Here is a 72089-nt window from a genome sequence, read left to right as displayed (position 1 = left end):
AATATATATATATATATATATATATATATATATATATATATATATATATATATATAATAGGGAGATCTTAGTTATTTTTTATAATAGGGATATTATAGTCATTTTTTATAAAAAAAATTAATTTAGATCAATTCAAAATTTAATTTATTAGTTTTTCGGCTAAATTAATCTGTTTGGTCTAATTTTAATAAAAAAAGCACAGTTTAATTAGTTATATGTGTTGAATTTTAATTATTAAAAAATATCTAAAAAAAGCTTTTTAACATCTTTATCTGAGTGACTTTTTCTTAACAATGGAAATTTGACATATACTTTTACTAAAAACTGGTTAATGGCACCTCGACTACTGGTAAATTCGTTGGTAATACATAACCAATATTCTTGTAATAAGCAAGGTTCTGAAAGCCGGACCGGACCGGCCGGTTGAATCGGTCCGACTGCGAACCGGCAATACAAACGATTCGGTTCTGCACTTAAAACCGCTCATCATGGAACCGGAAGCAAACCGCTGAACCAGCCGGTTTTCGGCCGGTTGGACCAAACCGGTAACCGGCCGGTTATCCAGAAACGACGCCGTTTCAGTTAAAAAAACGCGTTGCTCTGTGCTGTGCCCCTCACCATTTCGTTCCTAACTTTCCTTCCTTCATTCTTCCCAATTCAAAGGAAGAAAATCCTAGCTAGTCTCCACAGTCGCCGAACGGAGTGAGTGAGCCATTGCTGCCGTCCGTGGTTCTCCGAGGCTTCTCTCTTTGTCTTGTCCTGAACCCCTTGGTCGCACTTCGGTCTTTTCTTCCTCGCTCAGCATCCATCCTCCGTCGTCTTCATCCTGCGCGCCGTCGTCTCGTAGCCATTTCGTTTATAACAAAAAAAGAAAAAAACAAAGCTTCGGTAGCGCTGAGAGCCCCTTGCCCTCCTTCTCTCCTTCTTCACTCTCCAGAACTCAACTCAACCTCAAGTCCTCTCAACCAAAGAAAAAGTTCAAAACCCTAGCCTCAGCTTCTGTTCGTTTGTCCGTCGAGCCACTGACGCCGTCTGTTCGTCGAGCCCCGGAGCCCAAAGCCCTAAACTTCAAAGGTCAGTTCACTGCTCACTTCTTCTGCATTTTTTTATGTCCTGTTCAATGATTATTTGATTACTGATGAGCTCTGGTTCTGCTATGTTCCTGTTTTGTGTGTTGTGATTTTGCTGATTATTGAAGGTCTTGTGATAATTGATTATTTGATTACTGCATTATCGTCTTTTGCACCTTTGTTGTCAATTCATATGTTGATGTTAATGGTTTGACATTCAACAGGATTTAAGATAGTTTTTGTTATTATTTTTGTTTATTTTTAAATTTTTTTTATGGTGAATTGATATTAAATTGGCCCTTCTGTGTCTTTCACTCTTTCTCTTTATAGATGCTTACCTGGGTATCCCTTCAAGTGTCCCAAGCTACAGATTACTCCTGATAATGGCTTATCCGAGAGTGACACTGATAAACCATTGTCACTCCTCCATGATTAGGTATGATCCAAGTTTATACCTCAGTATATGTCTCTATTCGTACACTTTAATGTTGTTGTTGAATTGTTGACCTTTGGTGCATTTATTGTGCTGTAGGTAGTGTTGTAGTAATATTTATGGCTAGGATGAAATATTGGTTAGAAATAGAATGCTTTGATGTTTTTGGTTCCTTGGTGTCAATGCTGAGAGCAATTAAGAGCAAGCATGTGTTATGATGTCCAAGTTGGTAGAAAGGGAGCCACAAGGTGGAAGAAGTATCAAGTATGTATTATTGAATTAGAAGATTTTTAAAAGCATCATTTGTACATTATCTAAAGAAAATTGAGGTAGTTGAGACCTGAATGGCAAGAACAAGTTACTAAACCAAGCATATTTATATGTGATCTTATTTTGAATTCTTCATGTGAATGTGCTAAGATTGGTGATGGGGTTTTGATTGGTGCAGAGACTTGTATTTTGGGGAACATTAAGGTTGGTGAATGTGCTAAGATTGGTACTGGTTCTGTGGTGATTAAGGATGTTCCTCCTAGGACTACTGTTGTTAGTGATTTTGTTATGCTGCTGTTTTGAATTTAGGGGTGATTATTTGTTATGCTACTGTTTTGAATTAATTTAGAAGTGATTAATGATTATTTCTAGTTGTATTGTTGCTGTTTGCACCATTGCTCTTTTCACTATTTAACTTTGTATTTTGATAAGATCATATGGATTTGGTTGACATTTCATATGTTTTAAATTTGGAAGATATTTAAGATTTATATTAGACTATAATTATATTTTATGATGTTTATATATAATTTATTTATTATTTTATTCTAAAACGGTTTTTCCGGTTGAACCACCGGTTGAACCGGTTAGACCAATAAACCAGTGAACCAGTAGCTAGAGCGATTTGATAACCGGTCCGGTTTTCCGAACCTTGGTAATAAGAATGCTTCTCAACTTTTTTTTCTTTATTTGATGTGTTCTATGTTTTTAAATTTAATTATAATTTTCTAGGTACAAGTCATCTATCAGATATCGAATGAAAGTTCGTTATTTCATATATGGTTTGGAGATATTTTTTTGCTTTTGAATTAAATTACTTTTCAAAGAAAGCAATTATTTTTTGTTTTCCAATAATATACATTCCTAATTTGATCTTTAAAATTCAACAATTTTGGACAATAAAAATAGATTCATTCTCTATTAAAATGAACTTGCAAGCCTTTATGTTACAAGGAACTTTCTAACTGAACAATATTTTAAGGGTTAAGTACGATCTTATTTTCTATATATGATTTAGCCTAAAAATTAAACACTTTCCCATTTTTTTTTGTATTTAAATTCGTCTCTAAAGTTCAATTTAGTTTTAATATCATCCTTCAATCAAAAATACCATTGTGTTACTCCTAGTAATGTTTCTCCCACAAAAACATATCACCATCATGATCATTTTCTTTGAACTTAAGGAGAAGAACTTGGGCACAACCACCAATGGTTGTCCCACAATCTGTCACTGCACTGCTATTAGTGGGGCCACAATTTACTTCTATTGTTGCACTTGAATACAAGGCATAGAAGAGTGAGATCTATGGGGAAAGGAGGGAATTGGAAATCCTAGGGTCATTGCTGAAGAAGAAGGAGAGATACCCTAAGAGATGATACCAGTCTTTGAGGGAGTGGCGATCGTGTTCCTCGTCGTCGTTGGAAAGGTGGTTGTGTTGGTGGTCGATGACCGAAAAGGTGGAGCGTGGCCGAAGGAGGCTGAGCATCTCAGCTCTGCAATTACCCGGACCTGATTTGATTATTGAAAATTTCAATTGATGAATTGTGAGGAGTTAGGTAAGGAGGAAGTGGGGAATGCATGGAGCAAAAAGTAATATAGTAATTACGTTAATGAAGCACATCACCATGGTTGCATTCTCACTACTAGAATTTAGCCATTTACTAATACTTTTCATCTAACATTTTTCTAAAATGTTAGCTATACCAATTAAATTATATTTTTAATAACATTTGCGAAATAAATGTTAAAAAATATATTTTTTTCTTACAAAAAGAAGAAAAGCTAAATTCAAATGTCACTAATTATGTAAACCTGTGAAAATTATACTGATATATTATTTTTTATTTCCTTTTCACGTTCCTGAGCATGAATTTGAGATTAAATCACACTGGTTCATCACGATGAAAAACCACTTCCATCGCATCTCCTTTTTCTACACTTCATCTTTTTCACGATCGAGATTGAATTTCTTCCCCGTTCTCTTATCATTCAAGTTTATCCCAATTATTAGCCTTAATCATGCCACGAATCATATTTTTCTTCCCGATCAAGGCTTTGTGATCTCAATTGCAATCTGAATCATTCTCCAGATTCCAATTCTCCTCCTAAATTTGGTAAGTATTTTCTCTCTTCTTTAACTTTTTTCTATTCACTATGTTCTTCAATTTCACATCTAGATGATTGCTTACATTGAATCTTTCCCAAGTGGTTACTGCTTGCTACCCGAAGTATATTGTTGTTGTATAGCATAGACATGAATATGTAACTTTTGGTTTTACATAAGTCCTAAACTCAGAGTGATAATTATTCTTTCAGTTCAAAGATATATGATCTTGTGGTTCAATGTAAGTTTGGCAGTTTAATATTAGTACGACAGCTCCATTCCTTGACTTACGATTTATGATATATGTATATATAATATATGCGTGATTATAACACCCGAGTTTTTGAAAAATAAAATAATGAGTTCTTCATGATTTATTATTTTATTTTAAAAAAAATATTTTTTTAAAAAGAATTAAATTAAATTTTATGATACTTCGACTTTAAAATCTATTAAAATTTTTAAATAATTTTTAATATAATAAAATATTTTAAAAAAATAAAAATAAATAAAAAAATTATTATTATTATTATTATTATTATTATTATTATTATTATTATTAAGGTTGATAAGGGAATAAAAGAAAGAATCATTTACTTGGCCGAAGCCAATATGAAAGCAAAAGAAAGAAAAGCCACAACGTGGCTTATATATATATGAAATTGAAACATGGTTATATGTATATGTATAAATAAATATATATTATTTATATTTTAAATTAGTCTATTATTTTTTAATTTATTCTTTTAATTATTTATGTTATAATAATTTAAAATTTAAGACAAAGTGTATTTAAAAGAATTATATCTATAAAAATTTAAAAATAAATTATATCCAATCTTTTAAAAAAATAATACAAATAATAAATAAGAATAAAAAAATCACGTAAAAAAATCATATACTTTTTTCATATAAGATTAAGATATATTAAAAATTAAAAAAAGAAAATATAAATGGATACATCAAAGGCTTTTCGTCACCTAATCCTTCATCTTTATCACTGCTATGAAAACTTTCGCACCCAGCCCTCTCTCTGATCCCTTCATCTTCATCACTATTGAGAACCTTTATTACTGCTGAGAACCCTTGCACCCCGCCCTCTCTCCGATCCCTATCTTGCAGCCCTCCGTCGCACCCTCTCTTTCGCACCCTCTCTGTTGCAACCAAGGTTCTGAAAATCGGACCGGACCGGCCGGTTGAACCGGTCTGACCGCGAACCGGCAATACAAACGATTCAGTTTTGCACTTAAAACCGCTCATCATGGAACCGGAAGCAAACCGCTGAACCGGCCAGTTTTTGGCCGGTTGGACCGAACCGGTAACCGGCCGGTTATCCAGAAACGACGCCGTTTCAGTTAAAAAAATGCGTTGCTCTGTGCTGTGCCCCTCACCATTTCGTTCCTAACTTTCCTTCCTTCATTCTCCCCAATTCAAAGGAAGAAAACCTTAGCTAGTCTCCACAGTCGCCGAACGGAGTGAGTGAGCCATTGCTGCCGTCCGTGGTTCTCCGAGGCTTCTCTCTTCGTCTTGTCCTCAACCCCCTGGTCGCACTTCGGTCTTTTATTCCTCGCTCGGCATCCATCCTCTGTCGTCTTCGTCCTGTGCGCCGTCGTCTTGTAGCCGTTTCGTTTATAACAAAAAAAGAAAAAAACAAAGCTTCGGTAGCGCTGAGAGCCCCTTGCCCTCCTTCTCTCCTTCTTCACTCTCCAGAACTCAACTCAACCTCAAGTCCTCTCAACCAAAGAAAAAGTTCAAAACCCTAGCCTCAGCTTCTGTTCGTTGCCCATTGCTCACTGCTTCTTGCCGATGGTTTGAAGTTTTGTTCTGAATGTTTGAAGGTTGGTTCTGGATCTGTTGCTGTTGCTGATGGTCCTTGAAGTTTGGTTCTGAATATTTTGTTACTCTATTTTCTAATTGCTGTGAATGTTTGAAGTTTTGTTACTCTGAAAGTTTGGTTCTGGATCTGTTACTCTGATGGTTTGAAGTTTGCTGTGAATGTTTGAAGTTTTGTTACTCTGATGGTCCTTTTAATTTTGCTCTGGTTACTGATGGCTCTGTTTAGTTTCTAAATGCTCGGTTCTTCTTCTTACTTTTAAATTTTTAATTTCTAAATTTTTTGTTCAAATAATGTTGCTAATGTTCCTCTTCTTCCTTGCTAATGCTCTGTTTAATTTAGTGTTATCACTGTTGAGTCTATTTCAGTATTTTGAATCTGATTTGTGATTTCTGAATCTGAAATTAATTAAATCATTGATTTTGTGTTGTTGAAATTGTTGATTAAAATGGATTTGTTATGCTGCTGTTGCTGTTTTTTAATTTTTAAGTATGATGTTTCTGAATTTTTGTTGAAATAGTTATTGATTTCAGGGTTTAGAGTGATTATTTGTTGCTGGTATTTAACTTTTGTTGCTGCTTCTTTTTTCTTTCTGGCTCTGTTAAGTTCTGTTAAGTTTCTACATTCAAACTTGTGCATTGGCCTGTTCATCTTCACTTGCAATAACAAAAATCTTCTCATTTGATGATCCATTAACTACCTCATTTTTTGGTACCATTCATTTTTTGGTACAAAAATCTAAAATTTTTACACAGTTGCTCAATTACAACTATTCTCATTCATGCAATCAATGTAAAAAAGTAGTTTACTTTTGCTAGGTGACTTTACCTAATTGAATGCATGTCTAAAATTGCTTAACTTGAAAGTGCATTAAAGTTAAACTTTATAAATATGTCCTTGTGTGAGAGATTTTATTTCTGGTACTAAAATTTTATGAGAGCAATATTTATACAATAAGTTCTTTCTGGATCGCATCCGCAATGCCACAAAATAAATTAAGAGGATACAAATAAAGTGAAATGATTGGCTCACTTGTAACAGAATCGATATTGTGGATTGTAATGTTATTATTATCTATCTTGTTTTAGATTTTGCTGATTGGACTTGGGAGGAGTTCAATTTGATTTCTTTTAAATTAAGAGGATACAAAACTCTTACCACTAATGCTTTCTTTTATTGTCACAATTTAATTGGAAGATGGCAACAATGATAGCAAAGGGTTGCAGTGAAGGCAAAGCATCTCAAGTTTTATGTGTCTGGTGAAGAGGTTAGCTTTTATTGGGTTTCTTTCTTGTATCCTGGTCTTGTAGTTTGGGATAATATTTAATTTTCCTGATGTGGGCACTGAATTTTAGCATTTGATTTGTGACTGTGCTTTGGGTTTAGAGTCCATTAACCTTCTCTAATTTGGTTGTATTTATTTTGTTTCGTGTCATGTGACAGAGCCTTGAGCAAATTGGTAACAGAGCAGAATGCCTTAGGATTAAATCAGGTATATATTTATATTCAAGTACTGATATTGAGGTGAAAATCTGGATTTCTTCTGATTAGTTTTGCTGCTAGCATTCTTCTTGCTATATTATTTTTTGTTTTATACATGGATTTTTATTGAAATTATTGTCTGGGTCCTATTAAGCGATTATTTCATGTAATAGCCTTAACTTGCGAGAACTGTATGGTGAAGTCTAGATACTTGTATGCTTTTTTATCTTAATTTAGTTTTTAGGACATATTGAAGAAAGCTCAGCTTCTTTCCCCTCGTGCTATGGTTGTTGATTCAATACAAACTCTTGATCCTATTAACACTGTTAGTAGTTTTTCTTCAACTCTATTAACACTTTTCTTTTTCTATCATTTGCCAATGTCTTTGAATTTAACATTTTGTTTTGATTTATGTATTCTCCAGTGGTCAGAGCAAAAGGTTAAGTTGAATGATGCTGAGCACAAGTTAAAAGATCAAGGACGTCAACTAAAGGTTCAACAGAAAAGAATTGGTTCTACTAAAAAGACAATTCATGCTTTGTATAAAAAGTTGAATCTCCCACTTCCTTCAACCTTGTCTGATCCTACAAAAGACGAGCTTGGGATAGGCTCTAGTGATGATGAGGATGATAACATAAGTGATTGATGTCAGGAGTATATGTTATTTCTGATTTAGATTAAGGAATTTTTAGGTGAATTAGTTAGTACATTTTATTTTATTCATGATATTTGACCTTTTTAAAGGCTTTCTTTGTTTTAGTTTAAGTATTTTTTTCTTATTTTAGTTTGATTACATTTATAGACAAAAGTATTTTAATAATAAATATTTTTTTAACTTTTTTATGACTTTATTATGTGTTTATAATTTCGATGATGTAATATGAAAAAAATTATTATGATGGTCTTAATATAGAAAGCAGATCGAATACAATTTATTTTCTAAAATATTAATATTTTAAATAGCAAATTATTTTCGTTTGAAAATTGTTTGAAATATTATATTAAATTTGTAAAAAATTTGTGCGAAAATAATTTTTTGTTTTGTATGAAATTTGTTTCAAATACGTAAATTCTTTTAAATTAAATTTGTCTAAAATTTAATTGAAAAGAAATATTTGATTTGTCTAAAATTTGTTCGAAAAAAATTTGTCTAAAATACATTGTATTTATGTTGGGTAATCTGTCTAAAATTCATCTAAAATACATCATAATAGTTAGAAATCTAGCAGATAAATGCCTATTCGAAATCTGTCACAAAATCGTTTGAAAAAAATTTCGGACGAAATTTCAAACAAAAATAAATTAGCAACAAGGTTTTTTAGGATAAAAAAAATTTGTCCCAATTTTGTTTAAAAAATTTTTTTGTCTCTGATTTGTTCGAAATTTATTTCAATTTCGTCTCAAAATTCGTCCGAAAAAACCCTATTTCTAGTAGTGATAATCAAAGGAAAAGAAATTGAAACGTGGCATGTATATATATAACTTACTTAGGCCTCATCCATTCATTTAACCGAATTAAATTTGAGAAAGAAAGAGAGAGAGAGACCGTGGGTGAGGAAGAGAGAAACCATGAAACCTTCGAACTTCTAGCTTTGATTTCTTGAGATCCGTAACTCCAATAAAAAATCTAATCCGATAAAAGTGTTCGCATCTTCCTCTTCTATACGTTGGCATCACTTTTTTCGGTGGAAGTTGACGGTGACGTAGCTCCCCTTCCCCTTGAGTTCGACTAATTAGAGTTCTAGGAGGTACAGACGATTTTTGACGTTTTTCTCTTCAGTAGCTCGGTCAGAAAGCTTCTCTGGAGCTTTCGTTGTTTTGATATCGTACGAAGGTAGGTTTGGTAATTTTATAATAGTTAAATATGAAATGGATAAGTGAATGTTGGTTTGATTGACTATTATTTGAGTTTGAATAAGTTTATGTTGAATTATTGTTGTTTGCTTGAGATTTTGGTTCGGTTACGTATGAATAGCCACCTGGGGTTTTTGATTATTTTGAGAGTCAAAATGGATTTTCAAAAGCTTTAAAAATTATATTTGCTAATTTTGAATTATTAAAGAAATGATTATGTTTTGAGTTTTATCGAGAAAAGTATTATGTTTGAATTTGATTTATCAAGAAAAGGAGTTTAATGAAGGAAAAATGGATTTGAATTGTTTTCAGAAAGAGATTTTGATATTTGGAAAAAACATGGGCAGTATGCAAGGGTTGTGGCTTAGTCGGACTTGCTCTGGATCAAGATTTTAAAAGATTGTGGTTCTGAATGTGAGTTTTGACTTGGCAAGGATCATGGTGGTGTACCGCTTGTCCAGTGTCGCGATGGACATAGTGATCGTGGTTGTTTACCGCCCACGGGTTGTGAATGTGTTTGTGGAGATCGTGGTTATTTACTGCCCACACGTGTGCTGTTTTTCCCATTGAAGATCTTGTGAGGTTCGTGGTTGTGTACCGCTCGTAATGGTAGGGTTCATGGTGGTGTACCGCTTACCAGGTGGGGTTCGTGGTGGTGTACCACCCACTGGTTTTCAAGAGGACGATATCCGGGTTAGTTACTGGATGTGTCGGGTTCTGGAAAAGTAACCGATACGTGAGCTCACGGCCAGTAGGACAGACATGCATCATACTGCATTTGTTTGCTTTGTCTGGGTATGCTTAAGTATTTTGGTTTACCTATCTGCTGATTTCTGTCTAATTGTTATTTGTTGTACTTGCTGTAATTGCTCTCTGATTGTGTTTGTGCTTGTGATTGATTCTGTTTTGTGATTGAGTTTTGATGTTAATTTATTTTGGGCAAGAGGCCGAGTTGATTTGAGATGGGCCAGAGGCTGTGATTGGTAGGATCAGGATGAAATGTATGGAGCACTGTTTTGTGCAAAATTTTATATAAAAAAATATGAGTTTTAAATTTGGATAATAAACCTAACTATTCACCCCGATCCTACTAAGAACTCCCCAGTTCTTACCCCCTATTTCCACCCTTGTTAGCTACAGGTGCGAAGGTTTAGTGTGGAGCTACAGGAGCATAGAAGATTAAGTTTACGAGTTGAGTTGTTAGAATTTATTTTCTCCTCATCGTTTATTCTTTTGATATATATATATATACTTTTGTGATTAAGTAATTTAAAATAAAGACTCCTTTTGTTTTCTTAATAAGAGTTTTGGTTTGTATTTGCGAAGGCTTAATATTAAATAAACATAGTATATAATTAAAGGAATAGAGGTAAGTAGCGCTCGGACTTTTAGTACGATCATGAGGTGCTAAAAATAAGGGTGTTATAGTGATTCTGTTTAAAATTTGCCCCATAATATTTTTTCTGCTTACCAAATGTAATTGGGAGATTACCTTTTAAAACAACTCTGTGGGGACATATTGTGGTTGACAAAGTTACAAAAATGGCGAGTATGTATAAGCTGATTAATTGAACTAATATCATAGGTATTCTATATATGGTATAGTTTGAGATGGCACACATGATGTTGGAATAAAAATGAAGTTCAAAATGTTCATCTCAATTAGAATAACATTAATGGCTAGTGATATATATAATTTAGCTTATATAAATTCAGGTCTTGTAAACCATGCTTTTTTTAGACTAATGATTATGAATGTTCATTTAATTTCTAGTTCTGATGAAGACAGTATAATGGTGAGTAATGAGTTGTTAGAAAAAGAGAAAACCACTTTTTAGGTAACAACCCTGATTTTCGAGTACGCGAGATCTTTTCTAAAGGCACGAATTTCTCCGGAAGATCAGTAAAGAGAACACCTCTTCTATATCAACAAGTATCTCGATACTCATTGTCATTATGTCATCCTTAAGCTAGAATCTTTTCTGAGGCAAGCTCGATAACGCGGTCACGAAGAACCTAGTTTTTGAACCGTATCGGTTAGGAGTTTTGATTCGGTTTTTCGTAAGTAGTCTCAGTTTGACGAACCGGACTTGATTCATGAGAGAAGAGATATAATAGTATAATATTATCATTATATTAGTATTGGAATATGCTTGAATGATATTATAAGGTTACCTGGTCTGTTTTAGTTAAAAACAGGAAATCGGTTTAACCGGGTTCACAATTTACTGGTGTAGCTTAGCAGCAGCACTCTCTGATGACTTTAGCAATGCTAAGGTCTCATTATTCATGTTTTATTCTTATAATAAATATGTTACTAGTGTCATTTATGCTAGTAGCTCAGAAAATAATTTTTAGAGATGTTTTTGCAAGTGTTCCGATACATCTAGTTTTAGTAGTTATACACTTGAGATATTTTAATATTATTTTAATCCACCTCCAAGCGAACCAATCACAACTCACCTTATACCCCCAATACCCCCAAGGCTGCCTCATTTGCTCATTGTGGCCGAAATTGAAAGGAGAGAAAAGAGAGAAAACTTCATGAACACTTAATCTTCAAAGCTTGATTTCTTCTGAACTAAAACTCAAATCAAAATTCTGATTTCACCAAAATGATCCTCTCTTCTTCCTTTACATAACCATATAACATATCAATGCTGGAAATAAGGTGAGATGGCTGTCTCCCTCCCTCTTCAATTCGGTTTTCAAGGAAAACCATGCAAAACATGTGTTTTCTTGATATTTTTCCTTAGGAATCATGCTTAACTTGATTTGAGGGCCAAGAAACGTGAATTTACAGCAAGTCTAAGGTTAGAAATCACTTCCTAACATACTGAGTGAGATTTGGTTAGTTGAGGGTTTTCGGATTTAAAGTTGCTCTTGATGTGATTTAGGAGGAAAAAGTGCTTAAGGACCACCTGAAAGTCTAACCGAATTAGGAGCAGCAAAACCAGGTAGGGTGTCACGAAATTAATCTTGATTATTTGTGTTTGAGTTGTGTGAATGTTGTATAAATTGGCTGTGCTAAAAATTGGTTGCATATATGATTGATTCTTGGTGAAAATTTGGTGAAATTTTGATGAAATTTGATGAAATTCAAGCTTTAAAGTTCATGTTCTTGGGCAGCTGGAAAAATGAAACTCTAAGCTTAAATTGAGGTTCAATTTGTGTTGAAATCATGTAGAAATGATGGGGTTTTAGTGGCTGCTAATTTATTATGAATTATAGTAAAAATTGGTTGCTGAAAAGACTGAAAAACAGGTAAAAACAGAGAAAGAATCTGAAGAATTTATGAAGAACATGAAGAACACTTTGAGTGTGATGAAGAACAATGAAGAACACCTTTTTGATTCATAAAAGGGCAAGGAAGTAATTAATTTGGTGTTTGGGGGGTTATTTGGTAATTTCTGAAAGTTAGGGTGGTAAAAGTAGAAATATTAAAAGTTACAGGTGGTAAAAAGTGAATTTTAAAGGTTAAAAGTTAAAAAGGGGTAATTTTTGAAAATTTAATGATAAAATAATAAATAATAATAAAATAATGCAGAAAAGGCAGTTTTCTGTAAAAGCTTTAGAAAGACAACTTTAAGCACATAATCTCATAATTACTTTCATAAAACACTTAGGGAGTGGTAAAAACATATTAGTGAGGCAAAGATAAATAAAAGATAAAAAGTTGAAGAAAAGATAAAAATCGAAAAAAAGTCTGTAAAGTTTTAATGACAGAAAAACAGACAGAGATTAGTGAACGTGTAAGATCCGGTTAATTAACGGCTAATTAACCCATAAATGAGAATTTATTCTAGAAAACCAAAAATGTTATTTTTATGGCTTAATATGATAGAGGAAATTGAGACGAGAATTTCGGTACCAATTTTATAGAAATCGGACCAAGATTGGACCGAACGGGCCAAACCGGGCCAACCGGACCCAAAGTGGGCCCTTGGCCCAACTAAACTAAACCAAAACTCTAGTTTTCAGCACTCTCTCTCCTCACAACACACTCAAACACGCTGAAAACTAATATGGAGGGGGGGAAGAACACTCTCTCAAGTTCTCTCCCTTGGTTGATCTTCAAACCACCATAACTTTTGATCTAGAGCTCCGATTGCCACTCCGTTTGCGGCCACGCGTTCACCGCGGAGAGCTCTAAAAAACCCATACAATTAATCTTGAGGTAAGCCACGTTTTACTGTTCGAAATTTCAGCCCTTGATTTCGAGTTTCATGAGTAAAAATGTTGAGATTTTGGGTTCTTTGATGTTATAGGACCCAACTCTCTTGAAGGAGAAGGTTAATCTTGTCTCTTTGGACCTTGGGTGTGGTAAGATTCTCAACCCTAGTGTAATTTGTTGTTCTATGAGGTTTGGGCATTGAGATGTTGTGTATGGGTATTATGATTGTGGCTTAGGTTGTGTATATGTGAATATTGGAGCTTGATTGGTGATTTTGGAAAGCTTGGAAGAGGGTTTTGTGTGATAAAATTTATTCTTGGAGGTGTTGAGACCTTGAGAGCTTGAGGAAAAGTGGTTTGGAAGTGCTCCGGTTGAGCTTGGGAAATCGGCTAAGGTATGGTTTCGGTTTCCCGTATCTAATATATAATGTGGTAGGAAATACCTAGGCTAGAGGCCCTAAGATAGGCATTGAATTGATGATGTTGTTGAATGATTGAGATATATGATGTGATCATATATGTGATTATGAATATTGATGCCTTGATTGTGTGATATATGGGAAAATGCATGTTGTGATATATGCTTGATGAATGATTGAGGTTGAATTGATGGGTGATACCATGTTAATGGTGAGTATGATGATGATTATGTATAATGATGGTTGATTGGAAATGGAATTATTGAAAATTGGGATGAGGAAGGATGTATGACATGATATTGTGTGTGTCCTTTAGCCATTTGATTGAGAAGTATTAAAATAGTTGGATGTGGTTTTGGAAATTTTAGTAAAATGTCAATGTGTGAGTTGAGGATGCCTTGTTGTTGATTTTGGTACATTTTGAATGATTTTAAAGAAAAGGGTTGAAATTGGCATGTTTTTATTGATTTTGAAAAGAGTTGAAAGTGGCTTATTTTGAAAATGGCACTTTGTGGTTTTGAATGAAAATATGGTTTTTGGGCATACTTTGACGGGACATAACTTGGACTACGGATCTTTGATTTGCGCCAAATCTGTTTAGAAATGAAATTGGATCCGGGATGTCCATGCCGTTCGAAGAACGGGTGAAAAATGATTTAAAATGAGAGAGTTATGACCGTCGGAAGATTGGGGGTTGAATCTGTGAATTCTACAGCTTTTAACTTAGAAAATTTTTAGCAGAGTGGCCCCTCGCGCGTAGGCGCACTTGGCGCGTACGCGCCGTTCTTCGAGAAAGCAACATCCACGCGTGCGCGTGGTGTGCCCGGGCACGTCGATGCGCTGCATCGAATGCCCAGCCATTTTCCAGAGAGTTGTGCCAGAGTTGTGCCAGTTTTGTGCCTGGGGCACAATGTATTCGCGCGTATGCGTGGCTGACGCGTGCGCGTCGTTTGGCTAATTTTCAAACCACGCGTTCGCGCGTATGACGCTTGCGCGTCGATGAGTTTTTAAGGCCATCCACGCGTGCGCGTGAAGTGCGCGTACGTGTGGCCCTGTTTTCATCCCAAAGTTGATTTTTGAGTTTTAAAAGCCAAATTTCATACTTCTAAGCCTCTGATCTCACCACTTATGTCTTGAATCATTATGATATGCCTAGCTATGAGATAAGGAGCTAGTGAATGTGGTAACTTGCGAGTGAAGCAAGGGAAAAATGAATGATCATTGAGGATCATAGATGATTATGTGAGATGCGGAGAATGGCGGTGGAAGTGCTTGTTATGCCATGGGCCGAGGGGCCGTAATTGTTAATAAATTGGCTGGTTATGGATTTAACCGTGAGCCGGATGGCTAGATTATTGCCGTGTTACGGCGGAGCCATGTTTATGGCCAAGTATAAATGCATATATGCTGTTGATTGAATTGTGAATGTTTGCACTTCCACCATTGGAGATGAGGGTTTCCCTGGGTAGTAGCAATGGCTAGCCACCATGTGCTCCAGGTTGAGACTCGAAGCTCTGTTAACCCAATGTCGTAAGTGTGGCCGGGCACTGTGAAAGGCCCGGATGAGCTCGCCCCCATAAATATTCACCAGTGATGGTGATGGATAAATATTCACCAGTAAGGGTGATGGATATGGATCATGATTATGATCAAGTTTATGATGAGTATAACTCGAGTTGGGGATGCACGACAGAGGGACAGTCCAATGGTTAGCTACCAGGACTTGTCGGGTTGGCTCTATAACCGACAGATGATATCATCAGCCACTAGGGACAGGCATGCATCATAAGCATACTACATGAATTGTTTGAGATTGCCTATTTGACTGCATATTACTTGCTAATTGCCTAAATGCCTTATCTGTTCCTATTTGTAAATCTCTTATCTGATATAACTGTGTTTGCTATATTATACTCCTGCTGGTGGTTGGGAGGTCTGAAGGAATTGGAAAGGGAAGTATTAGTTAGACTGAAGAATCTTTAGTCAGTTGCCACTTACGGTTTAGCTTGTTTATAAGCTTTGATATTATCTGAAGGAAGTTTCAGGATTGCCTTCGGCTTTCCTCTATTATTATGTATTATATATGTGGAAGCTGTTACCGTGCTGGGGACCTCTGGTTCTCACCCATGCAGATTTTGTGGTTTTCAGATGCAGGACGCGAGGCTTCTCGTTGAGGCATGCTGGAGACTTCCGAATTAGCGAAGATCTTTGTTCTCGGGGCTCTGTTTTGGTTTATATATCTTGTTTAGATACTTTTATCTCCATTAAATAATACAAACTGTGATGACTCCTTCTAGAGGGGATTTTTGGAGAATAGGTTTTCTGTATTTGTGTCCCTTTGGGTTTCCTTTGGGGTTTCCTTATTTTATTATATGTATATATTACTATGCTCGGACCGGTTATCTTTGCAACCGGATTTTGAGTCTTGATATTCCTATTTTTGACACTCCTTTGTATATACATGATCTCGCGTTAGCTTATCCCTGTTCGTTACGTTATCGATCGGAGTGTTGCGCTTTCGAGTTACGGTTTTTGTTTACCCATTTTTCTATAAAGGCTCCTAGTTATAATCAATTATTCATACTACTAAACGTACTAAATTTTGGTTTTAGAGGTCGTAATACCTTGCCATCTCTGAATTATGACTTAAGCATAAGACTCTGTATGGTAGGGTGTTACAAAACGAACTAGGGCAACATAGTTAGTTCTTGAGTTCCGAATAGGGTTAGGTATAATATGAAAAGTTAAACTATTTCAGTATAGACTTAATGAACCTATACTTGGAACAGACTAACTATTCATACCAAAATTTACATAAGCTTTAAATACATACGTTAAACAGAGAAATCAAAGCAGAGTAAAGAAACACAGAGAACAGAATAACTAGAGCAGAATAAAGGGATACAGAGAAAAGAGTAATTAGAGCAAAGTAAAAAGACAAAGAGAAAAGAGTAATGTGATAAAGAGAAATGGTTTGAGTTAAGATGTTGTAAAAGTAAAAGCTGTAGAGTTTGTATAGCATGATTGAACAGAGGAAGAAAGAAGTACTGCATAAGAATGTGAAAGTGATGATGAATAATGAGAATGTTAATGAATGATGATAATGAGAATGATTATGTAAGAATCTGCTGCAGAGAGATAGTCAGATAGATGGTGGTACGACCACTGAGAACGCTTTCCTGGGATACCTTGCTATAATGCTTTGCTGTAAGACAGAGGTTGCTTACAGAGGTATCGAGATGAGTGTACTCCTGTAAGACAGAGGTTGCTTATAGTGAGTGTGTTGTTGCTCCTGTAAGACAGAGGTTGCTTATAGTGAGTCTGTTGGGTGTATATCGGCTAATAAGTGCCGCCCTGCAAGACAAAGGTTGCTTGCAGTGGATACCCTGCAAGACAAAGGTTGCTTGCAGTGGATATTGCCAACAGGAAAGCCTTATCCAGACAGAGGTTGCTGGGTAACGTCGGGAGCGGGTATGTAACCGACAGATGAGCTCATTACTTGTACTAGGGCTAGACATGCATCATATTTGGTTGCGCATTTCCTCTTTTATGATTGTTGTTTGAATGTATGCCTTCTTTGTTTTCATTCTATTCTCTGTGTCTGTGTTTTGTTTTCTTGTATTCTTTTGTTTGTGTTTTGCTTTTTGTTTTCTCTATTTTCTCTATTTATCTATTTCTTCTGTCTACTGCTTCTCGGTATTCTGCTATTTATCTGCTAAACAACACGGAATTAATGAACGTAACTAATAACCCCGGCCCTACTAAGAACTCCCCAGTTCTTACCCCTTCTCTCTCCCTTCCCCCTTCAGATGGAAGCATGAGTACCCTTCCGTAGTTTGCTTATGACTGTTCTGCAAAGAGGATTCCGCTCTAGGTAGTCTTCTGAGTCTAAAGTGAACTCCGTTACCTGTTTATATGTATATACTGTGGGGCCAGCCAACGTCTGCACCCTGCTTATCTACAAACTTTAACCTAAGTCCTCCGTACGATGTTGCTGTTATGTGGCCACTCGATGAAGTACTTGAGAGACGTTCTTTGATGACATATGATCGTGTAGAGGATTAGTAGACGACCTTCCACCTTTTGATGACGATCCACCTGACTTGAGTTCTGAAGACCTAGAACGTACTTTTCCTCGCTTTAGTAGTTTAGAGGGACTAGGTGAGTATAGAGTCTAGGCTAGCCTGGGCGCCAGCTTAGGGACTTCTTGAACAGGTCAGGACCTGGGATGTTGTATGTATATATGTATATCGTTATTATCTAGCTATGTCTAGGGGTGTTCTAACTAAAAGTCTATACTCTAATAAAGGCTGGATCACCGAATATTGTCAACTACTTGTGATGTAGTTTTGTGTGGTTGTTATTAACTGTATTATCCGTTATCATTTGTGACTTGATTATTAATGATTCTATTTATTAATCCAAACGTTTTAAAAAAAAGTACCTCGCAAACTAATTACGCTTTTAACAATAACTCAGGCTCATATAATAAATAATAGATAATAATTAGGAAGACAAGTTGGTAGCGCTCAGTTTCTAGTATGATCATGACGTACCAGAAATTGGGTCGTTACAATTTGGTATCAGAGCAGTTCATTCCCAGTAGAGCCTGGGGAGTGGACTGACTATGCTTCATTGCATACTCTGCTTGTGTGTCTCATGCCGTTAGGGTATCTTTAAGATACATTTGGCATGAAAGTCTATGAGTGCTCATTTTGGGAATGTTCGTACTTAACTTAAGATATTAAGACTGATCACCTTAATGTTGATTGTTTGGTGCGGATAAGACCTCAATGACTGTGAATAGGCATGGTTTAATCGAGATCCGAACGATGAATTGATGTAAGACCAGCTATCTTAATAGCTGTTATGATATACATGGCAATGACTATGTTAGATTTGGATGCTGTAAGGAACGGACCTACCTCTTCGTCAGGATGGCTTGAAGAAAGTAGATCACTTGAAGATGGATTCTGCACGTGGCTGAAATTTTGAGGGCAAAATTTTCTTTTAGGAGGGTAGAATGTAACAACCCTGATTTTCGAGTACGCGAGATCTTTTCTAAAGGCACGGATTTCTTCGGAAGATCAGTAAAGAGAAAACCTCTTCTATATCAACAAGTATCTCGATACTCATTGTCATTATGTCATCCTTAAGCTAGAATCTTTTCTGAGGCAAGCTCAATAACGCGGTCACGAAGAACCTAGTTTTTGAACCGTATCGGTTAGGAGTTTTGATTCGGTTTTTTGTAAGTAGTCTCAGTTTGACGAACCGGACTCGATTCATGAGAGAAGAGATATAATAGTATAATATTATCATTATATTAGTATTGGAATATGCTTGAATGATATTATAAGGTTACCTGGTCTGTTTTAGTTAAAAACAGGAAATCAGTTTAACCGGGTTCACAATTTACTGGTGCAGCTTAGCACCAGCACTCTCTGATGACTTTAGCAATGCTAAGGCCTCATTATTCATGTTTTATTCTCATAATAAATATGTTACTAGTGTCATTTATGCTAGTAGCTCAGAAAATAATTTTTAGAGATGTTTTTGCAAGTGTTTCGATACATCTAGTTTTAGTAGTTATACAACTGAGATATTTTAATATTATTTTAATCCACCTCCAAGCCAACCAATCACAACTCACCTTATACCCCCAATACCCCCAAGGCTGCCTCATTTGCACATTGTGGCCAAAATTGAAAGGAGAGAAAAGAGAGAAAACTTCATGAATACTTAATCTTCAAAGCTTGATTTCTTCTGAACTAAAACTCAAATCAAAATTCCGATTTCACCAAAATGATCCTCTCTTCTTCCTCTACATAACCATATAATATATCAAGGCTGGAAATAAGGTGAGATGGCTATCTCCCTCCCTCTTCAATTCGGTTTTCAAGGAAAACCATGCAAAACATGTGTTTTCTTGATGTTTTTCCTTAGGAATCATGCTTAACTTGACTTGAGGGCCAAGAAACGTGAATTTACAACAAGTATAAGGTTAGAAATCACTTCCTAACATGCTGAGTGAGATTTGGTTAGTTGAGGATTTTTGGATTTAAAGTTGTTCTTGATGTGATTTAGGAGGAAAAAATGCTTAAGGACCACCTGAAAGTATAACCGAATTAGGAGCAGAAAAATCAGGTAGGGTGTCACGAAATTAATCTTGATTATTTGTGTTTGAGTTGTGTGAATGTTGTATAAATTGTCTGTGCTAAAAATTGGTTGCATATATGATTGATTCTTGGTGAAAATTTGGTAAAATTTTGATGAAATTTGATGAAATTCAAGCTTTAAAGTTCATGTTCTTGGGCAGCTGGAAAAACGAAACCCTAAGCTTAAATTGAGGTTCAATTTGTGTTGAAATCATGTAGAAAATATGGGGTTTTAGTGGCTACTAATTTTTTATGAATTATAGTAAAAATCGGTTGCTGAAAAGACTGAAAAACAGGTAAAAACAGAGAAAGAATCTGAAGAATTTATGAAGAACATGAAGAACACTTTGAGTGTGATGAAGAACAATGAAGAACACCTTTTTGATTCATAAAAGGGCAAGGAATTAATTAATTTGGTGTTTGGGGAGTTATTTGGTAATTTCTGAAAGTTAGGGTGGTAAAAGTAGAAATATTAAAAGTTACGGGTGGTAAAAAGTGAATTTTAAAGGTTAAAAGTTAGAAAGGGGTAATTTTCGAAAATTTAATGATAAAATAATAAATAATACAGAAAAGGCAGTTTTCTGTAAAAGCTTTAGAAAGACAACTTTAAGCACAGAATCTCATAATTACTTTCATAAAACACTTAGGGAGTGGTAAAAACATATTAGTGAGGCAAAGATAAATAAAAGATAAAAAGTTGAAGAAAAGATAAAAATCGAAGAAAAAGTCTGTAAAGTTTTAATGACAGAAAAACAGACAGAGATTAGTGAACGAACTAGGACAACATAGTTAGTTTTTGAGTTCCGAATAGGGTTAGGTATAATATAAAAAGTTAAACTATTTCAGCATAGACTTAATAAACCTATACTTGGAACAGACTAACTATTCATACCGAAATTTACATAAGCTTTAAATACATACGTTAAACAGAGAAATCAGAGCAGAGTAAAGAAACACAGAGAACAGAGTAACCAGAGCAGAATAAAGGGATACAGAGAATAGAGTAATAAGAGCAAAGTAAAAAGACAAAGAGAAAAGAGTAACGTGATAAAGAGAAATGGTTTGAGTTAAGATGTTGTAAAAGTAAAAGCTGTAGAGTTTGTATAGCATGATTGAACAGAGGAAGAAAGAAGTACTGCATAAGAATGTGAAAGTGATGATGAATAATGAGAATGTTAATGAATGATGATAATGAGAATGATTATGTAAGAATCTGCTGTAGAGAGGCAGTCAGATAGATGGTGGTACGACCACTGAGAACGCTTTCCTGGGATACATTACTATAATGCTTTGCTGTAAGACAGAGGTTGCGTACAAAGGTATCGAGATGAGTGTGCTCCTGTAAGACAGAGGTTGCTTATAGTGAGTGTGTTGTTGCTCCTGTAAGACAGAGGTTGCTTACAGTGAGTATGTTGTTGCTCCTGTAAGATAGAGGCTTCTTACAGTGAGTCTGTTGGGCGTATATCGGCTAATAAGTGCCGCACTGCAAGACAAAGGTTGCTTGCAGTGGATACCCTGCAAGACAAAGGTTGCTTGCAGTGGATATTGCCAACAGGAAAGCCTTATCCAGACAGAGGTTGCTGGGTAACATCGGGAGCGGGTATGTAACCGACATATGAGCTCATTACCTGCACTAGGGCTAGACATGCATCATATTTGGTTGCGCATTTCCTTTGTTATGATTGTTGTTTGAAAATTCGCCTTCTTTGTTTTCATTCTATTCTCTGTGTCTGTGTTTTGTTTTCTTGTATTCTTTTGTTTGTGTTTTGCTTTTTGTTTTATCTATTTTCTCTATTTATTTGTTTCTTCTGTCTACTGCTTCTCGGTATTCTGCTATTTATCTGCTAAACAACACGAATTAATGAACGTAACTAATAACCCCGGCCCTCCTAAGAACTCCCCAGTTCTTACCCCTTCTCTCTCCCTTCCCCCTTTAGATGGAATGTAACACCCTACCATACAGAGTCTTATGCTTAAGTCATAATTCAGAGATGGCAAGGTATTACGACCTCTAAAACAAAAATTTAGTACGTATAGTAGTATGAATAATTGATTATAACTAGGAGCCTTGTAGAAAAAGGGGTAAACAAAAACCGTAACTCGAAAGCGCAACACTCCAATCGATAACGTAACGAATAAAGGATAAGCGAACGCGAGATCATATATATAAAGGAGTGTCAAAAATAGGAATATCAAGACTCAAAATCCGGCTGCGAAGATAACCGGTCCGAGCATAGCAATATATACATATGATAGAATAAGGAAAACCCCAAAGGAAACCCAAAGGGACACAAATACAGAAATCTAATCTCCAAAAATCCCCTCTAGAAGGAGTCATCACAATTTGTATTATTTAATGGAGATAAAAGTATCTAAACAAGATATATAAACTAAAACAGAGTCCCGAGAACAAAGGATCTTCGCTAATCCAGAAGTCTCCAGCATGCCTCAACGAGAAGCCTCGCGTCCTGCATCTGAAAACCACAAAATCCGCATGGGTGAGAACCAGAGGTCCCCAGCACGGTAACAGCTTCCGCATATATAATACATAATAATAGAGGAAAGCCGAAGGCAATCCTAGAACTTCCTCCAGGTAATATCAAAGCTTATAAACAAGCTAAACCGTAAGTGGCAACTGACTAAAGATCCTTCAGTCTAACTAATACTTCCCTTTCCAATTCCTTCAGACCTCCCAACCACCAGCAGGAGTATAATATAGCAAACACAGTTATACCAGACAAGAGATTTACAAATAGGAACAGATAAGGCATTTAGACAATTAGCAAGTAAAATGCAGTCAAATAGGCAATCTCAAACAATTCATGTAGTATGCTTATGATGCATGCCTGTCCCTAGTGGCTGATGATATCATCTGTCGGTTATAGAACCAACCCGACAAGTCCTGGTAGCTAACCATTGGACTGTCCCTCTGTCGTGCATCCCCAACTCGAGTTATACTCATCATAAACTTGATCATAATCATGATCCATATCCATCACCCTCACTGGTGAATATTTATCCATCACCATCACTGGTGAATATTTATCCATCACCATCACTGGTGAATATTTATGGGGGCGAGCTCATCCGGGCTTTCACAGTGCCCGGCCACACTTACGACATAGGGTCAAAAGAGCTTCGAGTCTCAACCTGGAGCACGTGGTGGCTAGCCACTACTTCCTCCCAGGGAAACTCTCATCTCCAACAGTGGAAGTGCAACATTCACAGTTTATTCAACAGCATATATGCATTTATACATAGCCATAATCATGGCTCCGCCGTAACACGGCAATAATCTAGCCATCCGGCTCATGGTTAAATCAATAACCAGCCAATTCATTAACAATTACGGCCCTTCGGCCCATGGCATAACAAGCACTTCCACCGCTATCCTCCGTATCTCGCGTAATCATCTTTGATCCTCAATGATCATTCATTTTTCCCCTTGCTTCACTCGCAAGTTACCACATTCACTAGCCCTTTTTCTCATGCTAGTTATATCATAATGATTTAAGACATAAGTGGTGAGATCGGAGGCTTAGAAGTATGAGATTTGGCTTTTAAAACTCAAAAATCAACTTTGGAATGAAAACAGGGCCACGCGTACGCGCACTCCACGCGCACGCGTGGATGGCCTTAAAACTCATCGACGCGCAAGCGTCATACGCGCGAACGCATGGGTTGAAAATTAGCCAAACGACGCACACGCGTCAGCCACGCATACGCACGAATACATTGTGTTCCAGGCACAAAACTGGCACAACTCTGGCACAACTCTCTGGAAAATGGTTGGGCATTCGATGCAGCGCATCGACGCGCCCGCGCACACCACGCGCACGTGTGGATGATGCTTTCTCGAAGAACGGCGCGTACGCGCCAAGTACGCCTACGCGCGAGGGGTCATTCTGCTAAAAAATTTTCTAAGTTAAAAGCTGCAGAATTCACAGACTCAACCCCCAATCTTCCGACGGTCATAGCTCTCTCATTTTAAATCATTTTTCACCCGTTCTTCGAACGGCATGGACATCCCGAATCCAATTTCATTTCTAAACAGATTTGGCACAAATCAGAGATCCGTAGTCCAAGTTATGTCCCGTCAAAGTATGCCCAAAAACCATGTTTTCATTCGAAACCACAAAGTGCCATTTTCAAAACAAGCCACTTTCAACTCTTTTCAAAATCAATCAAAACATGCCAATTTCAACCCTTCTCTTTGAAATCATTCAAAATATATCAAAATCAACAATAAGCCATCCTTAACTCACACATTGACATTTTACCAAAATTCCCAAAACCACATCCAACCATTTTAACACTTCTCTATCAAATGGCTAAAGGACAAACACAATATCATGTCATACATCCTTTCTCATCCCAATTTCCAACAATACCATTTCCAATCAACAATCACTATACATAATCAACATCATACTCACCATCAACATGGTACCACCCACCAATTCAACATTAATCATCCATCAAGCATATATCATAACATGCATTTCTTATATATCACACAATCAAGGCATCAATATTCATAATCACATATATGAACACATCATATATCTCAACCATTCAATAACACCAACAATTCAATGCCTATCTTAGGGCCTCTAGCCTAAGTATTTCCTACCACATTACATATTAGATACGGGAAACCGAAACCATACCTTAGCCGATTTCCCAAGCTCAACCGGAGCACTTCCAAACCACTTGTCCACAAGCTCTCAAGGTCTCAACACCTCCAAGAACAGATTTTATCACACAAAACCCTCTTCCAAGCTTTCCAAAATCACCAATCAAGCTCCAATATTCACATATACACAACCTAAGCCATAATCACCATACCCATACACAACATCTCAATACCCAAACATCATAGAACAACAAATCACACCAGGGTTGAGAATCTTACCACACCCAAGGTCCAAGGAGACAAGATTAACCTTCTCCTTCAAGAGAGTTGGGTCCTATAACATCAAAGAACCCAAAATCTCAACATTTTTGCTCATGAAACTCGAAATCAAGGGCTGGAATTTCGAACAATAAAACGTGGCTTACCTCAAGATTAATTGTATGGGTTTTGTAGAGCTCTTCGCGGTGAACGCGTGGCCACAAACAGAGCGGCAATCGGAGCTCTAGATCAAAAGTTATGGTGGTTTGAAGATCAACCAAGGGAGAGAACTTGAGAGAGTGTTCTTCCCCCCTCCATACCAATTTCAGCGTGTTTGAGTGTATTGTGAGGAGAGAGAGTGCTGAAAACTAGGGTTTTGGTTTAGTTTAGTTGGGCCAAGGGCCCACTTTGGGTCCGGTTGGACCGGTTTGGCCCGTTCGGTCCAATCTTGGTCCGATTTCTATAAAATTGGTACCGAAATTCTCGTCTCAATCTCCTCTATCACATTTAGCCATAAAAATAACATTTTTGGTTTTCTAGAATAAATTCTCATTTATGGGTTAATTAGCCGTTAATTAACCGGGTCTTACATTCTACCCACCTAATTGGGAATTTTGCCCACAAAATTCAAATGCAATTACCTGAGAATAAGTGCGGATAATCCGTTCGCATCTCCGACTCAAGTTCCCAAGTGTGTTCCTCAACACCGCCTCGACTCCATGCCACTTTGACTAATGAAACCTCTTTTCCACGCAACTGTTTGATACTAGTATCATCAATTCTGACTGGAGCCACTGGAAGCGTCAAATCTTCCCTTAACTGAACCGATTCGGGTTCTAACACATGGCTAGCATCAGGGGTGTACTTCCGAAGCTGCGACACGTGAAACACATCGTGCAGGTTCAAAAGATGAGGCGGTAGAGCCACTCGATACGCCACCGGCCCAATCCTCTCTAGGATCTGAAATGGACCAATGTATCGAGGATTCAACTTCTTTGCTTTAATCGCTCTACCTACTCCTGTGGTCGGAGTAACCTTAAGGAAAACATGATCTCCTGCTTCAAATTCCAAGGGCTTCCGCCTCTGATCGGCGTAACTCTTCTGGCGACTCTGCGCCGTAAGCATCCTATTTCGGATTTTCTTAACTTGTTCAGTGGTCTCAGCTATCATTTCCGGCCCCAACAAGCCTTTCTCTCCAGCTTCATACCAATATAGCGGAGATTGACATTTCCTCCCATACAACGCCTCATAGGGAGCCATTCCGATGCTCGCATGGTAACTATTATTGTATGCAAACTCCACTAACGGCATATACCGTTCCCAACTCGCCGATTGGTCCAAAACACAAGCTCTCAACATATCCTCTAGTGTTTGGATCGTCCTCTCGGATTGACCATCTGTTTGAGGATGGTAAGCTGTACTCAAGCTTAATCGGGTTCCAAAAGCTTTCTGAAATGCACCCCAGAATCTCGAAGTGAAACGAGGATCTCTATCAGAGATTATAGTAGCAGGTACACCATGGAGTCTCACAATCTCCTTTATGTATAACCGAGCTAGCTCCTCAAGGGTGTAAGTCATCCGAACGGGTAAAAGTGAGCTGACTTCGTCAGTCGGTCCACGATCACCCAGATAGCATCAAAACCAGTCCTAGTCCTTGGCAATCCCGACACAAAGTCCATTGCAATACTTTCCCATTTCCATTGCGGAACCTCTAAAGGTTGTAACATCCCGGAAGGTCTTTGATGTTCAATCTTTACATTTTGACAAGTTAAGCACTTTGAAACATATTCCGCCACATCATTCTTCATACCCGGCCACCAAAACATCGCCTTTAAATCATGGTACATCTTAGTACTTCCCGGGTGAATGGAGAATCCGCTTTTGTGTGCCTCCTTTAAGATATCTTGCCTCAAAGTGCCAATATCCGGCACAATGATCCTACCCTTGAATCTCCATAACCCATCTTTTTCTTCCGACACTCTCCACTGTTTTCCTTGCTCGATAGCCGGTAACACCTTCCATAACGCTTCATCATTTTCATGAGCCTTTAGGAGTTCGGACTTAAAGTCACTCGAGATTTCTAATCGGCTCAAACACAAGGTTCCAGATACTTCTCGAGCACCAATTTTTAGACTCTCGAGTCCCTTGAGCAACTTCTCCTCTTGAAGCATCATCCAAGCCGCATATAATGACTTCCGACTTAACGCATCCGCCACTATATTCGCCTTTCCAGGATGGTAATTTAACTCAAAGTCGTAGTCCTTCAACAATTCCATCCACCTCATTTGCCTCATATTAAGCTCTTTCTGATCAAAGAGATATTTCAAGCTCTTGTGATCAGAGAAGACTTGGAACTTAACCCCATAGAGATAATGCCTCCACACCTTCAAGGCAAACACGACCGCAGCGAGTTCCAGATCGTGCGTAGGGTAACTAACTTCATGAGGTCTTAACTGTCGTGAGGCATACGCCACCACATTATGATGCTGCATCAGCACGCACCCTAGACCCTTTAACGATGCATCACAGTACACCTCAAAAGGCTCGTTCGGCTCAGGTAACACTAACACAGGTGCAGTAGTAAACTTTTTCTTCAATGTCTGAAAGCTCTCCTCGCACTCAGGAGTCCAAACAAACGGAGTGTCTTTGCGGGTTAACTTTGTCAACGGCAAGGCTAATTGCGAAAAGCCTTTGATAAACCTTCGGTAATAGCCAGCTAAACCCAGAAAACTCCTTATCTCAGTTACTGTGGTTGGTTGCCTCCAATCCATCACAGCTTCCACCTTAGTTGGATCTACGGCTATTCCCTGCTTACTCACCACGTGACCCAAAAACTTCACCTCACTCTTCCAAAACTCACACTTAGACAGTTTCGCATAGAGTTTCTTCTCCTTTAAAATCTGCAACACGGTCCGCAAGTGTTCCGCATGCTCTTCTTCAGTCTTGGAGTAAATTAGTATGTCGTCAATGAAGACAACAACGAATTTATCCAGAAACGGACGGAATACTCTATTCATGTAATCCATAAACACTGCAGGAGCGTTCGTCAACCCAAAAGACATCACAGTATACTCGTAATGACCATAACGAGTCCTGAAAGCGGTCTTAGGGATATCCTCACCCCTCACCCTTATCTGGTGATAACCGGATCGCAAATCGATCTTAGAGAAAACCCCAGCTCCTTGTAACTGATCCATGAGATCATCAATCCTCGGTAATGGGTACTTATTCTTTATGGTGACCTTGTTCAGCTGCCTGTAATCCACACAGAGCCGCATACTTCCATCTTTCTTCTTTACCAGTAACACTGGAGCACCCTACGGGGAAACACTTGGTCGGATAAAGTTCTTACCCAACAATTCCTCTAACTGAGACTTTAGCTCGGCCATCTCTAACGGTGACATCCTATAAGGAGCACTTGAGATTGGTCCCGCCCCAGGCACCAACTCAATAGCAAACTCGACCTCTCGGTTAGGTGGAAGTTCCTCAATATCATCGGGAAACACTTCCGGAAACTCACACCCTACCAGAATCTGATCCAACTTTTGATCATCACCCGAAACACCAGCGGTTAACAACAGGATACCCTGACATTCGATTCTAGAACAGTTCACCATCATCGAATTCAAGTAATAATTATTCACCACGACCGGCCCTTCTGTATCCTCCGGCATAAAGTATACCAACTTTGTAGAACAATCAAGCAGGACATGGTTCTCAGATAACCAGTCCAATCCCAAGATAAGGTCAAGACCGATCATCGGTAAGCAGATTAAGTTATGGACAAAATCACACTGCTTGAACCTAAACGAAACTTTCGGGCATCCTAGCCTAGTTACCATGGCTTCATGGGTAGCATTATACACCTTTAAGTCATAACCTAAGGTTACGATCTTCAATCCTAACTCATGGGCTTTCTCAAATGCAATAAATGAATGTGATGCTCCCGAATCAAATAAAGCATTTAAAGTTTGACCAACCATTTCACAGTTACCTCGAATGAGTGTCTTGGATCCCTCTGCACCCACAGCTGAGGTGGTGAACACCCGACCAGTCTGTTGGGCTTTCCCAGCACCTTGCTTTTGCTTCTCCGGACAACTTGTGGCTTTATGCCCCGCTTTTCCGCAATTGTAGCACAAACCCCATCCGGCCTTGCATGGTACTCCCGGATGGTGACTTCCACACCTAGTACAAGCTTGATCATTCTGAGGCTGCTTCCCAAACCTTTTCCCTTGGGAGTAGTTGTTGTTGGGCCTCCTAAAAGAACCTCCCCTCTTGAAGGGCGGACCTCTAGGTGCAAAGCTCTTCCCTCGGTTTTGTGGAAATGATCCCTTGTGATTTCCTTTCTCAGTGGCTGCCCTCTTCACACACTCTTCAGCAACCCTACACTTGTTCACCAATTCGGAGAAGGTCCTAATCTCCATTGGTCCCACTGAACTGAAAATATCGCTCCGGAGTCCTCCTTCGTACTTAACACACTTTCATTCCTCATATATCACCGGAGTCCCTTGACACATACGAGAGAATCTGAACAGCTCCTCAAACTTGTCAGTATACTCAGATACGAACATAGTACCCTGCTTCAGTTGCAACAATTCAAGCTCCTTGGCTGTCCTGGCAGAAGTCGGAAAGTACTTCTTATAGAACTCCTCTTGGAAGACATCCCAGGTGATATAGTCATCACCCTGCTGCAGGAGGCGTCGGATACCCTGCCACCAATGCGACGCTTCACCAGTGAGCAAATAGGTAGCAAACTCAACACGCTGTCCTTCAGGCACCACCTGCGCTTGCAGTGCTCATTCTATAGCCTGAAACCATGTACCGGCCTCAGTCGGGCTAGTAGTTCCCTTGAACTTCGGGGGATTAACCTTCAAAAAGTTCGCCAGTGTCATCGGACCCTGAACTCCACATCCGTCATTACCATGGTTGTTCATCTGTTGACCAAGAGCCTCAGCAATGGCTTGCATAGCAGCAGCTATGTTCTCCAACGCAGTCATAAAGTTCACCGGGTCATTAGGGTTATTCTCCGGCGCACGAGCATTACTATGTCCTCTCCCACGGCCTCTACCGCATCCACGAGGCACCATCTGGTTCCTATATACACCAAACAATCGATATTAAGTTGATCAGTCTCAATATCGGAAGTTTAGTGCTTCAAAGTCCCAAATGCATGCTCATGAACGTTTATGCTAACTATATCAAGTAGATATACTAACAGCACATAACACACATACAGAGAATGCACAGAAGCATAGTCAGTCCATTCCTCAGGCTCTACAGGAACAAACTGCTCTGATACCATAATGTAACACCCTACCGTACAGAGTCTTATGCTTAAGTCATAATTCAGAGATGGCAAGGTATTACGACCTCTAAAACAAAAATTTAGTACGTATAGTAGTATGAATAATTGATTATAACTAGGAGCCTTGTAGAAAAAGGGGTAAACAAAAACCGTAACTCAAAAGCGCAACACTCCGATCGATAACGTAACAAATAAAGGATAAGCGAACGAGAGATCATATATATAAAGGAGTGTCAAAAACAGGAATATCAAGACTCAAAATTCGGCTGCGAAGATAACCGGTCCGAGCATAGCAATATATACATATGATAGAATAAGGAAAACAGAGTCCCTAGAAGGAGTCATCACAGTTTGTATTATTTAATGGAGATAAAAGTATCTAAACAAGATATATAAACCAAAACAGAGTCCCGAGAACAAAGGATCTTCGCTAATCCAGAAGTCTCCAGCATGCCTCAACGAGAAGCCTCGCGTCCTGCATCTGAAAACCACAAAATCCGCATGGGTGAGAACCAGAGGTCCCAGCACGGTAACAGCTTCCACATATATAATACATAATAATAGAGGAAAGCCGAAGGCAATCCTAGAACTTCCTCCAGGTAATATCAAAGCTCATAAACAAGCTAAACCGTAAGTGGCAACTGACTAAAGATCCTTCAATCTAACTAATACTTCCCTTTCCAATTCCTTCAGACCTCCCAACCACTAGCAGGAGTATAATATAGCAAACACAGTTATATCAGACAAGAGATTTACAAATAGGAACAGATAAGGCATTTAGATAATTAGCAAGTAATATGCAGTCAAATAGGCAATCTCAAACAATTCATGTAGTATGCTTATGATGCATGCCTGTCCCTAGTGGCTGATGATATCATCTGTCGGTTATAGAGCCAACCCGACAAGTCCTGGTAGCTAACCATTGGACTGTCCCTCTGTCGTGCATCCCCAACTCGAGTTATACTCATCATAAACTTGATCATAATCATGATCCATATCCATCACCCTCACTGGTGAATATTTATCCATCACCATCACTGGTGAATATTTATCCATCACCATCACTGGTGAATATTTATCCATCACCATCACTGGTGAATATTTATGGGGGCGAGCTCATCCGGGCTTTCACAGTGCCCGGCCACACTTACGACATAGGGTCAAAAGAGCTTCGAGTCTCAACCTGGAGCACGTGGTGGCTAGCCACTGCTTCCTCCCAGGGAAACTCTCATCTCCAACAGTGGAAGTGCAACATTCACAGTTTATTCAACAGCATATATGCATTTATACATAGCCATAATCATGGCTCCGCCGTAACACAGCAATAATCTAGCCATCCGGCTCACGGTTAAATCCATAACCAGCCAATTCATTAACAATTACGGCCCTTCGGCCCATGGCATAACAAGCACTTCCACCGCCATCCTCCGCATCTTGCGTAATCATCTTTGATCCTCAATGATCATTCATTTTTCCCCTTGCTTTACTTGCAAGTTACCACATTCACTAGCCCTTTTTCTCATGCTAGGCATATCATAATGATTTAAGACATAAGTGGTGAGATCGGAGGCTTAGAAGTTTGAGATTTGGCTTTTAAAACTCAAAAATCAACTTTGGGATGAAAACAGGGCCACGCGTACGCGCACGCGTGGATGGCCTTAAAACTCATCGACGCGCAAGCGTCATACGCGCGAACGCGTGGGTTGAAAATTAGCCAAACGACGCGCACGCGTCAGCTACGCATACGCGCGAATACATTGTGCCCCAGGCACAAAACTGGCACAACTTTGGCACAACTCTCTGGAAAATGGTTGGGCATTCGATGCAGCGCATCGACGCGCCCGCGCACACCACGCGCACGCGTGGATGATGCTTTCTCGAAGAACGGCGCGTACGCGCCAAGTACGCCTACGCACGAGGGGTCATTCTGCTAAAAAATTTTCTAAGTTAAAAGCTGCAGAATTCACAGACTCAATCCCCAATCTTCCGACGGTCATAACTCTCTCATTTTAAATCATTTTTCACCCGTTCTTCGAACGGCATGGACATCCCGGATCCAATTTCATTTCTATACAGATTTGGCATAAATCAGAGATCCGTAGTCCAAGTTATGTCCCGTCAAAGTATGCCCAAAAACCATGTTTTCATTCAAAACCACAAAGTGCCATTTTCAAAACAAGCCACTTTCAACTCTTTTCAAAATCAATCAAAACATGCCAATTTCAACCCTTCTCTTTGAAATCATTCAAAATATACCAAAATCAACAACAAGCCATCCTCAACTCACACATTGACATTTTACCAAAATTCCCAAAACCACATCCAACCATTTTAACACTTATCTATCAAATGGCTAAAGGACAAACACAATATCATGTCATACATCCTTTCTCATCCCAATTTCCAACAATACCATTTCCAATCAATAATCACTATACATAATCAACATCATACTCACCATCAACATGGTACCACCCACCAATTCAATCTTAATCATCCATCAAGCATATATCACAACATGCATTTCTTATATATCACACAATCAAGGCATCAATATTCATAATCACATATATGAACACATCATATATCTCAACCATTCAACAACACCAACAATTCAATGCCTATCTTAGGGCCTCTAGCCTAAGTATTTCCTACCACATTACATATTAGATACGGGAAACTAAAACCATACCTTAGCCGATTTCCCAAGCTCAACCGGAGCACTTCCAAACCACTTGTCCACAAGCTCTCAAGGTCTCAACACCTCCAAGAATAGATTTTATCACACAAAACCCTCTTCCAAGCTTTCCAAAATCACCAATCAAGCTCCAATATTCACATATATACAACCTAAGCCACAATCACCATACCCATACACAACATCTCAATACCCAAACATCATAGAACAACAAATCACACTAGGGTTGAGAATCTTACCACACCCAAGGTCCAAGGAAACAAGATTAACCTTCTCCTTCAAGAGAGTTGGGTCCTATAACATCAAAGAACCCAAAATCTCAACATTTTTGCTCATGAAACTCAAAATCAAGGGCTGGAATTTCGAACTATAAAACGTAGCTTACCTCAAGATTAATTGTATGGGTTTTATAGAGCTTATCACGGTGAACGCATGGCCGCAAACGGAGCGGCAATCGGAGCTCTAGATCAAAAGTTATGGTGGTTTGAAGATCAACCAAGGGAGAGAACTTGAGAGAGTGTTCTTCCCCCCTCCATACCAATTTCAGCGTGTTTGAGTGTGTTGTGAGGAGAGAGAGTGCTGAAAACTAGGGTTTTGGTTTAGTTTAGTTGGGCCAAGGGCCCACTTTGGGTCCGGTTGGACCGGTTTGGCCCGTTCGGTCCAATCTTGGTCCGATTTCTATAAAATTGGTACCGAAATTCTCGTCTCAATCTCCTCTATCACATTTAGCCATAAAAATAACATTTTTGGCTTTCTAGAATAAATTCTCATTTATGGGTTAATTAGCCGTTAATTAACCGGGTCTTACATGGAAGCATGAGTACCCTTCCGTAGTTTGCTTATGACTGTTCTGCAAAGAGGATTCCGCTCTAGGTAGTCTTCTGAGTCTAGAGTGAACTCCGTTACCTGTTTATATGTATGTACTGTGAGGCCAGCCAACGTCTGCACCCTGCTTATCTACAAACTTTAACCTAAGTTTTCCGTACGATGTTGCTGTTATGTGGCCACTCGATGAAGTACTTGAGAGACGTTCTTTGATGACATATGATCGTGCAGAGGATTAGTAGACGACCTTCTACCTTTTGATGACGATCCACCTGACTTGAGTTTTGAAGACCTAGAACGTACTTTCCCTCGCTTTAGTAGTTTAGAGGGACTAGGTGAGTATAGAGTCTAGGCTAGCCTGGGCGCCAGCTTGGGGACTTCTTGAACAGGTCAGGACCTGGGATGTTGTATGTATATATGTATATCGTTATTATCTAGCTATGTCTAGGGTGTTCTAATTAAAAGTCTATACTCTAATAAAGGATGGATCACCGAATATTGTCAACTACTTGTGATGTAGTTATGTGTGGTTGTTATTAACTGTATTATCCGTTATCATTTGTGACTTGATTATTAATGATTCTATTTATTAATCCAAACGTTTTAAAAAAAAAGTACCTCGCAAACTAATTACGCTTTTAACAATGACTCAGGCTCATATAATAAATAATAGATAATAATTAGGAAGACAAGTTGGTAGCGCTCAGTTTCTAGTATGATCATGACGTACCAGAAATTGGGTCGTTACAGGTATCATTTCTAGCTGACTATTGTTTGGAAATTAGTTGGCATTTGCTGAGTTTAGATTGTTATTTATCTTTGTTTTCAATGTTATTCATAGCTAATGTGATTAGACAAGATGAGGAAGAAATAGCCATCTGCATTACTTACAAACATAATTATAGAATAGAATACTTGATTAATTCTTGTGTCATTATTATGCAAAAGCAGCTCTTTTGATCGATAGAAACAATTTGTTTGAATGCCTTATCTAATAACTTCGAAGCTCATCATTTATTATCATCTTTGGCATATGTTGATATGTATGTAATAAGAATAGATTGTATAAACCTCTTAATTTCTATAAACCGCACTCATACTCCTGTTTATGACTAATCAAATGTGACCAAGAAATTGGATCAAATGGCATTATCTTATTACTGATGTTATTTTTAATCTTTGTTAGTGATCATGTTTTATAGTTCTAAGTGGGAAAATGTTTTCTTTTAAGTCTGTAGAAAGTAGTGATTGTGTAAATAGTGCAGTTAATGGTCATAATATATGTTCTTCTCCCTTCTTTGTTAGACATATAAGATTGCTGGTGAATTGTTCTTTTGTGCATTTTGTTTTTGTAATAACATTTTTCTTCTTTTCCTTTTTTCTAAACGATGATAGAGCCATAGTGGAATGAAGGGAAGAATATAATTGTAAATGTTGGAAAAATTCACGAGCCCCCTTGACTGTTATCATGGCTTTGAAATGGAAAGTTTGCACATGCTTCTAACAACAAACTAACAAAATATCAATCACAATACTCATCTAACTAACGAAAATAAGTTGATTTAATCATAGGCAACAAAAAAAGATTAGTTGTTAAGGATAGGAGACTTGCAAAGTGTGGGTTATATCTTTGCTATTATTTATTTTTGATGTTGCATTTTATCATTTGTTGGAGACATAGTGACACAATGTAGAGTAATAATTTTAAATCTTTGAAGACTTACTTTCTATTGCACCGAAATGAAGAATTGTTCTAAATATGTGCTTGAAATTTTAGAAGAAACAAATAGAAACAAAAAACAAGAACGTCGTAACTATTCAAGTTGTTCAATTTAAAAATATGCTCTAGTGAAAAATTGAAATCAGGTCTCTCTATCTAATTAGAAAAATAAAAATTCATGGCACATAGTAATTCAGCAGAGTTAGAATATCACAGAGCAGAGGAGAGAGCACTACTCCCTCAGCCATAACACCAATGCATCAAGTTACTACAACTTATCTCTTTGCTCATGTGCTTTGAATTCTTCTTTTGTAGTTAGCTGCATCCATACCCTTGATGTATATGTGTGTTTGTACATATTATTCCTTGTTTAAGATGGGAGTGATGATGTTTTACCGAATCACACCAAGACAAACAAGCTCCGTAATTTTTATTAATAATTGGCCTTTACATCTCACTTCTTCTTTCTAGGATGGTTGCAAGATATGAACTTATACAATACCAGTTTCGTACAACTTTCTTAACCTTATTGATATCAGCTGCAATAGAAAAACCATTTTCGAAAAGCTTCTTAACTCTGTCTGGTGATTAGCATCTTTTTTTTAATCGCGCCTAAGCATTGCAAAGTAGATTCCTTAGATTGGTTAATTTACTTAATTGTGTATGAACCCTTAACATCTGTTCAGATGATTGATGATATTGTTCTATTTTTCAGGAAAGGATTTAACAAAATCTACCTTCTCATCATGGTTACATACACTTTTTTACCTTTAAATAGTATTGCTTTACCTTTAAATGAAGTTAGATATTGCTTTTTCCTTCTTATTAAGTGAGAATATTAGTATTGTTCCTTTAAAATAGTTGTTATTTTTTTGTAGGCTTTTTATTCTTCTCCTACTCAAGAGACTATTGACTAGAAATTGGAGAAAATGAAGCATGACCAACATAAGAAAAGATCAAAAAAAGAAGAAAGTAGGGTATTAATAATATTGAGATGACAAACTAGAAAATTAGATTTTATGTTCTAATTTGTTTGTTTGAGTTGTTAATATTGATTGATGATGATAAATCAGAGAAAATTTGGATTTTATGATCTAATTTGTTTCTTTTAGGATTATTCTATAGTAACTTTAGACAACGTTAAAGAAAAGAAATCTAATTTGCTTATTAATTTTTTTTTACTTTCTCTTTATTATGAATTTATCTTTAATGTTTTGTCCATTTAAATTAGTGGTAATATATCTTTGTAATATTATATGAAAAAATAAATAAGTAGTTTACATATTAAATTATGAAATAGTAAATAGATACTATAGCTATAAATGTTACCAAAAATATATGGTAATATTTTTCTTACTGTTAACAAAGAAGATTTTTTGTAGCATTTTTTCAATGTTAGCAAAAAAATAAATTATAACATTTATTAGATTGTTATTAGAGAGACTTATTGTGATATTTTTTAAATGTTATAAAAAAATATATTGTGACATTTTTTTAAGTTTTACAAAAAATATCTATTATAAAATTTCTCTAAGTGTTACTATAAAAAGTCTATTGTAACATTTTTCATAATATTATTATAGAATATCTGTTGCAACATTTTTACTAAATGTTATTGAATCTTTAGAAGAATATTAGTAAAACTCTTTAGCAATATAGAGTATATTTATATTTGTTAAAATGTTACTAATATACATAAATAATATTTTAATATGATTTGGTAACATTTTTTAAATGTTAGTAAAAGACAAGTACATAGTAGTGTCTTAAAGGAGAACCTGAGCTTCCACCATTATTGCCTGTCCATTTTTTCTTTGGTTTTGAGACACCACAAGTGCTTCAAAGGATAGAAGATAGATTTCAAAAAGAAGGAATGGTTATAAAAGAACAAAAAGAAGAATGGGGTTACAAAAAAGGTGGTTGTGATGGAGATGCTTATTTTGCTGTTACTGTTGTTGTAATTGGTGTTGAAAGAGAGAAATATGTAGAAGAGTGAACATAGACAATTTTGTCTTTGAAAAAAAAAATTTAACTGACAAGGATTATTTTAAAATCAAATTAAACATTAAGGACAAATTTAAATGCAATATATATATATTAGGAATAATTTTGATTTTTAGGTTAAACTATAGAGACAAAAATTATACTTAATTCATATTTTAAACTCATGGCACATGTGTTACAATAAACTTCCGAGTTTTTCCTACTTTTCTACTTAAAGCACGAGATGGTATACCAATTATTTTTTAATCCTGTCTAACCTTCACGTAGTAGCTTCGTATTGGAAAACTTTATACAGAAATACAACATTATTTTTACCAACAATCAACGTTGATAATAGAAGAATAAATTTTATGAAAAATCATATTCATGAATAATACCATCTATATTAACAATACCATATATGTATATAAGTATAATACTAAGTACTATAGATATTAACAGTTTGCATATTGTAATGAGTAAAAGTGAGTTTGTAAAACCTAGTAGATTAATAAATAATTAACTAATTAATTAATTATGAGCCTAAGAAATTAAAAAATTAAATTTTATAATTTAAAAAGGTAAAAATATTTAAAGCACGAATTAAAATACTAATTTTAAAGATTTTGGTCCAAAGTTGGACCAACAGACTAACCGGTTGAATCGAGCCCATATTGGGTCCAAGACCCAACATATATAAGCTTGCAAACAGCCCCTCTCCCCTTCATAATTCATGAAACACGCTGGGAAGGAGAGGAGAAGGCCAAGAACCTTAACCCCTTTCCCTTCAATCTTCAATCTTGAGCTCTGATTGACGAGCGATTTATGGCGACGCATTCGTCTCGAAGTCCTCTTCGATACTATCTGATTGATTTGGTAAGGAATCTCAAAATTCATGCCCAGATCTCCCTTCCCTATAAATTTGCATTTTTTATTTTTGGGTTGTTAAATTATTATGATTTTGATTGTTTATGGGTATCCTAGCATAGATTATAAGTGGATTTTCACCCTAATTTTTGAGTGGAAAGGTAATGAACCACTAAGTCTTTGTTAATTAGTGAATTAGTGAATCCTTATATTGATTATCATGAAATTATATGAAATTAGGTTGAATATATGTGAAATTGATGTCAAATTGGTGAATTGGAACAAAGTTGTGGTGATTGGATCTTGTTAAGTTGATTTGGAACCCTTGGAAGCTTGTCAAGTAGACTTTGGAGGCTTGGAAAATTGTGAAAAATGAGGTTTTGTGGTGCTTTGTAGTTTGGGAGGAAATCGGCCAAAGTATGATTTTAGTTTCTTATAGTTAATCTATAATGTTACTTGAAAACTAAAACTAGTTGTCATATGATATGCTTGAATATATGCCCTGAATTGTGGTTATGGTGGATTAAATGTGTATAATTATGTTATTGATATTGATTGATGAAGTTGGTAAAATTTTGTGTGAAAATGATTTGAAGGAATTGATGAATTTTTGAGTTAGAATGATTGAGAATTGGATAATATGTATGTGATATTGTGTAGGAATGAATTGCGTTGGTTTGGTTGGTTTTGGATTGAAAATTTTTGGAGACTTGAAGTTTTGAATCTTTGGTAAAAAAATTGAATTTTTAACCAATTTTGATGCACTGTGTCTTGGCCCTCGGGCCCTCAAATTTGGTGAAACTTGCCTTAAATAAAAATTAGGTCTGAGTAATTTATGACGTTTGAAAAACGAACGAAAAATAATTTTTAACGAAAAAGATATGCACAGTTGAAGTTTAGGTTGAAAAAATAGAATTCTGTAGAAATTTCTGAAAACTAGAAATTCTGGTATATATGCCCATGCACACCATGAAATGTTTACAAGTTGTGCGTACGCACAGTATGATGCATACGCACAATGCTCTGTTTTGCACAAAAAATTCTATTTTTAATTATTTGGCCTTTCCTGCAAGTTTGTAAACCTCCATAACCCCTGTTTAAGGTTTGATAGCTGGAGTTAGGCTTAGGAAAGAGAGTGAACCAATTGACAAAGTTAGATTGACAATGAGGAATAGTTGTGAAGTGAATAATTTAATTTACGATGCATGGACAATGTTGAATGATTAAGATATTGAGAATGACAAGGATTAATTTTAATAATAACTTTTGAATAAACTGAAATGATATTGAAAGCGAGATTGAATCTGATTGTAATATGTTACTGGGTAAGATGCAGTGGCGTCGTCCACTTGCTCCGGGTGAAGAATTTGAGACACTGGGTAAGATGCAAAGGTTGATTTTTGTCACCTTTGCTCTGGATTGAGAATTGTAACACTAACTGGGTAAGAGGCAAGGGTGAGGTTGTCCCCCTTGCTCCAGGTTACGCGGGTAAGATATAAGGGTTGTGGTTTTGTCCCACTTGCTCCATGTTGTGGTGTTTTGTCTAGGGTTCGCTACCGGACATGTCGGATTTAACTATATAACCGACGGATGAGACTCATCGGTCATAGGGCATGCATACATCATATGTATTTGTATGTTTTGTTTAGGTTTGTATTTGTTTTGGCATGCCTATTTGTTTAACTGCAATTAACTGCTACTTGATCTACTTGCTGTATTTGCTATCTATATCTGTGTTTTCCATGCCTGTTTTGCCTGTGTTTTGTTTCTGAGAGATTCCTCTGGTGGGAGGAGGAGGTGCTGAGGGTTGTTCCACGTAGAGTTTAGAGTATTACTAAGAAAAGAGTGAAGAGCTAGATTATATTAGAATCCTTAGTCTTAGTCACCATAATTGAGGCTTAGTGAAAACTTTAGGATGTGAATATGGGTTGTTGGAATTTTGGAATGTCTCTGGCTTTTTGGGACATTATTTATTATCTATGCGAGCACCTTTACCATGCTGAGAATGTCCGGTTCTCATTCTATATATATATTGTTGTTTTCAGATGCAGGATGCGAGGCTCCTCGCCGAGCATGCTAGAAACTCTTGGGATGCGAAGATCTACTTTGGGACTTTATGCATTGTATTTTGTATATATATATATATATATATATATATATATATTTGTAGTACTCTCCACTTTGTATATAGTTGTATATTGTCCCTCCTAATGGTTAACTTGGAGAAACAGGATTTATATTTTTTTTTTTTGAAAAATATTTTGGGTTGTATATGTATATGTATACTCTGGCCGACCTTTGCTTTGCAGGTCGAGTCTAGAACTTGATTATACTTATCCGTTGGAGCTATATATATCTATCTCTTAGTTTTCTATATAAGTTTTTGTCTTATCATTTTTCGTGAGTGATGCATCTTCGGTTTTATTTTGATCATATCCCTTTTTTTTCAAGGCTCCTAGCTATATTATCCCTGTTTTTTCGTGCGTATGCACTGTTCCGTGAGCATGCACGCAACAGAAATACCTCCCCATCTTATGCGTACACACCACAGTGTGCATAGGCACACTTGCAAGATTCTCTGGGTGTGCGTACGCACGAGCCCAAATGCACTCCCTGGTCTGTGCATACACACACTAGTGTGCATTTGCACACACACACACACACACACACACACACACCAGATATCCTGGCTTTCTACAACTTAAGAAAAAATAAGTTTTTTGGCACATAACTTCTGACATCCATAACTTCATCTACAAAATTCCATTTTTTACAAACTTTATACCGTTATAAAGCTCTTGAAATTATCTTTAATTTGAAAAACTTTCATTCAAATCTAGAATTTGAGGCTCAAGTTATGATCTACTAATTTCGTTAAAAATCCATTTTTGCCAAAAGAGTTCAAAACCTCTATTTTCTAAATTCTCAATTTCAAAAGCAAAGTTCACACCTTAAAACAACTTCAAAAACACTCAAAGAAATTTTCTAACCATTTCATTCCTTCCACAATATTCCAATACTCAATTTTATAAATTTCCACTCAACCTTCAATAGTTATCAACAACATAATTCATCAATAACTCAACACATTTCATAAACATTCATCATTCCTCATCAATTACTACAATCATCAATTACCACACATTTTCATAATTAACTTAACATATCCACCAATCACTAAACCTCAACAAGTTCACATAATTCAACCTATTCTATGATTATCTAGCCTAATTTTTCACGTTACGTTATATATTATCTACGAGAAACCAAAATCATACATTGGCCAATTTCTCCCTAAGAGAGGAATATTTCAAAAACCTCTCCTTTCACAAGCATCAAGCTTCCAAATGCCAATTCCACAAGTTCAACTACTAGAATTTCATTTCAATCCACCAATTGAACTCCAATTCAACAAGATACATAATCTAATTCATACAATATCACAATAAGCAACATTGAGCTCACTATATCACCAATTCACAAGGGTTAGGGTTTCCTTACCATTACCCATAAGTCAAATGGATAAAATCCGGTGATTACCCATCGCTAGAGGGGGAGAACTGGGCACAAAATCTCAAATTTCTTACCAAATTATTCAGTGAGTTTGTTAGACAATTTGAGACGAACACGTGGCCACTGACGGCTCGTCAATCGGAGCTCCGGATCAAATGTTATGGAAGATTAAATTTTTGAATGGCAAGGGTTGTGTTTGTTCCCCTTCCCTCTCTTCTCCACGGACAGAAGCATGAATGTAGAAGAAATCTTTATATCAAGCTTATATAAATGGGGTTAGGTCGGTGGCCTTGGGCCCATTTGGGCCCAGTTCAATCGGTTTGATTCATTGGCCCAATTTTGGGCCAAAATCTTTAAAATTAGCATTAAAATTTATATTTTAATTATTTCTACCTCATTAAACTATAAATTTTAATTTTTTAATTTCTTTAAATAATAATTAATTTATTGGCTAATTATTTATTAATTACACGGGGTTTACATCCTATCCCCTAACAGAAATTTTCATCCTCGAAAATTTCGGCTACTAAAGAAAGTAGAGGGAGCACTCTCTGAACACCTCGCCCAGGTTTGTGAGACACCATTTAATGCCTATTCACAGCAAATAAGTGATATCAAGGTGATTAGTTTCAATATCGCAAGTCCAGTACTTCAAAGTCCCAAATGCATGCTTATGAACAAATATGCCACGTATCTCAGTTAGATATCTTAATTGGCATGTACAGACACCCAGAGTATGCCCAGAAGCATAGTCAGTCCATTCCTCAAGCTCTACAGGAATGAACTTCTCTGATATCATAATGTAACACCCTACCACACAGAGCTTTAGTGAAAAATAGGGTGTTGTGCGTATGCACCGTTCCTTGAGCATGGACACAACAGAAAGACCTCCCCATCCTGTGCGTACGCACACCTACAAAATCCTCGGGGTGTGCGTATGCACACCCCTTCATGCGTACGATGAGACCAAATAAACCCATATTTGTTTTGGCGTGTCTATTTGCTTAATTGCAATTAACTGCTACTTGATCTACTTGCTGCTATTTGTATATGTTTTCCTTCCCTGTTTTGCCCATGTTTATTTTTAAGAGATCCCTTTGGCGGGAGGAAGAGGCGCTGAGGGTTGTTCTACCTAGAGTTTAGAGTATTATTAAGAAATGAACGAAAATTTAGATTATATTAGAATTCTTAGACTTAGTCACCATAATTCAGGCTTAGTGAAAACTTTAGGATGTCAATATGGGTTATTAGAGTTTTGGAATGCCTCTGGCTTTCCAGGACATTATTTATTATTTATGTGGATACCTTTGCCATACCGAGAACCCTCGGTTCTCATTCCATACATATAATGTTGTTTTCAGATGCAGGACGCGAGACTCCTTGCTAAGCGTGGTGGAGACTCTTGGGATGCAAAAATCTACTTTGGGATTTTATGCTTTGTATTATATATATATATATATATATATAGTACTCTTCACTTTGTATATAGTTGTATATTGTCCCTCACCACCTTTGATTTATGGTCTATGCGTAAAGTTCTATGTGGTAGGGTGTTATAGAGCTCAATAGCCCAATTAGAAAATTCTCAACAAGAGAAGTATTTACTATAAATAGAGTAGTAGTAATAGAATCAAAAGACATGAAATGAGTTGATTGACATATTTGCTTCTTTGGAATTCCTTTCTATAGAATTATTCTCTTTCTATTTCTCTCTAACCTGCTTAATTATTTTTCTAACTTTTTGAGATCACCATTGATTATTTCCTATTTTAATATCATTTCCCTTACAATGGTATTTTCATTGGCCACTATTTTTATTTTTATAGTGATTTGCTGGACTCAATTAGAGATCAAACTGGTATTATTAGTGAATATTATGATGAATTATTGGGTTATGCTAATAGAGTTGTTGTGAATGATCTTACAATTTGAATTCTTTACTTTATCAATGAATTAAAAATCTATATTCATAGAGAAGTTTTTAGAAAAAATTATAATTCTCTTCTAGATATTTAGTCATGTGCAAGGATATGTGAAATTAATTTTGAATAGTTAAAGCAGTGAGATCTAGGAATTGCCAAAAATTGCTGATTGTGCAAAATAAAAAAAAAATCCAAAACCAGAATCATCAATAGAAAACCAAGATCAAGCCATGAAACACAGGTTCACAATTTGATAACTAGAAATTCAGAACAAATAAGAAGATGAACTCAATGCAAATTTTGATTTAGCAAGGGATTTAATTTAGCACCATATTTAACAACCACAATAGATCCAGATTTATTATCTCCAAAGCATTTTCAATTCCACATATTCAACAACACTCCAATAGACCAAGACACATACACTTTAGACCTATAATTGGAGGAAGATGATGACATCCATGGCTGTAGAATCACTCAGCACAATGGTGGTGCACACAACCAATAGTGACGTCGAAAATGACATCATTACGAAAGACAAGGTGGAGGACACAGATCTTGAACTGGCAGAAGAAGAGGGGGTGACGTGATCACCACCAAAGCTGTAAAACCCGCAAAAATAATAATTAATTAGCCAATAAATTAGTAATTAATTAAAAAATTATAAAATAAAATTTTATATTTTAATAAGGTAGAGCTAATTAAAATACGAATTTTGATACTAATTATAAAAGTTTTGGCCCAAAATTGGACCCACAGGATAAACTAGTTGGACCGGGCCTATATTGGGCCCAAGGCCCCACATATATAAACTCAACTTAAGCAAATCAGCCACTCAAACCCCTCTCATTTTGTGGATCATGCTGAACTCGAATGGGAGAGCACCAAACCCTAGCTTCTATTCCACTTCCAACTTCAAATCCTTGTAACTTTCAATCCGGAGCTCCAATTGACTAGCCGTTTACGGCCACGTATTAGTCTCGAAGTCCTCTTCAATTCTATCCAAACTAAGTGGTAAGTCTCTCTGTATATCATGCCCAGTTTTTTTGTTCCCCTCTTTTTCACGAAATTAGTTTGAGTTTTGAGTGATTTTGATGATTTGGTGGTTTAGGTGTAATCTAACATGAGATAATTGTTGTATTTTACCTCAATCATCAATGGGTAAGGTAAGAAAACTCTAAACCCTTGTGGCTTGCCCAATTTTGTGTGTCCTTGTGCCAAATTGTTAAATTGTATGAACTAGTTAAATTTATGTTGAACTAGAGTTGAATTTGTCAAATTGGAGCTTTTGGAATAAACTTTTGGTGGCAGGAATTATTGGGTGTGGATTGGAGTCTTTGAAGCTTAAATTGTGGTGGTTTTGAGCTTAGGGAGGAATCGGTCAAGGTATGGTTTTGGTTTCTCGTATGTAATATATAATGTCGTGTGAAAACTTAGGCTAATTGACCGTAAGATAGGTTGAAGCATGTATGTATGTTAAAAGTTAGTAATTTAGATATAAAGGTTGATGATTGATGATTTTGATGATGATTGATAACGAATTGTGAAGGTTGATAATTTGATGAGGGATGTGTTGTATGATGTTGGTTGTGATGGAGATAGAGTAATATATATGAAGTATATATAATTGAGTAATTGGGTGAGGAAATTGTTGAATGAGTGTGTGAATTGTTGAATGATTAAATGAAGCAAATTTGGCGTTGGTGTGTTAGTTAATGATATGTATGTGGTGGTAAATTGATGATTTTGATTGTTTGATTGAGAAATTCTTGTAATAAATTGTTTAAAACTAAGGTATGATTGGTTGTGGTAGGATATAGGCTTGTGTTGCTGTGATATGGTAGGTTTTGGTGTGATTATAAGCAATAAAAAAAACTTGGTATTGAGTTATGCTTTTGTGAAAATAGAGGTTTGATGAATTTTGTGAAAATATGATTTTTGGCCGAACTTTGGCGTGCCATAACTCAGCTTCCGGACCCCCAAATTGTTTCAAACTTATTTCATATGAAAAATGGTCCGTGAATTTTACGCCGTTCGAAGAACGGATGAAAAATGTTTTAAAACTAGAAAGTTATGCGCGTTAGAAGTTCGGTATGTAAAACTGAAATTCTGCAGACTTAACCATTTTAACCAATCTGCAAAGCATGCATACGCAAACCCCTCCATATGCGGATGGGCATTTCTGTTTGGCATGCATGCATACGCGGATGAGGTAATGCGTATGCGTGACCCCAATTTTTAGCAAAATGAATTTTGTGTCCTAAAACCTAATTTTGAACCTCTAAACCTCTATTTTTACTCTTTTAGCCCCTAGACCTTAGTGATATGCTTAGTAATGAGATGAAGTTAGGAAGGAGAACTAACTTGGAGTTGAAGAAGGGGCTACTTGATTTGATGAGGATGATGGAGTAAGGATGATTCGTAATTAAATGAGATATATGTGATCGGGTAGTAGGCAGTGACGCTGTCCACTTGTTCCAGGTATGAGATGAGGGAGAAGAATTATGAACACCGAGTTTAATTATGGAATTTTGAATGAATATGAAAAGAATTGAATAGATAATGAAAATAACAATGAACTTTGAATGTGATACCTGGGTAGTAGCAAGGATTGTGGTTCGTCCCGCTTGCTCTGGGTCTATGTCTGAGATGTGATAATAATTGATAATTACTTAAAAATGAAAGAAAGTATGCTTGAGATACCTGGGCAGTAGCAAGGATGGTGGTTCATCCTACTTGCTCCAGGTCAATGTTTGAAATTTGATAATAATAATGATGATTGATTTAGATTGAATGGATGTATGTTTGAGATACCTAGGTAGTAGCAAGGATGGTGGTTCATCCCGCTTGCTCTAGGTCAGTGATTATGATGCCTGGGTAGTAGCAGCAGTAGTGAATTATTCCACTTACTCCAGGTTGATATTTTAAACACCCGCCCGAGTAGTAGCTGCAGTAGTGGTTATTCCACTAGCTCTGGGTTAAGTTGGTAGTAACAAAGGAGTTGTAGCTCAAACCCACTTGGTCCGTGATGGGTGTTTCTGTCCATGGTTAGCTACCAGGACGTGTTTGCTTGGCTATATAACCAACAAATGATATCATCAGCCATATGATAGGCATGCATCATATGCATATTGTTTGAATTGCTTGTTTATGCATTAATTGGGAATGCCTAAGTGAATTTACTATGCTAATTGTTATACTTGCTACTTGCATTACTTGTACTCTAATTGTGTTTGCCTTTGTTTGTTTGTTTGTTTGTTTGTTTGTGTGGTCTCACCGAAGATGGAGGATTGGAGGAAAGGCAGAGGATTTGAGGATTTTTATTAGGGTTGACCAAGTTTAGAACCTTAGCGAACTACCCCTATTTATGGTTTCTGTTTTAGTTCCTTAAGTTTTATAATCTGAGTGTCGGCGTTCTAGGATTGCCTCTGACTTTTCCGGGGCCTTATTTATTATATATGTGGGCATCTTAACCCTACTGAGAACCACCAGTTCTCATCCCATATAATATTGTTATTTTTCAGATGCAGGTTGAGAAGCACCACTCTGTATTTTGGAGACTCTGATGAAGTGAAGAACTCTTGGGGCTCAGGAGTGTATTTTGTTTATATTTTTATATGTATATAGATTCTCCACCTTGTATTTATGTTTGTCCCTCTTAGAGGTTGACTCGGAGAAACAGGTTGTCATTTTTTTGCTTTGGGTCATTTTGGGATTCTCATGTATATATGTATATATGTTTATATGCTCTGTCCGGTTTTAACTTCATGAGCCGGGTCAGGAGCCTTGTTATCTGTATCTTGAAACTCTCTTATCCTACTTTGTTACGTTAATGCTTACGTGAGTGACGCGTTGTTCTGCTTACGCTTTGTTTTAAACCTTTTTTAAAAAGGCTCCTAGATATAAATCTTTTTTTTACTATATTATATAAATAATTTTAATTTTAGAGGTCGTAATACCTCACCACCTCTGTTTTATGACTTAAGCATAAGACTTTGTATGGTAGGATGTTACAAAAGCCACCGAATCAGAACTCATACGCAGTGGTCTTGGGTGAACCTGCAATAGCAGAGATCATGGCGGAAGCAATGCTACACATGGCAGAGGGTGTGACATACGCAGGTGATGGTTGGGTCGCAACAGTAGTTGTAGGCAGAGTGGCTATGAGAAGGACAACACCTGAGCCAAAGCCTCACGATATGAACAGCGTGGCGACAGCTAGTCCTTCCAGGTGCGTTTCTCCAATCGTAGCCAAGCCACCACTACCATTACTATACTTGACTTTTACTAACATTTAAAAAATGTTACCAAATTATATTAAAATGTTATCTATGTATATTAGTAACATTTTAACAAATATGAAATATATTCTATGTTACTAAAGAGTTTTACTAATATTCTTTTAAAGATTTAATAATATTTAATAAAAATATTACAATAGACTTTTCATGGTAACACTTAGAGAAATGTTACAATAGATATTTTTTATAACACTTAGAAAAATGTTACAATAAATATATTTTTGTAACACTTAAAAAAATGTCACAATAGATTTTTTTGGTAACACTTGAAAAATATCAAATAAGTCTTTCTAATAACACTCTAATAAATGTTATAATTTATCTTTTTTGCTAACATTGAAAAATGTTACGAAAATCTTCTTTGTTAACAATAAGAAAAATATTACCATATATTTTTGGCAACATTTATAACTGTAGTATTTATTTACCATTTTCTATTTTAATATGTAACTATTTATTTATTTTTTCATACAATATTAGAAGATATTACTACTAATTTAAATGCACAAAACATTAAAGATAAATTCATAATAAACGTCTATTTCCGACATCATATCCATAGTTAGCGCATTCAATGGAATACTAAATTGGTGATCCAAAAATGATAAATTTTGGAATTTATTTTTTTCTTTTTGGCCCCATATTGTAGGGTGGATCTCGAAAGATATGAAAGATCTCCCCCCAAGCAACATATAATAAAAAAAACTAATAAGCAAATTAGATTTCTTTTCTATAACATTGTCTAAAGTTACCATAGAATAATTCAAAAAGAAACAAATTAGATCATAAAATCCAAATCTTCTCTAATTTTTCATCAACAATCAACACTACAAGAAATTACCGGAATAGTGACCGATTTAGCGATTGATTCTGGTGGCCACTAAAACTTTGGTCGCTAATTAGAAAATAGCGACCAAATTCGATTGCTAATCATTAGCAACCGATTTTTGAACAAGGCCACCAAATCCTCACCAAAGGGTATCGTTGCTAACATAATTGGTCGCTAAATAGGGACCAAATTTTCCATCGTTAAATCGGTCGTTGAGTAAATCGGTCGCTAAATGGCGACCAACTTTTCGGTCTCCATAAAATTGGTTGCTAAATCGGTCGCCAATGCCTGATTTGAAAATCTAAAATTAGTTGCTAAATTGGTCTCTAATTCCTGAACTAAAAGTCTAAATCATTCACTAAATCGGTCGTTGTTCCTGATTTTATAATTATATATTTTTTCTAATTTCACATTTACCACTATTAAAACTTAATTTTCATAAATAATTATGTTTCCACAAAATATAAGATGAATCAAGTATAGATTAATTTTTCAAATAAATACAAAAAACATTCACAATGTCTACATAGAAATATGGAATTTAAAATATTGAAAATTCCTAAGTACATCATATTTATGATCCACAATCTAGACTAAAACATGGTAGAAATAATTCATGAATAACATAACTCTACTATATTCAATATCTATTTAGACCAAGCAACTGTATCTATCTTAGCTTGTACACTCCGGTATAACTCGAGCCTCTTTCAAGGGCACCACGTCTTTTCATGATCATAGGATCCTCATTCAGCAATGATGACAATTATTTTACTGTAAAATAATATATCAAAATCAAATGAAAAATAGAACAAGAACATTAAAAAATAATGTTCACTAAAATACATGAAAGTATTGGAAAGAGAGATGGATATCTTACAACCATTTCGCCTAGCCCGGTGAAAAGTGATCAAGTAGGCTTCGTTTTGCTTCCCACAAGCTTGCATGCACCATATTGACATAAGAAAAAATTGTTGTTCCTGTTTTTATAGAAAGATGGACACATTCAGTACTTATATGTATTTTCAACATGATAAGAACTGGGTTGTAATTACGGAATTACAAATAGAATTAGATACTCTTATTTTTTGGTAGAACTTACCAATTCTCCTTAGATATGAATCATTATATCTATCAAAATTTGAGTGGGTAGGATTGACGCCCTTGTCAACATCTTGAGGAAGCTTCCGAAAGAAATCGACTGTCAAATAGCCACACTCCATGTCAAAAATTGGTAAGCATATTGATAAGGGAAAAAATTGAAGTTTTATTTTGAAGGGAAAAAAATTAAATAGAATATATAGAAAAAGTATTTTTTTATTAAAAGGTATTGATTAGACTTAGATCAAATGTAAATAATAATTTTACTATTTACAAATTCTTTACCTCCATTGCAATGATCCATTCAGGGTAATTGGATCCATAAATGCCACAATGATCACCCTTATGGTAGAAAAACAAAAGTAATAGAATTAGATTATGAATTCACATTCAATGATTCACATAAAAAACTATCAAGAACATTGTAAGAGTAATAAAATATTGCATACTCACAGGATTAACACCTAAGCTTCTCATGGCAAAACCCATTTGGATAGAAGCTTCATAAATCTCTTGATATGTGAGCCACACATAGGGACCTGCCTCCTAATTCACCTCAATTTTCTCAGTATATTCTATGGATGAACAAAAATAACAGACTTTTTTATTAGGTGGAATCGATTACATAAATCATACAAATTCATAGACTTATAGTACCTTGGTTTCTGTTTTCTGATGTCGGCCGAGCATTCTAACTGCTACGAAAAGTTCTAAAACCAAATATTACCATTATACTATTTGTTTCATGAATCTTCAAATAAACTGCTATACTTGTTATGTTAATCTTGTTTTCAATCAAAACAAATTCATTATTTATTTGGCAACCATTGTTTAGCGAAATTCTAAGGTGATTTAGTCAGTATATAATAAGATAATTTGGATAGATTAGAGAATCATTATTAGAATTAAGTAGCATTTCATTTAATTGATAAATTGATGTATTAAAAATCAAGAAATTAAGGATATATAAAACTAACATGTGCATTGATATAGACTAGTTAATTAAAGCCAGTAACACATGTTAAGTAACATTAGCATATGCTTGTTTTTTATAATAAACTTGATATTCATAATAAACTTCCATCTTACTCTGTTATGTTGAAAGTTGAAACCATTAAAATATATATGAAGCATTGATTTTAACAGCAATGAAGAATTAGTTCTCAAATTTCCAAACCTGACAGTCCAAGTACATCGTCAGATTTGTTTTCATGGTCTACATCAGTGTAGAACTTGTAAGAAATTTTATCTGGTTTCAACTGCAAGCATTCATCGATCTATTTTGCTAACCAAGCAAGTCTTCTTTAGAGCTTTAATACAGCAACATGCATAATCAGCATGAGCAACATAGTCCAAGGCACCTGATATAAAAACTATCATTGAATAAGAATTGATTTTAGAATGAGTTATTCACAATGTAGCTAGCAAATAAGGACAAACAATTCAAAGTACTTCACATTAGATGGTAGATAGACACAAGTTGACAATGACAAATACATTCACATTTGATGAAAAGTGAGAATAAACATCCAAGTCCAATCCATAGGCATTGCTCATGTCCCAAAGACAAGAGATCATGACCACAGGCGAAACTTCCTTCTTGATGAACCAAAGAAAAGAAGAACGAAGTTGAAAGTGGTTATGAAATATTCTAATTCTAAAGCTTGTGTATGCCAAAATTAAGGATCAATATTACAGCTATTACAGCTAGGATTTACCTCCAATTGTTCAATTTGTTTCCAAGGAGTTTAAATTCAGGTTACAATGCTTCAAGCTCATCTATTACATCTAGCAATCTTTGTTATTAAAAAATGACATGAAAGACACAAAATCACTAAATGCCAAAAACATAAATTGCTAAATTAAAACAAAGCTAATGTGTGAGGAGAGAATAGAAAGAATAGAGAAGAAGCTTCAAGATTCTGCTATGTGTAGAGAGCTAGAGAGAGATCTCAATCTTCTATTCTTGCCACTAACTAAACTAAACTAAACTAAACTAAACTAAGTATTCTTGCCACTGGAGATTTTGTCTCTCCAATAAGATAGTGTTCAGAAATATATACATATATATATATATATATATATATATATATAAATTTCATAAAATAAAATGCCATGAAATGAAGGATACAACTCTATCAGATTTTTTTTACCTGTTTTGATATCTCAAGTGCTATCAACTCTGCAATACCAGGTCCAGCCTTCATCAACCAAAATATTAAAGTAAGAAAGGATCATTGATATCATTTCATTTTATTTCATAGACATTTTATATTCATGCATTCTCATAAAGTTACATATGTCTAAGGTAAAATGAATAGAGCCTCAAGGGAAGGTATAAAAGGTTTTTACACTGATAGTAATACATACTAAATCTTTTTTTCCCTTCTGAAACAGTAACATGACTTTGTGAAAGATGGAAATAATGAAACAAATTTCCTAAGACACTAACCTCTCCAGCTCCCAAAAGTAAGAAGGTATGTGGTGCACGAAATTGACTCCGCAATATTCGCACAAATAGACCGGCAAGCGCACCGGGTCGTCCAAGTAATACCTCAAGTAAGTGAGGGTCGATCCCACGAGGATTGTTGGTTTGAACCGCAATGGCTACCTTGTAGATCTTAGTCAGGCGATTCGAAAAGATGGCAGTTGTTGTGAGAAATGCATAAAACAGATAAATAAATAAAACGTTACTAGATAGATGTGAGATCAGTGATGAGAGAATGGTTGAGGCTTCGGAGATGCTTCTTCCTTCTGGATCAACTTTTTTCACCATTTACTCCAATTTCTGATGATTCATTCCATGGCAGGCTATAAATGATTAACGCTGGGTCAGCGGTCATTAATCTCCTCTCCTTCAGATCAAACGCTGGGTCAGCGATCATCCAATCTGAATGAGGGTGAAGCTCTAGCAGTCCATTCCCTTGGTGATCCTACTCAAAGCGCCACAGACAAGGTTGGATCTTCCGGATCAGAGAACACTGCTCCTTGGATTCTAGCCTTTATCATAAAGGCCCTAATTGCCCCATACCTCAGCTGCACTGATGTCTCCAAGTACCCAACGAAGTCATAGATTAGCCGTCTAAGAGATGTATAATCAAGCTTGTGGTTCTGTACTATCCCGTCAAGGACTCGTAAGAACCCATGTGAAATAGGGATGACGGTCAGGTTACACTCCCAATTCATTAGGATGAAGAACGAAGATACATCTTAGAATGGAATCAAGCATAGGTTGAAATAGAATAGTGATATTATTAATCCATAAGAATCAGCAGAGTTCCTAACCTTGACCTAGGAGGTTAGTGACTTATACTGTATAAAAAAGTAATGTTCAAAAATATGGCATAAAGGTGAGGTAGAAGATCCTAAACATGGGTGATCTTTTCCTATTTATACTCATCTAACAACTAGGGATTACAGAAATAGGATAAACTAGGTTCATAGTGCGAAAATTCACTTTTGGGACCCACTTGGTGAGTGTTTGGGCTGAGCTTGGGTGAAGCCACGAGTTGGTACTCCCTCTGAGGCGTTGGACGTGAGCTTGGGATTCATGAATGGGCGTTGGACGCCAGCTGCTCGCTTTTGGGCGTTGGACGCCAGCTGCTCGCTTTTGGGCGTTAGACGCCAGGAATGAGATTGGTGGCTGGCGTTGAATGCCAGTTTTGGGCCTTTATTTTCAAAACAAAGTATAAACTATTATATATTTTTGGAAAACCCTGAATGTTAGCTTTCCATAGCCATTAAAAGCGCATCATTTGGACTTCTGCAGCTCCAGAAATGCTCCTTCGAGTGCATGGAGGTCAGAATCTGACAGCATCTACAGTCCTTTCTCTGTCTTTGAATCAGACTTTTTCCAAAGCTCCTCAATTTCAACCAGAATTTATCTGAAATTATCATAAAACACACAAACTCAAAGTAGAATCCAAAATTATGAATTTTTCACTAAAACCTATGAGAACATAATAAAATTTAAACAAAACATATCAAAAACTATATGAAAATGATGCCAAAAAGCATATAAAATATCGCTCATCAGTATGGTCAGTTAAGGTTCCCCTAACTAATTTTAAAGAAGCAAGCAATATTGCTAATACCATAGATGCTGTACCCTAAAAATAAACCAAAGAAGATTAGTCATTAAGTAACCTCAAATAGAATAAGCAACTGCATTAACATTTGCTACCTAAATATCATCATTGAAAACAAGATGAGATGAACTATATTTTGCAAGCAGACTGAACGTATTATGATTCACGAAGTCTTCAAACTGAAGATGAACGAGCAAAATCAAGAAAACATTTGAAAATAATCCAGATATTGGAGTGTTGAATCTGATATACCAACAGTCATTAAACTTTTCGACCGAAGATTCACGAATTGGAATGCAAACCATACAATGCTTGAGTTAATTCTAAGATCTAAAACATTTCTCAGAGTCCAATGTCTTAATTAATAAATTTAAACCCTATATTATGAATTCAGTGAGAAGAAATTTATCCAATATTGAAAACACAGGGTTGATGTTTAGACATTAGAGTAGCGAAATCAAAACCCTAAAACACTGATGACAAGAATAAAAATTGAATACCTTGTTAGAAGTGTTGTTTGATCATCTCTGCTATTTCCTTCTCAGCTTGCTGCTTCTGTTTCTCTGACCTCTCTCTCCCATTTCTGCGCACAAAAAAATCGTCGGAATCGGCCTTTGAAGAAGGAGAAGGAGAAAGGGAAGGGAAGGGGAAAGATACCTTGATGTAGACATTCTCTTTGGCCTGCTCTTCTTCGCTGACAACCCTACCTTTGTCGCTGTAGAAGCGAGAGAAAGCACCGTGAGATTTTGAGTCCAAAAGACAACAGCGACGACGTCAAAGCTGGAGAAGGCGAGATGATGGCTGTGAGTCTAGAAGATGATGGCGACGGCATCGAGATTGGATAAGACAATGACTGTTTGAGGGGGAAAAGTGTAGCTCAGTAACTATTTGAGGTGAGAACGGTGACTGGTGAGGGTGAGTTAGGGTTAGTGAGGATAGAATAATTCAGTAAATATTTTAAATTAGCGACCGATTTAGTGACTGATTAGTTATAAAGTTATTATACCGCGGTCACTAAATCGGTGGCTATTTTAATTATTAGCATCCGATTTAGCGACCACCAGTTTCATGACCAATATTTTTTAGCTTATTTTTCTATTAGTTGCAAAATCGGTCACTAAATTAAAAAATAGCAACCGATTTTGTGACCAACAATCCCAAGCATTAGTTTCTCATTTCGGTTGCTAATTCGGTCGCTAAGTTAAAAAATAGCGATCGATTTTATGTTACTTGTATAAAAACCTTACAGATCTGATGGTTGTAGTAAGGTAAATTGGTTGTTTGTAGTAATTTCAGAGCTTTTATACGGTAATGATAATGTAGATGCTTTTACAACCTGTGACATAGTCATAGGCCTTACTGATAATGTTTTTGTTGGTAAAAGAGTAATCTGTAAATCCTTTTCTTGTTTTTGGTCAAAAGGCTGACCATAATCTTCACTAGAAGCTGTTTTTTGATTCACTGTTTCCCTGCAAAAATTCTTGAGTAAGAAAGTCAGGAAGCGAATTTAATTCACCTTTTATGTGTTCAATGGTAAAATAAAAACATGATAGAATAGCTTGCCATCTTGCAAATATTTGTTTTGAAACTAGATTTTAACATCATTTTTAAAAACGCTAGGAAGTGCTTTACAATCTATTCTTATTATAAATGTTTTATCACTACTACATAATTGATTTTTACTAACATTTAAAAAATGTTACTAAATCATATTAAAATGTTACCCATGTATATTAGTAACATTTTAACAAATGCTAAATATACCCTATGTTACTAAATAGTTTTACTAACATTCTTCTAAAGATTTAATAATATTTAGTAAAAATATTACAAAAGATATTCTATAGCAATATTATAAGAAATGTTACAATAGACATTTCTTGGTAACACTTAGAGAAATGTTACAATAGATATTTTTTGTAACACTTAGAAAAATGTTATCATAGATATTTTGTGTAACACTTAAAAAATATTACAATAGATATTTTATGTAACACTTGAAAAAATGTTACCATAAATATTTTTGTAACACTTGGAAAAATGTTACGATAGATATTTTTTGTAACACTTAAAAAATGTTACAAAAGATCTTTAGTAATATTTTTTTAGTTATATTATACTATTTTTTATTTTATATTATACACAATATAAATATACTAAAATTAATTATCACAACATGAATTCACAAATTCACAATAAAATTTTTATAGCCTCTTTTATTAATCAATAATCATTGTACAAGTTTGCTTCATGATGCAAATAAAATAAGAAAAAAATACTTATAGCACTTAAACTCTATATATATATATATATAAAAGAAAAGTGATACACAAGTACATAAAACATGAGTAATTGGCAATCTGAACTATGAAGCACTAACTTAGTCTCCCCAGCTTCCTGCAGCACGCAGAGACCAGAAACCTGCAAAAAACCCATCACTACCTTCTTATGCAATTGAACATATTAAGACAAAAACAACATAGAGTCACCTATACATATGTTCCACTTGTCAAACACATGTACTGTGATAAGGGGAAACTTTTGACATATAACATACAACATTTTGTGCATTCCTTCCATATACATAGAGGATAAGAAAAAAATTGCAGATCTTAAGGTTATGTCAAAATAGACCATGTGAAGAAATGTAACAAAAAAAGACAAGGATAATTTCTGCCAAAGATGCAAACCCGGATGACATCTAAGATATCAGGAAGTTGACTCTTTGATTCGTCAACAGGTCCTGTAATTCAAATAGTATTATATATCTAGTTCAAGCGACATCAATTTAAACACAACAAAAAAATAACTAGAAAGGAAACCAAATATACCAAGTAATACAAATAAGTGGTGTGCTGGAGCATCTGCCATCAACTGCAAATCATTTGGAGAATTTTTGTAATGTGAAGCAACATACAAGGCCATCATTCGCTGCAAGAATATCAATATATTAGTATAACAAATAAATACAGGCATAATTATTTATCATTCTATCCAAAATCATCAGATAATTCTGGTTTTTACCTGCAAAAATAATTCACTATCTTTGTGGTAGGAAAATAGGGTGTCCCGATTAACATAGTATAGATCACACTCACTGAGTAGAGGTAACCTAATTGCAGAATGAAGAACCATAAGTAGAAAGGAAAAAAGGAAGTTTCCAATATGGTATGAAAAACACTGGTTATAACCTGCTAAGATTAGGGATGGCACTTGAAACATCTAAGCATAGCAGAGTGTTAAGCCAATTCTCTATGGGATCCCCAGAAGCATATCTGATGGACTCATTCAGTTCTATTTTCTTAAATAGAGAACCTGAAAGATAGAACTCATAATTTAGCAATAACAAGCATGCACTTCTAAAAAATGGTAACCAAGATATAATGAGTTGTGTTAAAAAACTGTTACAGGATTCTCACAATTCAACAAAATAGTTATTAATAAAGGGATTGAAAGTATGAAATTACCCAGAACGAAGAAAATCATAGAGTTGACATATCTCCATCAGAATCTGAAATCAATGGAAGAAGGAAGTGATAGCAGCAAACACAACAACAAGAAGCCGACCAAGAGAAAAGCAGTGTTCACCAAAGTGGATAAGCTCAAACCTGGTACCACCGGTCACACCTTGGTCGCTAATGTTTTATCTTCAAACACTGTTCTCCACAAAGGAAGACCCACCCCTTCTTCTGTTCGCCCCACTCTCATCACCAAGTGCCTCATCAGCGACGAAACCGGCATCATCATCTTCACCGCTCGCAACCAACAAGGTCTTCATTTCACTACCTTTCTAGACTTGATCAACATCCGTCATCATAAAGCTTGTGCTAACCTGGGAAAGAAAATTACATGAAGACCGTCGATAATGGATCTCTTTCCCACATCTTGCATATCACATATTTGTCTAAAACGAACATTTTAACAACACATACATTGAAGGCAGTTATAATCATTCACATATTCTGCAGCTACAATACATAAAATAGAATGGCAGCCAATAAGATTTGATAGGTCTTGCTCAATATGATTGATTCCTGAACCACATTTCCCAGGAGGCAAAAGTAGTTCTCCTTTAGAAATATAACTAAGAAAAAAATCACCATAATAATGTAAATGAACAAGCAGAAATCAGCATTAAAAGAATACCTTAGCTGCCCGGCAAATTCTCAAGTAATTGTCTAAAAGCTTCATGGCCTGTTCTTTTTCCTCTCTTCTAATAGCAAAGACCACTTCAGGATTAGCCTGAGATGCTGGTAACTTCCCTATTGCTCAAAGATACCAAGTTTAAACCAATCAAATTCATGGGATACCAACTTGGAAATGGAATCTGCATTGTATTTGTACCGTGTTATGTGAGACTGCATTTGGGACCTTGGAATCAATCCGCTTAGAAATTAGATCACAATCCATTTAGTCCTTGAGAAATCAAAATGGCTTACATAGTCTTTGATAATTGAAAATGTTATTTATATAAGCCCATTCACGAGTCCCTATAAAGCACTAATGTCTCCAATTTTATTAATTTCCAGTGGCTAAGCTGAGCATTTTTATTCCTTTAGTTACTAATGTGTTTGTGTTTTCTATTTATGGATGAGTTACTCCTAGAAACTATATTGGTTTGGGTTTTGCCTTAATTGGATTAAATGGATGTAGATTAGTAGGCTCATGAGTCATGACTCAATTTGCTAGCCCTAGTATAACTTGTTCTATCCAAGGATGTGAACACTAAAGATGGTATCCTCATCAAACAATTTCTGGGACTGTCTGAAGATGCATGAGTAATGATATATATGATAACAAGTGAGAAAAATATGATGCACATGAACATTGTATAAAAAAAATTAATCTTTTTCTCCCCATTGTCATTCTTTTCTTCATTCACGAAAGATAATGTTGAATGGAAGCACATTCACCAAAATGAATAATAAATCAAATTAATCTTCAACTTTATTAATGAGATATTTTATTCAATGAAATCAAAGCACCAAATTAAATTAGTAGCTAATTTGATGTGTATAGCTAACATGCTTGGTTAAACTATGGATGAAGACTTACATGTAGTAGTAGTTGTACATGAGTTTGGTTTTGTGCTCCCTTGATTTCCACTAAATTTATTCTGCATCCAATTGAGGAACTGCAAAAATAATTCATACAAATCTATCATATCATTTTTACATCAATAAAATTTAGTAAAAAAGTTTAGATTCAAGGCTTCGGAAATTTGTTAAATAATTGTGCTACAACAAACGAACATTTTAAGTAAAGTTGGTTCAAGAGACAATCAATTTCTTTGAAGAAATTAATATAAAAAAAAAGAGTGATGCAAGCAAACACATAGTATCCTTTCACACTAGATAAGCTGTTTAATCTCTCAGTGAACGTTTTCACTCTATGATTGGAGTACAGGTCTCCAATTCATGCCACAAGAAATCATTGTAATACTAGTATAATGCTACTTAAATTCAAATAAACAATTTAATTAAAACCTAAATTCAAAACCTAACTACTAAATAATCAATTAAAAACCTAAATTAACTAATAATTATACAATAAATTAATTACAGATTAATTATCAAGTAAAGATTAAAGAGGATTGAAGGAGCAAGAAGATAACTGAACAAAAGAACTGAAACTCACCAAGCCGTGGGATGAGCAAACGATGAAATCGGCGAGAGATGACTGCGCAGTGAGAAGACGATGGCGTAGGTAAGAAGAGGACAGCACAACGGCAGTGCAGGTGACGAGAGAATGAAATAGAGGCGTGAAATTAAGTATGCATGATTCAGATCTGGATCAAAGTCAATAAGAGATGAGAAATTGAAGAACAAAGTGATTCAAATTGCGATTGAGAAGAGAAAAAATGCTAACCAAAATTGAGAAGAGAATCTGAATCTGGAAAAGGATTCAGATTGCGATTGGGATCGAGGAAGAAGATGAAGTGCAGAGGAAGGAGATGCGATGGAACTTGGAACTTGGAAGTGGTTTTCTCCATTGTGAAGAATGTAAAAGAGATTAAAAAATGATGTCTTAGTATAATTTTCACATGTTTACATATGTGGTAACATTTAGATCTAGTTTTTCTTTTTTTTTTCAAGAAAAAATATATTTTTTAACATTTATTTATAAATGTTACTAAAAGTATAATTTTATTAATATAGCTAACATTTTAAAAAATGTTAGATAAAAAGTGTTAGCAAATATCTAAATTCTAGTAGTGTGTTGAATAAATCTTCTTGAAATTTTTTGACACATAATACAATAACTAATATTTTTTTTTGACGGTTGCATAATTTTTTTGTGCATTATTCCACATACCTGAGTGATATTTTACAACTTGTTCTTTTGAGCTATTAAGAGGTACTTGTTTAAGAATTCCTCCATATCCTAGTTCTGAGGCATCCGTCTCTACTATTAGGGATGCTAATAGGTCTAATATGCTTGTACATGAAATTTCTTTTACTAAATTTTTTATCTTTATTATTATAGAAGCCATTTCATTTGTCCATGGAGATGGATTTTTCCTTAATCTCTTATAAAGAGGTTCACATGTGACTCTTATTCTTGGTAAGAATTCAGCTACATAATTTAGACATCCTAAAACAATTTGTAATTATTTTTTGTTAGTTATTTCATTTGAAAATTTATCTGCAAATTCAATGGCCCTTTTAATAGGAACCATAGTCCCTTGATAGATTTCATATCCTAAAAATCTTACTTTAGTTATAAAAATTTTCATTTTCTTTTGTGATAAAAATAATCCTTGTTCCCTTATAATATTCATAAATTTTTCTAGATGATGTATATGCTGATTTATTCCTTTTGAATATACTAATACATCGTTAAGATATACTATAGTAAATTCTATATGAATGTAAAAATATTTTATCTGCAAATTCAATGGCCCTGGTTATAAATGATATAAATTTGTATTCGGGTAGCAATGATGATTTATTTTTAAAATACTTGTAAGTCAGACTGGCTTCTTTTGGGAAAAAGTCTTGTAATGGTCCAAAGGTCTGAAACCATGATTGGAACCACTTTGAAAACTGTAATGATATTCTTTTTTTGAACAAGATAAACCAAGAGTGAGGGCTTGGTGCCAGGTATAACATGAGATTCCAAGCTTCTTGATAATCATAGTAAGTATAATTTTGGGGTTCAAACTTTAATGAAAAACTCTTAGATTGATATGGGAGTAGTTCCTACTCTTGTAAGGATAATATCTTCATGATTTTTATTATCGAATAAATAGGCTGTTTGGTATTGGGATCCTTATAATGTGTTAATTCGATAAATCCTATATCTACTAATATGAATTCATAAAATTTTTGGGTTTTTTGTGGGTTTATAGGAATGTAATGAAAAGTGTTTGGAAAAATGGTTTTGTATAAGGTTTTTCTATCTTTTTTGAACCAGTCTTTTTCAATGGTTAATATTCTAATGGGATTAAGTTTTTCATAATATGGAAACTATTTTTTTAATGGTTGGATTTTGTACTGATGGTTGTAGTAAGATAAATTTATTATTTGTAGTAATTTCAGAGCTTTTATACGGTAATGATGATGAAGACGCTTTTACAACCTGTGACATAGTCATAGGCTTTAATGATAATGTTTTTGCTAGTAAAGGAGTAATCTGTAATTGTTTTTCTTGTTTTTTGGTCAAAAGGCTAACCATAATCTTTACTGGAAGCTAATTTTTTATTCATTTTTCCCTGCAAAAATTCTTGTGTAAGAAAGTCAGGAAGCAAATTTAATTCACCTTTTATGTGTTCAATGGTAAAATCAAAACATGATAGAATAACTTGCCATCTTGTAAATATTTGTTTTGAAACCAGATTTTTAACATCATTTTTTAAAACGCTAGGAGTTGCTTTACAATCTATTCTTATTATAAATGTTTTATTGAATAAATATTCTTGGAATTTTGTGACACATAATACTATAGCTAATATTTCTTTTTTGACGGTTGCATATTTTTTTTGTGCGTTATTCCACACACCTGAGTGATATTTTACAACTTGTGTAAAATCCGGTCAAATTGTAATTAATTAAATAATAAATTAAATAAGAGCGAATATGGTTAGAAAATTTAGCAATCAGAATTTGATAATTTAAATATATTATTTGGACTCAGTGAATTTTTCTGAGTCGGAAAACATAGTTTTCTGAATAAAAACGTGCACTGGAAATTTGACCGGCAGTACCGGCTGCGATCAATCCAGTACCGTGGCTAAGAAAATTAATTAGAAGTGAATAATTTTAAGAAAATAAGAATTTATAATTTGGGAAGATAGAAATATTTAAAATACGATTTAAAACTCTAATCTTAAAGGTTTTGACCCAAAAATTAGGCCAACGGGTTAAACCAAGTGAACCGGGCTCAAGTGGGCCTAAGACCTAACATATATATCGCCTTATTAAGCCATTTCAACATCACTTCTTCCCCCCATTCATGTGTCCACGGTGAGAGAGAAGAGAGAAAAGGGAAATCAAAACCCTAACTCTCTTTGATTTTCAAATCACCATAACTTGAGCTACGGAGCTCCGATTGACAAGCCGTTTACGGCCACGCATTGCTCTTCTCATCCTCTACAATTATATCCAAGTTTTGTGGTGATTATTCTACTTATCTCTTCCCAGTATTCGTTTTCCCCTTAAATTCGAGTTTGGTTATGGGTGTTGAGTAATTTTATGATTTTGGTTGTTTAGGAGTGCTCTAATATGAGCCATGGGTGATTTTCATCACAAACTTCAGTGAGTTAAGGTAAAAAATCCTCCAAACCTTGTGATTTATCATTTTCATAAACTCTAGGTTGATTGTAAGTGTGAAATTGGTTATGTTAAAGTATTGGTTGATTTTAGTGCACAATTGGGAGGTTGGTTTTGCTTGTGGAGCTTTGGTGAGGCTTGGAGGTAAGGTTGGTGGAGACTTCCAAAGAAGAGGCTCAATTGGTTTGGCTCCAAGAGGTACGGTTTAAGTTTCATTTAAGTACCATGTGGTGTTATGAGGCTCAAACTTAAGGCTTCAGAGATATCTATTTTCCGGATTGACTTTTCTTACTAACTATTTTAATCATGCAAGATTCAATTCATGGCAAACTATATATGACTAAACCCTAATTCCTTAGACCTTTTTAGTCTACTCTAACTTTCATCAACCGCCAATTCCTTGGTCACTTAATTCCAATTAGAGGATGAAGTTCAATTCTAGTTTATGTGCCACAGAAACTCTAATTACCCAAATATAAAAGGATTATATGTCACGTATCCCATTAAGTCCAGATAATTAGAAATTTAGGAGAAATTGTTTTCAAGCTGTTGTTCAAGTAAAGAGCTTTTCCAAGTTATACAAGAACTCAATTAGAACAAGGGTCATACTTCCGTTCCACCCAAATTCATAAGATAAAGAACGAAAATAATTCTTGAAATAGAAACCAATAAATGAATTAAAATAGAAAAATAATAGTATCAATCTATACAATAGATAGAGCTCCTAACCTTAACAGTGGAGGTTTAGTTGCACATGGTGTAGAAAAAAAAACTAGGATTTTAAAAAACTGTAAATTTTCGAATGAGGTAGAAGAGAAGAGAGAGACCCGAAGGGATGATTCTTTTCCCTTTTATATCTAATCCTAATTAGTGTAAAATATATTTCCTAAAACTAGAATAATATATTTTCCTATTTTAAAATAAAATACAAATTCAATCAAAATTAATTTAGCTACTCGTACAAGCCCTTGGACGTACATGAGGACCACTGGAGTATTGAGGATCCACGCTGAACTTGGGGAATTTCAAGTTCAGCGTGGAGGAGGCAGTGTTGCTTCCATTGGTTTTCTCCTTGAGTCCACGTTGAACTTGAGCTTTTTCAAGTTCAGCGTGGGGTGATATGCGTTGGACTCCTTTGGTGCGTTGGACTTAACGCTGAACTTGAAAAAGGTCAAGGTTCAACGTGGAGGAGGCCGAGAATGCTGGAGAAGAAGTATGCACTACTATTATACATCGTTGGAAAGCTCTAGAAGTTAGCTTTCCAATGTCACTGGAATTACGTCAATTGGACCTCTGTAGCTCAAGTTAATTCTGTTTGAGTGCAAGGAAGTTGGAGTTGACAACATCATTCGCTTTCTTCCTTTTTTGCTACAAAATTCCGTCAAATCCATCCAAATGCTACCTGAAATAAACAGAAATTGCAAACAACTCAAAGTAGCATTCATAGTGGCTAAAGTTAATTAAATCTTGATTAAACTCAACAATTTAAATGCAATTTTACTAGAAAAAGATAGAGAAGATGCTCACGCATCAATGATGAAAGTAATGAACAAGGCTGTTGGTCGGCATTGGATGAATGATCGAGATCCTCGGAGATAAAGGAATCAGAGCGCGGCAACGGAAGCGGGCAGAGTAAAAAGACCTTGGGACTACTATGCCTTGGATAAAAAGGCAGACTATGCTCACGTACTCGTGGTGGCGGTTGGAATTTTCGAGGGCAAAAATTTCTATTAGGGGAGTAGAATGTAAAACTCGGTCAAACCATATTTAATTAAATAATAAATTAAATAGGAGCGAATATGGTTAGAAAATTTAGCAATCGGAATTTGATAATTTAAATATGATATTTGGACTCAGTGAATTTTTCTGAGTTGAAAAACACAGTTTTCTGAATAAAAATGCGCATTGAAAATTTGACCGACAGTACCGGCTGCGATCTGTCCGGTGCTGTGGCTGAGAAAATTAATTAGAAGTGAATAATTTTAAGAAAATAAGAATTATAACTTGGGAAGATAGAAATATTTAAAATACGATTTAAAACTCTAATCTTAAAGGTTTTAGTAAAAAAATTGGGCCCAAGTGAACCAGGCCCAAGTGGGCCCAAGACCCAACATATATATAGCCTTATTAAGCCATTTCAGCATCACTTCTTCTGTAAACCCTGCTAAAATCGATAAATAATTAGTCAATAATTAAATTTTAATTAGAAAAATAAAAAATATAAAACTAATATCAAAATAGGATAGAACTCGTCAAAACGAGAATTTCAATACCAAATTTGAAAATTTGGCCAAAAATTGGACCGGAAGAACTGAACCAGTTAAACCGGGCCCATGGGTCCAACCGAACCCATAATTAAAAGAAGCAAGCAGTTTTTTCTTCCCCATTTCGTGCAGCAACACCAAATAGATTGGGGAGAAGGGGAAACTCTATAACCCTCATCAAACACCCTAACCACCATAACTTCCCCGTTTGAGCTCCGATTGCTGCACCGTTCGCGGCCACGGATCTAACGCGTTGAGCTCTACATATCTATCGGATCAATTTTACCGGTAAGCTCCATTTTTGTTTCAGAATCTCCATCCTCTTTCTATTCTTGAAATTGAAACCCGATGGTGAGATTTTTCCAATTTTGATGTTCTAGGTTCGATTTAGCTTGTGGAGTTTACTGGGTTTGTGTTGCTACGCGTGTGGGAGCGGTAAGGTTGCCCTAATCTTAAATTTAATTTTTAATCCATTAGGTAAAATCTGAATTGGTAATATATGTGTGTATTAGGTATGAATTAAGTCCAAATATATGCATTTGAGGTTAAGAGTCAGTGTTTGAAGGCTTATGGGTGATTGAAGCTTGGTTTGTGGCTAGTTTCTTTAAGCGTTGGGGGCTTTGTTCTTGCTTGTGAGGCTTCCTTGGATGGAATAAAGTGATCGGCCAAGGTATGGTTTAGGTTTTGCGCGTTTAACATTTAAGGTGGTGTGAAAACTTAGGCTAGAAGAACCATAGGTTAAGTTGAATTGGTTAATTGTATTAAGTGATTAGTCTTGTGAGGTTGTTGAATAAATTGTGGATGAACATGTGTTAAAATTTATGAGGTGTTGAAGTTATTGAATGTGTGATCTTGAAATTGAGCTAGTGTTAGAAATTATGAGCATGAATTGTTGGTATTGAATTTGTGTTCTTGAAACCATTAATGAAGGGTTGATATATGTTAATGGAATTTAATTGATATATGTTGATAAAGGGTTGATACATGTGATGAAGGGTTAGTATATGTGAATAGTTAATATACGTAAATGAGCGGTTGTTTATATATGTGATGTATGTTGATATGTATTGGTGGTTAAGACTTGTTGGAGTAGGGAAAGGTAAATTGGAAGTGGTTGTTAATGAAATAAGTTTTATAATTGTATGACGTAGTTCTAGGATTGCCTTTGGCATTTCCAGGACCTTATTTATTATACGCGTGGCACCTTTACCATGCTGAGAACCTCTGGTTCTCATCCCATAATGTATTGTTGTTTTCAGATGCAGGTCGAGAGGCTCCTTGCTAAGCATCTGGATTTCTTGAAGCGGAGTAGTCCCTGGATTGTATTTGGGTTCTCAGTTTGTATATATATGTATATGTACTTAGCTTGCTCTCCAAGAATCTTGTTTATTTTGTTTCTCATAGAGTATACAGGAGAGTTAGGGGCTTGATTCTGTATTTTGGGTGTTGGGAGATATATATATATATATATATATATGTAAATATTCTTCGGCCAGCCTTGGCTTCACAAGCTGAGTCAGGAGCTAGTTCCTCTGTATTATTGGCACTCTTATGACTCTTTACTTATTCCTATCCTTAGCTTTAGGTTTCTTAGCACGCAAGTAATTCTATTCCTCGAGCGTTGCGCTTTTTATTTCGCAAATTTTTTTACCCATTTTTCAAGTCTCCTAGTTTATTATATTCTTTCTACTATTATAAGTATGTATTTTATTTTAGAGGTCGTAGCACCTCGCCACCTCTGTTTTACATCGTAGGTGTAAAGCTCTGTGTGGTAGGGTGTTACATTATGGTATCAGAGCAGTTCGTTCCTATAGAGCCTAAGGGACGGACTGACTATGCTTTTGAGCATACCCTAAGTTATGTTTACGTGATATTTAGGATATCTGACTGATAAACATAGCATAAGGTTCATGAGTTTGCATTTGGAACTTTGAAATGCTAGGGTTACAATATTGAGACTGATCACCTTAATATCAATGGTTTGGTGTGAACAACGACCAATGTCGACTCGCGAATCCGAGCGAGGTAACTGGAGGAAATATCCTAGGACCGAACTCCTATACGAGAGAGTTTTTGAGACTATTCTTGAAGATGTACCAGAACTACTGCCTTAAAGAGAACGAGAGTTTATGATAGACTTACTGCCGAAAGCCAAATTAGTGTTGATTGCACCACAAGTGAAGACATTATTATAATCAGTAAGACTCAGGACCGAGTTGAAGGGAGTACTAGAAGAGAGAATCTAAGTGTTTCTTTGCAAGAGCGTGCGAACTAATCCTCACGACTTACTCTAACCTTTCTCTTATAGCTTACATTGAAAGCTCTATCTTGAATCTCTTCCTGTAAAAGCCCATTTCATCGTTCTTCTGATTTTATTCCTTACTCGTATAAAGCTTGCCTCTTTTTAGAATAAACCTAGACTCATCCTAATATAACCATATAATCTTTAAATCCCAGAGACCTGCGGTGCATGGAGTTGCTCTCTTGTGAAAACTTGCGTTCTTTTAAAAGCCAACTAGAACCTATTTAGTTCGACATGCCTTATTCATCCTATTTAAGCTTTGATTTGAACTTCTCCCCTAAGATGCCACTAGGTTTCTCTCCTTGTGCACTCCATTAGTTCCGTACAACTCTAGTTAACTGTATGCCAGACTTTCTTTTAAATTCTTGTAAACCTAATTCGTGTTACTCGCTCGTCTCTTTAAACATAATATTTCTTTGAAAAATCAACTCGTATTGGATTTTGCGTTGCGCATAATTCTTAGATGAAATTATTAGAGTGTCAATCCTTTAGGGCAAGACTATTGAACATGAAAATGAACAAGCGACATTACTAGGGAATTTAGAGCCTTAATCCTCGCTGATCGTATTTCTCGTAACTAAATAGATGCAATGAGGTGCACCGTGTGATTGAAATACCAAGATGCAATGGAAGCCTTCGAGCCATGGAAAGAAGATTGATCTTCATGACAATGCTTGTATCACTTGAGCCTAATGAACCATTTAGGGAATGACTACGATGCATTATTGGAGGACTTAAGATGCGAGCTAAAACAACATTGTGAGATCGAAGTAGATGCCCTAAGCAAGAAGTTTCTAAGGGATTCTTGGACATTAATTCCAACGGAGAAAATGTTAGATGAGTTAAAGTTCTAAGTTGGAAGAGTGAGAGTGCGGTTGGAAGTATCGGTCTAAATCCATTGCTAGTTTACAACATGGTAACGTTGAGATACGGGACGCATAACAAGACAAAAAGGAGCCACCAAAGATATTGATGTTTGGTAAACAAAGGAGAATTAAAAAGAAATTTATATGACTAACGCAAATGCCAAAATAGAGATTGTAGAGTCAAGGACTTAGGGAGTGCAATACTGGTGAAAAAGAGATACTAAGAGCACTGAAGTCGGTTGAATCAAGAAGATGCCAAGAGAGGGTTATATGCCAAAATCAGAGGTTGAAACGAGAAACTGTTATCCGAAGCTTACAAAAGAGGATTTTTGAAGTTACTTTGAGATTTCTAAAACATATCACGAATCCAAGAAGATATTTTCAGCCGCCAGAAGTTAAGAACGAAGTGACAATCTATGTGATTACATGTTCGACGCATAAGAAAGAAAAGAGAGACCACCATAAGACGTGCGAAAGGCTACAACCGTCGAGAATTCTACATTAAAGGTAAAAGAGAATAGCTATCGATCTCGTAATAGGTTGCCGAAGTCTAGGACAAAAGGTGATGCTGTAAGGAAATCATGGATCAAGTGAGCAAGTCCAGTTTGCCTATCAGAGCAAATTACTTATTGGAGATAGTAATAAGACTATACATCAGGGAGAAAGTGAGACTTCACAGTACACTAAACACCTTTGTATTGATCGGAAACTGAAACATCGAATGTCTTAATTCCTGAATTTGATAGCTGAGACAACGGAGAAAAAGTTACGCAAATTTGAGTTAGGATTCTCATTATGAAAGCCGACAAAAGGGTTAGGCAGATCTGAGAAGAATATTTCTCAAGTTGGAAGGAAGAGGATACCTATTTCTAAAGATTACTTCAACGAACTAGAATCGGATGAGCAATCGAAAACTAAGAAGTTAAACCCTGCTAAGTTAGCCCATCTCAATCTTTACATAGTATTGATGACCAGTGGCGTGTAGGATCGCTTTGCCACCACACCTTTCGAACCTGCATGACGTGTTTCACGTATCGCAACTTTGTAAATATACTTTTGATCCTAGTCATGTCCTAGAAGCGGAATCAGTCCAAGTGAGAGAAGATCTGACACTTCCAGTAACTCCGGTTAGAATTGATGATACCAACATTAAGCATTTACGCAGGAAAGAGGTTTCCTTGGTGAAAGTAGCTTGGAGTCGGGCTGGTATTGAAGAACACACCTGGGAGCTTGAGTCAGAGATGCGAAAGGATTATCCACACCCCTTTTCAAGTAACTCACTCTGAATTTTGAGGACAAAATTCCTAATTAGGGGGTAGGATGTAAACCCCGCTAAAATCGGTAAATAATTAGTCAATAAATTAAATTTTAATTAGAAAAATTAAAAATACAAAACTAATATCAAAATAGGATAGAGCTCGTCAAAACGAGAATTTCGATACCAATTTTGAAAATTTGGCCCAAAATTGGACTGGAAGAGCTGAAATAGTTGAACCGGGGCCCAAATCAGGCCCGTGGGTCCAACCGGATCCATAATTAAAAGAAGCAAGCAGCCTCTTCTTCCCCATTTCATGCAGCAACGCCAAACAGATTGGGGAGAAGGGGAAACTCCATAACCCTCATCAAACACCCTAACCACCATAACTTCCCCGTTTGAGCTCTGATCGCCGCATCGTTCATGGCCACGCGTCCAGTGCGTCGAGCTCTACATTTCTATCGGATCAATTTCACTGGTAAGCTCCATTTTTGTTTCATAATCTCCATCCCCTTTCTATTCTTGAAATTGAAACCCTATGGTGAGATTTTGCCAATTTTGATGTTCTAGGTTTGATTTAGCTTGTGGAGTTTACTGGGTTTGTGTTGCTATGTGTGTGGGAGCGGTAAGGTTACCCCAAGTAATATATGTGTGTATTAGGTATGAATTAAGTCCATATATATGCATTGGAAGTGAAGAGTGAGTGTTTGAAGGCTTATGGGTGATTGAAGCTTGGTTTGTGGCTGGTTTCTTTGAGTGTTGGGGGCTGTGTTCTTGCTTGTGAGGCTGCCTTGGATTGAATAAAGTGATCGGCCAAGGTATGGTTTAGGTTTCGTGCGTTTAACATTTAAGGTGTTGTGAAAACTAAGGCTGGAAGAACCATAGGTTAAGTTGAATTGGTTAATTGTATTAAGTGATCAGTCTTGTGAAGTTGTTGAATAAATTGTGGATGAACATGTGTTGGAATTTATGAGGTGTTGAAGTTATTGAATGTGTGATCTTGAAATTAAGCTAGTGTTAGAAATTATGAGCATGAATTGGTGGTATTGAATTTGTGTTCTTGAAACCATTAATGAAGGGTTGATATATGTTAATGGAATTTAATTGATATATGTTGATAAAGGGTTGATACATGTGATGAAGGGTTAGTATATACGAAGAGTTAATATATGTAAATGAGGGGTTGTTTATATATGTGATGTATGTTGATATGTATTGGTGGTTAAGGCTTGTTGGAGTAGTGAAAGGTAAATTGGAAGTGGTTGTTAATGAAATAGGCTTGGTGTGTTAGTAATGTGCAGGTCTTGATGGTAAGGAAGTTTAAATTGGTGAAAAGGAGGTTTGGAAGCAAATTGGTAAAAAGTAAATTTTGGTGAACTTTGGAAGTCCATAACTTACTCCTCAAATTTTGGATGGAATTGTGGTTTGTTTCAAATGAAAGATGATTTTGTAAGCTTTTAAACGATATCAATTTTGTGAAAAATGGAATTTTGTGGAGAAAGTTATGGACGACGGAAATTTGGTATATAAAACTGTGATGCAGGTGCTAAAATCTGGTGTATAGCAGCTTCCTGGTATTCTGCCAATTTTGAAAAAACGTCCATCCACGCGTACGCGTGGTGTGGTATTTTAACGATGCATGCGTGAGAAGCCATGCGTGCGCATGAGAAGCTAATGCGCATGATCACGCGTACGCATGGCCTCTGTTTGCCGCAAACTGGATTTTGGCTTTTTAAACTAGATTTTCACTCCTAAACCTCCATTTTCCTTCCCTTTTAGACTTATGATATAGTACTGAGTCCAGTAGATAATTGAATCTAGGAAAATAAGATAACTTGGGGGTGAAGTAAGGGGTAAATGATGACTTGTGTGAAGAAGATGAGAATATTAAAGAAGTTTGACGCCAAGGCTTGATAAATGATTATATAATGATTATGAAAATGAAATGGCATATAAATGATGATATCTGAGATACGAGTTTCCATGGGTAAGAACCGTGGCTTGCCACCACGTGTTTCAGGTTGAATCTCGATACTCTGTTGACCTTACGTCGTAAGGGTGACCGGGCACGTATAAATTCCTGGGTATGGATAGCCCCCATTGATTGATTATATGATGAATGAATGTGAAATCTATGCATAGACTCTTGGGGATGCGCGGCGGGGGACAGTCTAAGGTTTTCGGACTTGTCAGGTTGGCTGGATAACCGACAGATGAGCCTCATCAGCCATAGGACAGGCATGCATCATGTGCATCTGTTTGTTTTGGTTGTTATGCACTACCTGGGATTGCCTTACTGAACATATTTATCCTGCTACTTGTATACTTGCTACTTGCACTATCTGTTTCTTACTTGTGCGTGAACTTGTTTGATTGCTTGTCTCTGCTGGATTATGGATGATAGAGGGACGGAGGATGGGTAAAATGGGTTGGTGTTGATGTTAGGTTTAAAAGTGAGTAAGTTTAGGAAGGTTTAGATTACCTACCCTTATTTATGGCTTCTGTTTAGAAATTAAGTTTTATAATTGTATGATGGAGTTCCAGGATTGCCTTTGGCATTCCCAGGACCTTATTTATTATACGCATGGCACCTTTACCATGCTGAGAACCTCCGGTTCTCATCCCATACTGTATTGTTGTTTTCAGATGCAGGTCGAGAGGCTTCTCGCTAGGTGTCTGGATTTCCTGAAGCAGAGTAGTCCCTGGATTGTATTTGGGTTCTAAGTTTGTATATATATGTATATGTACTTAGCTTGCTCTCCAAGAATCTTGTTTATTTTGTTCCTCATA

Source organism: Arachis ipaensis, chromosome B9 (genome assembly GCF_059453495.1).
Source record: "Arachis ipaensis isolate K30076 ecotype BB chromosome B9, ASM5945349v1, whole genome shotgun sequence".
In the NCBI taxonomy this organism is placed as follows: domain Eukaryota; kingdom Viridiplantae; phylum Streptophyta; class Magnoliopsida; order Fabales; family Fabaceae; genus Arachis; species Arachis ipaensis.
This window is presented reverse-complemented; position numbering follows the sequence as displayed.